This window comes from Drosophila elegans, unplaced genomic scaffold (assembly GCF_018152505.1).
Source record: "Drosophila elegans isolate 14027-0461.03 unplaced genomic scaffold, ASM1815250v1 contig_520, whole genome shotgun sequence".
Classification (NCBI taxonomy): domain Eukaryota; kingdom Metazoa; phylum Arthropoda; class Insecta; order Diptera; family Drosophilidae; genus Drosophila; species Drosophila elegans.
Window position 1 is genome coordinate 2,131,982 of NW_024545903.1, and position 71,732 is coordinate 2,203,713.

Sequence of the window (71,732 nt, forward strand, 5' to 3'; positions counted from 1 at the left end):
TTTTTGTATCAGGTGTTTGTGTGTGTGGGACTTTTCTTTGGGCTTTTCTTTTCAAATTTCTTTCATATGGAATTTTGATTTTCCATTGTTATTTATTTGACAAGCGGAATACTTTTCTTGTGAGCTTGGCACGTTCAAGTTGTTTACTTGGCTTTAATACTTGGTATTTGACATGTACTCACATATATATAGTTGAGTGCCCATAGGCTTTAATAAATAAATTTAGTCTCCAAGAAAAATAAAGTACAAACAAATTTCCTTGTTAAGGGAATTTTGCTCAGTTTATTTATCATAATGATTGATTTACTTGCATGGTTTATTTTTATTATTTATTGATTTATCTATCGATGTTATAAAATTGGTATACCTAACATCTGTTGTTTTTCTATACAATTCCTATAACTTACCAATGGTTTTACTGCTAGTGGTGCAAAGAAAAAAACCTAAATAATTACAACCCTACCATTTCTATCTCTAATATAGTAGATATTTGTACATTAAGTCCTTTATGTTAAAATATGTATTCAATGATTAACAAAGTGTGTTCAACTTGGAGAAAATGCAAAAAAACGAGCCAAAAGCAACTATTCTGCGGCGGCACATTATCTAAAAAAAGGAAAAACTAACCAAAAGGAGGAGAGGAAAAGTGAGAGAGAGAACGAGGAAAATGGAAAAGATGCAGCCACAAAGGAAAACTTCTCGAAAATTATTTTAGTTGCCCAAGTCGAGTGCAGTTGTGTGGAAGTGAAAGAGAAGCCAAAAAAACAGAAGGAGCCATCTACGGCAACAGAAAGTGTTAAATACACTTCCCAATATTAACTGTTTCAGTCGAGGTCGTGGTTATTCTACATTTTTTTGGAGTTTCCGTAGTTTTCAGCACTTTGCAGATGAAAATTTAATGAGATTCGGATTGTGCAATGCGTAACTGATTATTATATAACTCGTACAATTGGACATAGTTTAAGTATTCAAGAAGGTCTTTTTGTTGCAAATAAAGTTGAAAAGACAGCGAAATTCAGGCTGCGTCAAAAAGCCGGCAAAATTCGAAAAATATTTTTGCACTAGCGGAATTTTGACAGGCGAAAAAACAACAACTACTTTAACGAAAAGAGCAACAAAAAGTTTCGCAGCAAAAGAGCTATTGAAGAGATAAAATAGAAAATCAAGAGTGCCGCCGGCAAAGTGCGAATTTATAAATAAAACCAGTGGGTAGCAAGAGATCCGGAGTCTCTTCGGAAGAGTACGGGTAAACAACGCGATGCCGGAGCCACGGGGACTGGTCTTTTCGATGCCGGAGACAAAGGCGAAGGCGCCGGTGATTAAGATGTCCTGCGGCATCGGCGACACCGATGGCTATCCCGCCTTCGACGTCGACTCCGATGCATATGCCACCAAGGACGACAGCAAATGGGGATTTCTAATCACCGGCGGAGCCGAGTTCCACATGCCGCTGACAGTTTTCCAGGTGAGTTGGGGTTTCCTTTGGGCTTACCTTTAAGGTTGCCATTGGGCTGGGACTTGTATTGGGATTATGATTGAAATTGTGGTGGTTGGTGCTTGAGAACGCAACCATCTGACTCCAACCAAACAATATTATCAATACAGTTTAACTTCTTTTCCAATTGCCCTTTTCAGTAACGACATATTATTCTCGTTTTTTGGTTAAAAATAAAGGAACATATTTTTTCAGCATTACAAATTAAAAAAGAAATTATTTCAAACATTTATTAATACCCTGATTAAATTGTTTACTAATTAATTGTAATAGTAATTAAATATATTGCGGTGTTAAACAGTGTGATAGATACAAGAAAAAAATTTAAAAATTTTATTGAACTAACTTGAACTATAAAATTAGAATCAACATTTTCCAACGCAAATCAAAAGAGGTTGTGTTAAATATAAATTAAAGAAAAAGAACTTGAAAAAATAAATTAAACAAGCATTCAACACAAAGCAGAAACAATATTGCACTTTGATCACAAAAATAGAACAACTTAAAAAACAAATTGTTTCTTAGAAAATCCAAAAATGTAAAACAAAAAAGGTTTCGGTTAAAGAAGTTGTACTGTAGCACCTCCTCCGCTGCAGTTGCGGTTTCGTCATTGTTTCCAATTTTTGGTTGCGGGCCAGAACAACAAACGCCCAACCCACGTCAAATTTGAATTCCAATTATGCTATGACGAAGTCACATCGAATGCAAATTGGCTGCCGTCAAATAGAAAGGAACATTTTATTGTTTCTGGCATCTGCACCTGCCGCGCCCCGTCTTTTGTTTTTAGTCTTCAGCCTTTAAGTCTTTTCTAGTCTTTTAGTTGTCGTGGTTTTCCTCCCTACGCGGCTCTTTTCGGCTCACTAGAGTCTCGAGTGAATGTACAATATTTGGGTTAGCTGAGTTCCACTTCTTCTTTATTTAAACATGCAGACAGTTGGTGCCATAAAAGACATATGAATAAAAATAACTATAATTTTTATTATATGACTTTTTTTTTACAAAGCAGTTATGCGAACTCTATTTTAAAACAGAACACAATATTTTATTTTGTTTGAACAATAACATACAAAAATGAATCGGACTGTAGCGTATATGTATTCAAAGTGCTTTATGGCATAAGGCAAAACTATTAGTATTGTTTTTGACTTTTGTGCAACACTTTACTTTTGACGTTCGCGTTTTGTGCAAACGAAAAATATCAGTATTTGTTTTGTTTATTTTATTTTTAAAACTGAAGAGTTTTATAAACTGACTGCTTAGGTTGTTACCAAAAAACATAATAATTTATAAAACAAGTAACCAATTAAATTGGTTTTAGAGTAAGTATTTATTTAAATATAATTAACTTTTTTTTTCTATTTACACTTGATTCTTAAAAAATAAAAAAAAACGTACTTTTGAGTCAAGGGAATTGTTGATTCGAAAGAATTAGAAATATAAATTAATTTTTACCTTAAATATCTATTTGTTGATAAAATCTATGTAATTTTAAAAGAATTTGTCGAGGGTATACACCAAGTTGAAATATTCATATATAAAATCCCGCATTATTTCTGTTTAGCTTTCAGTTTTTATTGTATTCGTTATTTGTCGAGACTTTTCTTTTGGGAGCAGACGTTCAGTTAGCTCATCTCGTATACATGTCATCTGTATCTGTCGTTTGCGCATCGCGTATATTTTCTGAACCTAAACTCAAAGTACGCAGATATCCATTCAATTGCGCCTCGAGACTCGCACGGTGCGGTTTTTGTGGCTTTTTGATCGTTGGAAAAAAGTGAAAGGAAACGACGGCGTTTCGGCATCGCATCGCATAGCATCGCTCTAGATTTAAATCGACATCCTTCGGTCCTTGCAGGTGACCCCCAACGGTTTGGCCGACAAAGCGGGCATTCGCCTGGGCGACATCATACTCGAGATTAACGAGGAGGACGCCACGCAGCTGACACTTTCCCAGGCCCACGAGAAAATCAACTCGACGCCCAAGAAGATACATTTCCTGCTGCGCAAGTAGGTTGCCCTAGATGCACTTGGCTCTCAGTGCGTCTGGGTGGCTTTAAGGCCTTTGTGCTTTTAGGCCGTTTAACTTATGCAATGAGCAAACTACTCACTTCCGTCCATTCCCATTCGTGCAGCATGGACGAGGACGATCCCATGGGCCAGTTCGAGGCCGGAGAGGAGAAGTCGATTGTGATGCGGGTGCCAAAGCCTCTGCCGCCGCCCAGTGGTGAGTACTTAATGCCGCCTCGTGTTAACTCTAATTGCATGAGCCCCTGAACACTTCATTCCCATCCAGCCTCCTCCCTTGACTACACAGGAAAAAGTTATGCATCTCTTATCTGTAATATAATAAAATTTTTTTATTCCGTATTTAGTTAAATTTTTTTTTCATATTTCTAGTAGTTTAATTAAAATGAGATTGCTCTACTTCTAAAAACTAAAGCTATAACGATAGCGACATTAAAAGTTTGAAAATACTAAAAGAAAGAGGAATAATAATAAAGTAAATATTTTCAAAGTCCGGTTAACCTTTCTAAACCGTTTCAAAAATATAATATAAAAAAATAAGTGACATAAGATGAAATTATATTATTGCTTTTGATATTAAAATACATATATGTTAAAAGTTTGTTTTTGTTGGCTTAAAATATCAAATAAACAGGGGTGGTTAAAAGTATTTACACAATTTTATGGCATCTTTTCATTTGATTTGTGTAAATACTTTTGACTCCCAAGATAATAAGAACTAAGGAAAACCGAAGGCGTTCACACGCTATTCAATGTGTTTACTGTACGAAGGAAATTTAAAAAAATTTGTAGCTGTGTTTGTTTAAATAAAAAATAGTATATATAATCTTAAGCTGTTCCTTTTGCTTGCATTATTGACATTTTTTTTAGTTTAGAAAAACATTGTTTTTTTTTTATTGAAATACAGGCTTGTTAAGTTTTGATTGCAGTTTATTCCTGTGCAGTTGCGTACTCACTTGGCTTTGTATCTTTTTGTAGACTTCCACCCAACCCCCCTGCTTGGCTCGCGTTGTTGGCATCCGATAATGTGGCAAGACCCCCCGGAGCCGCCGAAGCCCAAGAAAAAGAAAACCAAAACCGAGCTGGACGACGAGGGCAACGAGGTGGTCATTGAGCTCAGCGAGGACGAGTCGTCCGACGAGGAGGAGCAGGTGAACCAACCACACGATTGCATGCCAACAACTCTGCCATCGAGATTAACCCATTCCGTTTTCCGTTTTCCATTTTCCGCTGTGTTATCCGCCCCCCCGCGCCATGTCCTCGTGATCCAGGAGCTGCCCCACCATCGGATCATCAAGAACATCAGGCGCTTCTTCGCCGAGGTGGGCGACAACCACGAGCTGCGCAACAACACCATCGAGAACATGCTGATGGCTCTGCCCAGCGCCTCCAAGGCCAAGTGAGGAGCCGAATTCCCAACTAAACCGGCTTGACCCTTGGCCGTCCCTTAACCCTGCACTGAGAAAAACTGTTAGCTTGAAATCGAAATTATTAGGGAAAAGCATTGAGCTAGATGCGAGTGTAAAATTACAATGCAAAATTTAAATTCGTAAATATTTGTTCTTTATTTTTGAAGACAGAAAATGTAGCATATTCGAAGGTTAACGGGTAACTTAAATCAAAAATCCTAATAAAAGAGTCTCGATTTCGTTTAAATATTTAATATTAAAAATAATGGATTTGCTCTCTTTAAGAAGAAAATTATTCAACACCAACCGAATGGTCTTTATTTTAAAATAATGGCTTAATAAATGTATTTTCTTATTCAACAAAAAATTGGTAACATTTTAAATTTTTGAACAATAATATTCATGATTTAGAGTGCATTTTTTCTCAGTGCATAGACTACTTTAATCTCACTTTTGTGTACATAACTTTGGATATTTTGTGTCAGTGTTCGTTGCTTTAATAAAAAAAAAAAAAACAAATCCCCTGAAAACCCCCCAATTCCAACTGCCCCTTGATAAATTTTGTTTAGGACGCATTCGAGCCAGCTCCATCGAGATGCGCTTGCTGGAGATGCAGCGAAAGCTGTCGGCCATAGCCGAAATACCCAAGATCCTGTGCTCCACGCTGGCCACCGTTTCGCAAAGCTTTGGCCGAATGAGTGAGTCGGAGGTCGATGAGGGCGAGGACGAGGACGAGGAGGCCTATGTGCAGCGAAAGTTTTCCTATGACGAGGATGCCCTTGACTTCGAGCTGAGGGATGGAGATCTGGCAGGTGACACTGAAAGTGACGAAGATGATTTGGTGCAGGTTCAGGTGGATGATGATGAACTGGAGGTGGGAGATGCCCCCAAAGGTGGCAAGCAATCAAAGCAGCTGAAGGATGTCACGCCGGAATCGGATTATGCATCGGAAGCCAATTATCCGGCAAATGAGGCGAGTGATGACACGGAATCCGAAGGTGAGGATGAGTCGGGCAGCGCTGTGTATTTTATGAAATTGCCAGCGGCACCAGCCGAGGATACCAGTTCCTCGTCGGAGGACGAAGATGACAGCGACTTCTTGAACACCACCTACACCTGGAATCTCCGCAATGTGCCAAAGTTGCGCGTTAACGATGCCGAGGCCGAGGGCGAACTGACTGTGGGAAACCAAGCGAAGGAGGCGCCTCAGGGGCAGCAGCCGATGAAGAAGGATGCATTCTTGGAGGCGGAGCCAACAAAGGTGCGCCCAGCCACGCCCACACCGCAGGCACCGCCTCAAGATTCCGCCGAGGGACAGACACAAAAGGTAATGGCGCAGCACAATACAATCGGAACATTAAGTTATCCGCAATGGTCTGTATTTTACAAGCCAATATCGAATCAAAAAAATAAAAAAAAAATTGTTATTAAAAATTGGTACTAATTTTTTGTAATAAAAATCATGACTCTTTAAGTCTTGCATGGTACCATTTTATAACCATTTTTATACGGAAAAAGAATTTGTTTTTTAAATAAGAAGAATGTTGTCATCCATTTTTTTCAAACAAACAAACTGATTTGTTAGTTTGAAGCTTTTTGGCAACATATTATGTTAATCTTAATTTTAATAATGATTTTTAAACTAATACATTAATTTTTAAATAGGCAGGTGTTGATTAAGCATTTTATTCGTATAAAAGTAAAACACATTTACTGCTGAGGGCATAAAAAACAGCAAAGCTCTCATAATTCCTTTTTTCTTTTCAGTTGCTTTTTAGGCTGGATAAGCTGGAGCGATCTTGGCCCTGGGCGGACCGTGAGAAAATTATTTACAAGTGAGTGGTGAATCAGTACACACTGGTATCCCAATTTAACCCCAATGTACTCCAGGCAATCGACGTGCCATTTGGTGGCGCGGAAGCCGCTGGGATTGGTGGGACAGCGAATGCAACTGCTGCTCAAGGACAAAAGCGAGTGAACCAGCGGGGGGAGGAAGGAGTCGAACCCACGTTAAACAGTTCCTGCCATTAGCTTAAGTCTAACCTCTGAGGGGGACAAACCGACAACGAAGGGTGTGCTAGAAGTGGCCAACTTTTAATTGAGTTCATTATGCAAATACATAGGCGACAAGAGCAGCCTCAACTCCAGGCAGCACTTCAATTAAAAGCCGCACACCAGGGCGTATACAAAACTCTATTCAAACACACTTCACACCACACCCACCCTTTTACCCGGGTAAAATTTTTAATTAAAATGCACTCTCCCGTATGCCAAAAAATCACAGCCAAGTCAAACGCAACCAGAGTCAAAATCGAGACAAAACCAAACTCAGTTCCAGCTCTCCAACTGCCATTTTCCACTTGCCACTTGGCCAGGTTTATGCATTATTTGTGACCTACCGCACCACACCATAAATTCCAGTTGAAGGCCAACGCAATGCACTTATCCCTCCGACAACAGGACGTGCGAGTCACGCAGGATACGACAACGGGCGATGACGATGTCGGAAAAATTTTCTTCGTTTTTACCCCTGTTTTTAGGGCTTTTTACTCTTGCAACGGAAAGTATCACTACGAGATCAGCTAAGCGAGGTTTATCACACTAAATCTTACAATTTCTTTAAATTTCTATTTGAGAAAATGTTATTTTGCTCATTAATCAATTAAACACTTTAATATCAATTGAATTAACATCAAAATTGTTTTGAAAAAAAAGCTCTACATTTAATAATCAATGCCGAAATTTTTCTTTGAAAAAAATCCATTAGTGGATGCAATTTTCTAGGTAGGTCATTGCTTACTTTTGAAGTTCTTAGTAGTATCTAGAATGGATGTAATAAAAAGAGCTTAATCAATGACATTTTGTTGAGTTGTATAAATCATTTAGTGATAGATTAAATTAAGTTTTTTAATGAGTCGTTTAATTTAACTAATATCTTTCAACATGTGTATTGAAATAAAGTAAACTTTGGTTGTTTTTTTTTTAAATTCTTAAATAAAAAGTTTCCTTTCCTCTACTTGGCTCTCAAAACTTCAAGAGAGTTGATTACAAAAGCATGCACCATTAAGTCGGTAAGTGCATCATGATCCTTATTTGTCTGTCATAAATATTTTTACTTTCGATGGCAGCCACATAAGCAACGAGCTCTGGAATTAAACAGCTCATTTGCCTGCTGCCTGATGAGAAAAGTTTATTTCGACGGGCGTACGTGGCGTATGAGCCATATCAACCAGGGCTGAAAACAGCATCATGTTCTACCTGCTTTCAGGCGCGAATAATCCCTAGAATTATGAGTGTCTGAGCGCACAAGTGTGGGGGCACACGGATAGGGCACAATGTGAAACTGCCACTTATCGCACACACTTTACATTCATAAAACATTGTGCCACACAATGGGGCAACGGCAACTGCGAGGACACGTGTCTGCCACACAAACAACAAAGTCGCAGTCGGATGCACAGCCACCCACTGCCACCTGCAGGGACGTCATTAAAAAGCCCGCAACGGAAAATGGCCAAACCAGAGACAGACCTCAACGGATAGTCCTCAATAAGTGTCAACGTATGTTGACAGCTTTCTAATGAAGGTTCTTGCAGTTGTATGTCCTGATGAGCCAGAATAAATTTTCATTCAGGTTGTTGCTTAGTTGACGTGAGAAAAACATACACTCTCTGGCTTTCTAAGTTTTATTTTTAGTTGGAAAACTAAAAAAAGGTTATACAAATACAACTTTTTTGCTCTTATGCCAACCAGCAATCTACATATTAAAAAAAATTTAAATTGTTTTTATTTACGCATTTTGTAAAAAAAAAGTATATGCTAATATATGTTTCACTGCAGTTAAAATTCCTTTTTATGACAACTGCTGATTTAAATTTATTTAAACAAAGGACTTAAAGTTGATCAGTAAGTATATTATCTCTATTACTTACCTATAATGAAATCTTATCATGTGAATCAAGTGACTCCCAAATAACAACATTATTATTCACAGTTTCATCGATTTCAATAGCCAAACTCACTACTTACCCGTAATTATCAGCTTTAAGTTCACTATTCTATAGATTCTACAAACAACTTAGACCATTTAAAAATTTTTGGTATTGTTTCTACTGAAACCTAGCAATTTCCATTGGGAACCAATACAAACTAGGTTTCAGTTTGTCGCACAAGCAATTTTTCGTTAAATGGAATTCGGAAGCACCTGTTGTGCCCTCATCACCAGGCTGGCTAACTTGGGCAACGTCCATGGGGAACAAATTGCTGAGAGCTAACTTCAAATGGCATTCATTAAATGAACATTAGGTTCGGGATGCAAGGTGGTTGTTGCTGTTGTTGACAGACGTATCTTAGATTCATTAAACAAACTGAAAGTTGACTAATTAGCAAGAGCAGGGCCAAACCAAAAGAACTTGCAAATGTTCAGCATACATACATTTAATTAAAATTTTATTACGTTTGCGTACATTCATAGACACAATAAAAGCGATTGCCAGAAAGCTCAGCTTACCACAGAGAGAGAGAGAGAGATATATGTGTGGTGGAAGGGGTTAAGGGGGTGGTACTAGTCCTAGAGTACACTTAACACTTAAGACAACAATGATATTTAATATCCACATAAATTCTTATATCATAGGTACAATAAATATGTTCTCATTCAAGTTGGTCCGTTGCCGGCCAAAGGCTGAAATTTATGTCGCATTCTGCATGCAGAGGAAACCAAGAAAAACTGAGGAATATACTTTGAAAACTTAACACTTAGCTCTGTGCAGGATGTAGTGATATAAAATTCAGCCTTGCTGGCTAAGGAATTGATTTTGTGTGTCTTGGAAGTAGTCCAGAAGTTTTCTAACAATAATTCCGGATGTCTAAACGTAAGCCATGAATTATTCAATACTTTGAAGCAAACCTGCTAAACAAATAATACATTTTGGTGGTACAACTATCGTTTTAAAATCGTGAAGGTGCCAGAAACAACTTAAACTGCTGTATTTAATACAAAGGGTGGCCAAAGCAATCACAAAGGTTTTTAAATCAATGCAAACGGTTTCCAAAAGTATGCACCAAACAAATTTTAAATATTGTATATACTTTCATCCAACTTTGTAACTAGTTTCAAAACTTACGCGATTTCTGAGAGTACCTACAATTAGTTTCATAGAATTAAAATTAAAATTAACTATATTGCCTACTTTTAGACACCCGATTTATTGTTTAAAAATCTCTAGCTATTTTAGGAACATCCCTACGTGATAGTAACTGGGTTCAATGGGCTGTTGTTTTTGGTGGGGTTTTGGGTTTTCTTGACCTGTTTTGGTTTTGGTATTGCAGTGGCTTAAACTATGAGATGTTGTGTGTGACTCGAGGGGATTAACCTAAAGCGCCTCATCGGCCATGTGTTGTTGGCCAGCTCTCTCCATGCGAACGATAACAGTGCCCATTCCGTTGGGATGATTCTCGGCCGCTCCAGTTGCTCCGGATGCGTCTGATGTTGCTGCAGTGCCTGCCTCGGCGACATCCTCCGCAATGGTCGTCATCAATGGTCCGGCGGCTTGTGTCAGTGGAGCTGGACCTCCGCCGGCCAGATCGCCCTCCTCCATGAGTGGCTGGCACTGGCGGGAATTGTCGATGGTTTGGCGGCGTTTCAGGAACGGCATCCGGCTGCGCCAGCCGTCGAGAAAGGTGGACGAACCCGTCAGGCTCTGGCTGCGAGCCCTCTGCTGCTCCGACGATACCTGCTGGCTCTGCTGGTGGTGGTGTTGCTGTTGGTGACCCGCGGAAGCCCGGCGCTTGGCCGACATGTCCTTTAGTCATACCTTCTCCTCTCCTGGCAGTGGCGGTCCGCAGCGCACGAACTACAATCAAAAGAACTGAGAATTTGCTATCATGGTGGTTGGCCAGTTGGCAACGGTGCGTCGGTCTCAGTAACTGTCTTAAATATTCTTTATATTTTGTTTTGTTTTATTTAATTTTTTGGGTTTTTTTTTTTTTGGTTGCATGCGATTAATGCGTATCTATAGGCCAATATACTGTGAGTGCAAAATTGTGCTAGTGCTGCTGCATTACTCATACGCGCCGTAACCCGTGGTACAAAGTTAGTTGAAAGAAAGGATGGAAGAAAAGCATGTGAAGCTTTTAGTACAAATCTTACCGAGACCTGAGTGGCTGTGTAGGAATTGGTCCGCGGTCGGTTGCTGAAGCACATCATCCGCCACTTGCGCTTCATTTGGGCAATCACCTCGCCGTTGAAGAAGCAGAACAAAGTGGCCACGCACAGACCCTGCAATTGCAAAAATAGAATATGGCTAGAGTGAGCGAGCAGTATAAATTATCGCCGGGGCTTATCGCAGTTGTCCTTATTACAATGTCTATTACTTTTGTCCCTTTTGTACCCTGCAAATGGGTATTGTAATTCAATATGTTTCCAACTCTCACTTTGTATCTTTGGAACAATGATTGGAATAGCTGAATTATAACTATAACTTATTTCATTTAGTAAGATCCAAGATTCACTTAATAAGTATTCGGGGTATTTTTCTAGAGCTAAAACTCGGTAACCAGACTATTACTATTTTAAATTTGATCAATGTTATATAACCACTTATGAAAAAACAAAGGCAATTAAAGGTTATTTATTTAAATAAAACATATTTTTAATTCCTACTCATTTTATTTTAAGTAGGCTCTTAAGATTTTTAAATCGTAGATGTATTGCATATTTTTTGACTCCCAAATGAGTGACAATAAATTCAGTCATGGCTAAAAAATGTTCTTATAAGGGTCTATACGATTAAATTGTTTCCCAGGGTATACCGATTTCCGGTAGCCGCGGCAATTCCTTCTTTTTTTCTTGTTGCCTGTCAGTTGGTCCTAATACAATACATAATACAATTTTGCTTGTTTCTTTGGCTATTCCACCATCCTGCCACCGAGAAGGCTCAGTATTCATTTCGCCTGTCAGACGGCCACTTCAACGAGTCCTGTGAGTCCTTCGTCCGTCCGTCCGACCGCCCATACCTATCCCATTCCTCTGTTTACCATTTGTCTTGCCACTTTCTGCCTGATTGTCGCAAGCGGCATTTGTGTGGGCCATATATATATGTAAATATTTAATGTATGGCCGGGTACGTGCATTGACTGCCACCAGGATTTCTGGTTACCACTTCGGAGAGGGGCTTCCTTTGATTGCCACTACTCACGGAGGCCCATCGTGGACTCAATCAGCCACAGTTGCCATCTATTTACTCCTCCATTTTTGCAGGCTTTTCCGGGGCTTATTGCCTCCCAGCATATTGCAAGTAAGACATTTGTTATTTGATTGCAAATTAAGAATTATTCCTTGGTACGGAGTGATTGTCTCCACCTGAACTGCTTGATTTTCTTTTTGTTGAAATATACAAATTTTAGTTTGAGTATTTTTTTTCAAGCATGAAAGTTTTATATTCATAAATATTTCTTAGAATGTTGTGAGTAATTCAATACAGCTTTCGGCAATGATATTCAAAGAGAAACAAGGAAAAATAAAAACTTATTAAATTTACATTGTGATTATAGCATTTTTTATCTATTTAATTTTTAGTTAGTATTCAAATTTTTCCCTTTCTTTTAGTTTTGACAGTAAGTTTCAATTATAATAGGGTTATTTCTTTAAAACTTTATTCTTATTATTTTTCTTTTTGCACAGCCTTCCTTTTCTCCATTGTTTGTAGTTATTAAGTTGATATGGTTGGCATAGTGCATCCGGAATATGCTTGACCATAAAACGGATAACCAAAGTTGTACTCCATGCAGGGCACGATGCGCACCCAATATACGAACAGGACCTTGCTGAATTCAATTTTTGCATATTTTCCTCGTTTTTACTCTTGTACTATTTATTAAGTTTCCGCTTTAACTACGTCCTCTACCTTGCAGCTTTATCCATTTGCTAAAAGTGCTCTATAGAAAATGGTGTGGTGGATTTTTTCGGGCTTTTAAGTTTTTTATGGCACTTTCGTGAGTTTTTTGGTTTAAATATAGATTTAAACTTTGCTGAACTCGATTGGTCAGGAGTTTGAGTTTCTCCTTTCAGCATGGAAATGCACATATTTTAATTTTCACAAAGCCACTTCACTGTTTTGAAAAACCAATTAGTAAATTTAAAATATTTTTGTCAAGAAGAGAAGACCTGCCTTGAAAACTTTGTAAGCCATTTAATATTGCGATTCTGTTGACATCTGACGTTTGTTTTTCACTTTAACTTTCTGCCAAGCGGAAGTTTTTAATTCAATTTATGTAGAACGTGTTTTGTTTGCACATTTGTTAAATACAAATGTCCCTAAGCTCTTTGGGAAGAAGCAAATGAAAATTTGTGTGGAAAAACAAGCCAGCTGCCAAATGCCAATTGCAGCAAGTTTCTTCTTTTGGCACAAAAACAACCGAATAAACACATTTACATGCATATAAGTTCTCATCTCTAGCTAAGTAGTTTTGGGCTTTTACATTTCCCTCGACGGAAAATCTCCCGTTTGCATCTCAAAAATTTTTTGGTTTTCTTTCCGGAGCTTAAAACTTGCGGTGAATCTTTACGACTGTCGACATCATCATTGCGGCTGCCACAATAAATCCAAATTATATGTAACCGCAGAGTTAAGCGAGAAAAGTTTTTCATCTTCGCAGCAAATGCGGCTACGGAAAACAAGGCAATACAAAAAATAAATAAATTAAAAAACAGGAAAATGCAAAAGGAAATTTCCTGGCGACTGACTTTAAAATCCGAGCTCCCAAATAAAAGATTTTATCAATCGATTGACATTGACGAAAACGATTCAGGCAGTGGTGACACTGTTCCGTTGCCGTGATATATAAAGCTGACAAGAGCTCAACTGCAGCTTAGCCACACCCAAGAAGATTTTATGTTTATTTGCCAGATAATGGATTTTCTTTTTGTTTCATGGGGCTTTTATATTGTGTTGGATGTCTAGCAAGTCTAACTTTTGTGCAAATGCAAATCTATTTAAAAAAAGTTTGGGAGAAGAAGCTTTATAATTTAACAATCCTCCTTTGAAACTTTTTATTTTATACTGAAAAATATAAAAAATTTAGTTTTTATATTTATATGTATTATTTTGTTTTTTTAAACGTATGTTATTTAGTATGGTTTTTCAATTCTTGCAAAAAACAAGGTTTGCAGGCTTAGAAATCATGTAAACGCGACGGCAAAACATATACTAGAGCAATCGTTTGACAGTATCCTTTGGGGATTTAACCTACAAGATACAAAGGTATCTGCTAGTTGAAAGTTTTCCTGCGTTGTCCTTAAGTTGTGACCAAGAAAAATATGTTAACTGACTGTAAATGCTGGTCTATCGAGACTGACTTGGCCGGGGGACAAGCTCGAGTTGCTTTTACGAGGTTGTGCGTGCGGGAGTGCATTTCATGCTCAACTTGCTACATTTTTTTCTGGGGTAACTTTGCTTCAATCTCGGTCAGCAATTTAATATACTGAGAGCGAGCCAAATGCCAATGGCGAGAATTTCACATGGCGTGTATTTTCATTATTGATTCGGAATCCCCGGAATCTAATGAGGTCCGTACTTGGAATTTCAGATATTCTGGCTTATTTGCATTCTCGGATGCGGATCCATGAGGCGAACTAACATCATAACTTTTTAGCCAGCTCAGAGTCGTAAAGTGATTTTATGAAAGCGCACAAAACAAAAGCCAGAAAAAAACGAGAACAGGAACGAAAACATTTTACTTACTTGAAATGAGGCCGTAAACGCCGAGATGATTTCGTAAGTATTCTCCCAGGGATGTCCGGGTGCAGGACGAAACGGCGTTACGATGTACTGGAGGCCGAGCAGAGGCACCAACAGCAGTGTGGCCCTAACAGGATGAGAAGGTGAATTATAATGCCTTGTTTTTCTTCGGCTGTTTATTAACATGCAAGTCAACGCGGCGTATGCGTAATTTAAAATGTAAAATGAACCAAACTTCCAAGTGCAGGGCGAATAAAGAATTAAAGAGCTGTCGTATATGGGGAGGTTTCTAAAAAGAAACGCCCAACGATAAATACAAGGGAAACAAAATATAATTACGCATTCGCCCCGTGGGCCAGCTAAGAGTTTTTCTTTTCGGTTTTAAACGCTTCAGTCTCCACAGTTTTTTTTTTTTTGTTTTGCCGCTGGGAGTTGTTCCGTACCGGAAAAGGGGAAAACATACCGAAATGCCTGTAAAACAGTTCGTGATGGACCACAACTGCCCTGAATACTGGCCGGAGCGTTCAGTTTGAGGAGAACAACGCGCACAATGTTGCACAGGAACAGCAGATTGAGGAACATGGAGATGCACACAGGCACCACAAGAATGTTATCGTAGTCGGTTGGGCTCATCCAGCAGCTGCAAGTAAGAGGAATGTCTTTGACTCAATGGGTAAGTTGCTGATTGATTTGATTTGGATTTTGGCAAAGCATCACCAAGAGCAAATATCTCTCCCACACAGAGACAAAAACAGTGTACGATTTGAAATTTTTAAAGTTCTCTTTATCTTATTCCTTTATCAAATAGTATTAAACATTTAAGGACGAGGGAGGACTGTAATAGTTATTAAAATCTCATGTATAGAAAAAAAACTTAACTTAATAAATTCAACATATTCCTCAGAGTTTTTGTCAGAAATTTAAGCATTTTTTAAAAAATTTATTTTCTTTATTCAGAATTTATTAACATAAGCTTTAAAGATTTTGAAAATGATTTTATTTTAAATCGGATTTACTTTATTTAGTCCAAAACATGATATTTTCGTTAAACTAGCTAGAAATGTCTTTTGAGCTAATGCAAATGTGTGGTGATTTAGTTTCTCTTACTGTTTCTGTGTTTATGCAATAACCATTTTATGCAACTATATCTTGAAATACGTTTGTATAAACACAATTTCATGTATTTCCCTACACACGGAAGTTTACTATGAATTAAGAACAAATGCATGAAATGGTGGGGCATAGCCAACTTGGTTGGGACTTAATTTTACACGTCTAGTATATCTGCTTCTATTATTTTATGCATTCGTCTGTATCGCATAGACAGGAACTATTTTGTATTAAATGTGTTCAAATATTCATGAAATTCCTAGCACAGTATCTGTGTAGTTTACTCCTCTTAATTATTCACTTACTGCAAATGGTCCTCGGGCGTGCCGCCCAGACCACGGGCCATGCTATAGACGAATATGACGATGGCTGGAGAGCCCCAGCCGAAGGCGATCAGCCATTTGACCAGCCGTTTCTCGGAAATGAATGCGGCCACCAGGACGGTGTGCAGGTAGAATCCCTCGCAGAGCATCCACGAGTAGTTCGAGAGGAGGAAGTAGTGCAGGTTGATGTGCAGAGCCACGCAGCGCATCTGTTAATTCCCATGGAAATTGGGAAATCGGGAAATCGGAAACCAAAGTTGATTCACCATCACGCATTCGCCAGGTGGCTCCACTTACCGGACTGTGATGCAGTAGCTCCGTATTCGGCATGACCAGCAGGTACCAGACCAGCCACAACGAGTTGTTGGCCGCGAACGAGGCGAACAGATTCATGTGCAGCGTGATGCGGGCGCACTTCAGGGATCTTGGCAATCGAAAGACAAATATGCAAAGAGAATTACTTTGGGCGGGTATGTGTCGTAAGCTTGTTTTTTTTGTTGCTGAAACTTCAAGTTTGTTTGTTGACCAATTTACATTTGGCCAGGGGCAAGTGAAGCAGATTGAATGGGGCAGGAAGAGCTAAAAAAGTCCAGCAACCAAAAGTTCAAAGTTCATTTTCCATTTTGGTTTTTTTTTTTTTGCTCAATTGTATTGATTGCTGGCCAAACTAAATTTTTTTTTCCTAGCAAACCCATTTGAAGGCTTAGACTGCACTCCTTTATCACAATCACTATTTTTTGAATATTGTAATGATTTAAAATGGAAATGTATCTTAACCAAGGAAAACACTATGTGGCAGTAGTTTTATTCTATGGAAAAAATATACCTAAATCTAATTTTAAACATAATTAATTTTATTAAATAAACTATGTTAGCTCTTAACATATTTGTATTATTAGCTGAGCTTGGATTTTTTGAACATGTTTAAAAATGAAAACCAAGCACTGTAATCTATAAATTTAATTTAGCGAATGTCCCCGCTGTTTATTTCTTTATTCAACCAATTAAATTTCATTTAAATTGAATTTCCCTGGTATTTTCATTTCCGTTGTTTGTAGTGCGTTCGGAGTGGTTTCCCATTCAGTTGGTCACGCTTCTTTGTCATTAAACTTTTAATTATCCACTTTTTTAGGGCAGACCAAATTCCCACACGTCGCTGGCCTCGTTTTATTTGCCTTTGGCACACAATTTAAAACACTTCTGTCAGTCGCTCGTCCTGTCTGTCCGTCTGTATTCCTCTCCATCTGTATCTACTTTATCCTTAGCCCCATCTCTATCTGTCAGAGCGATAAACAAACCGAGAGCACTAATTGGTCTGCAGGCACTGGGAAATTAATCGATATCCTGCCTCAATCCCCCAATCCTTCGTGAAGGGAGGGAATGGGACAAAGTATTTTGCCATTTCCGGCGTCAATTGTGCCGCATTAAGTGATTGCAATGAGCATTTGGTTCAGCACCCAGGTTGGCAGTTGATTAAGCCACTGTCGCATTTGTTTGCCATCAATAAATTTCATTTTTGGCGCCAGTCCTCATAATATAACGACCAGCTAGCCTCATTACCCACGAGTGGCTTTTCATGCTCCCAACGCAGACAGCAGAAGCTGTCAGCTTGTGACCAAGATGAAGGAGTGGCGAATGATTGTGCATGTAGATGAGGGAAGTCCCTCGCCATACTTACTTGAAATAACCCAATATGGCCAACGACAGCAGAATGGCTAGCAGTGAGATGCCGTAACCAACCTCGTAGATCAGATTCACATTGTGCTTCCACTACCCATATAGAAACATAGATATATTATTCTTAATTAATCGCGCCGGGGACAAGGATCAGCTTACCTCAAGGTCGTCGAGATTTACGCAGGTTGTGTAGTTGGACCATGTTTTATTGGTCAGCGGATGCTTAAACCACTCGCCATCAAGGCCACACTCCTTGTGGGCGTATCCTGTTCGAATGTTATAATTAAAACAATATTATTTTTTACTAAATACAGTTTGTTAAAAAAAATTGTAATCTGTGGTGCTTACTTTACTAAGTCATCTTAATCCATAAATATTTATAAAAGATTTCCTTGAATTAAACGTTCTTTTCCCAGTAAGTATTTAAACAAAAAATTAAAAAAAATCTGCTCGTCATCCGTAAAACACAAATATTAACGGATACGATGTGTGATTTTATGATTGACTGTTGGATAAACATTGTAGCTCATATTTTCATTTTGCGGTGGCCAGAGCATTAAATCGTATTAACCATTATTATTTGCAACTGCCACCGAGTTGACCACAAACACGTTGTGGTTGGCATACGAAACAAAATAATATCAATATTAAATTGCATAACCATTTGTTTGTTGTTGAAATCATGTATTTATTCGAGTCAAAGTTCGTGACAAAACTTTTCCATTGCTTGCTAGCATGTCGAGTGCTGTTCGATGGCGAATTACCAAGTTTTTGGTGCAACTTGCCGAGAGCCACTTGTCGGAAAAGTGCAGCGAAATTCGTTAAGGAATTTCGAAGGTGAGTTTTATCAGTTCGTTTCATTTTCCGGCTTTTTTCGACCGATGATCTTTGCCCCAAAGCCATTTATCGCAGTTTGGCACGCAGACGAAAAAAATCACGTATACGCGCTGTGTGGCAGATAAGTAGCCGGGGAAAGGAGTTGGTGGGCGCAACTCACCACATCGACATCCGGCGACCGGAAGTGCCATAAAAGTTAATGGCGGCGCAGTGCCAAAGCACATAATCTTGTACAATCTGGCGGCGACCCCGAAAGGCAAAACGAAAAAAAGGGGAGGCGCCAAGCCAACCCCAAGCTAAATGTAGCGAAAGTAGCACTTTCTTGGCCCTCGTCTTGTTTTTCTCTCTCTCTTAGCCATAACAAAAAAAGTCATTCAACTTTGGTTATTTTCGTTGCCCTGGTCATGGCCAAAACGAGGTTAGTGTTTAAGTTGACTCGCTCCACATTTCTAAGCGCTCCCCATTAATGCAAATTGACATGCAGCGCATGGTTTATTTCATAAACTGCTTCAAATATTTATACATATTTATGCTGATTTTCTAGAGCGTGCCTGCGTTTTTTAATATTTGCTTTAATGCCCGAGCTAATCAACATTCGCCAAGCATAACTAATTAGGTTTCGTTGTGTGTACAGTTATTCAAATTATTAATTTAAATAGCACTCATCTACTAATTATGAATTAAATGCATTATTGTGGGTCAAAAATATGACGTGATATCTCACATCAGCATTAATGATTCAACAATGACTTTGAAAAACTATAGAAATGAGTTTTCATTGATTAAATTATTGTGCCCGTCATCAACACCTTTTCCATAAAACTGATTAATGGTTCTAAAGGGGGTTCTCTTTTAATATTTCTCTAAAAAAGAGATAGTTATCTATTCATGCAAATTCTTCTCATTTATATTACTTTTATTGAGCTTTGCGTTTCTTTAAATTTAAATTTCGCACTGTTGTATACATGACCTTAACTTCACCCAGCACTAACAATCAATATGGCCTTGTTTCTACGTTACATTTGATTTTCAGCGAGATTTCGGCAAATTGTGGCAAATCAGGCGAAAACATTTTAGCATTTTGTCAAGCTCTTTGGATAATTTAGTGGCCCAAGGAGCTTCGTGGAGCCGGCTCCCTCAGCCCGTGTGGTTTTGTGAATATGTTATGTTATGTTTCCATACGACACGAAATCAAAGCATAAACATAACAAGTTTCCAATTGATTTGGCCTGGCTTCGAGCGTATTTTCTGTCTTATTTTTGTGTATATAACGATGGGCTTTGGGTTGAGGCCAATTAGAGGGTAGGTAGTCTACATCTACCCATCGACCCGCTCAACCGTATTGCCTCGTGCAAACATATTTCCCTTTGGATAAGTACACACTTACATACATATATGCATGTGTACTTTTTCGTGTCATATGCAGATCCCCAGCTGACCCCAAAACGGATGTAGCTTTGTGGAATTTAATAAACAATTCAGCTCCTGCCAGCCGTACTTACTTGCTGGATCGAATCCCGTGATGAAGTCCGGGCAGAGTTCGTAGGCGGAAGAGCCTGGGGCCGTATCCGGCCAACAAAGCCAGCCATCAAAGGTGCCGGCGCAGTGGGTTCCAGTGCCTGTTGGTCGTGGATAGAGAAAAGGGCAGCAATTTAAAGTTACTCGTGCATAATGGACACCCAAATTGCAGTTGGTCAGGGCCAGGACCACGGAGAAAAAAGAGCATTATATTATTATTCGGACAGCCATTTAAAGTTGTTATGTTTTCTATCTATTAGTTTTAAACTAAAATATTAAATTTTATATTGCACTGGAAAACGACTTTAGTGTTTTGTGTATTCACAGTATTCACTTTGGATTCTGAAAGTACTCACCGAATCTAGTTTACAAAATATTTTGCGACTAAAAACTAGTATGTTACAATGTTGAATAGTTCCGGGGAACATTTTCAGTATCCAAAGTTAAAAAATTTGCTATTAAAATCACTTGACTAATTGATGTAATTAAAAAAAAAATAAACATAATTCAAGTTCTTCAGATTTTTTAAGAAAAAAGTTTTTTTTTAAAGCTAAAGAATTGTAAATATCGAATTTTTAAAATACAAGATTAGTTTGGAAATGTTTACAAGAATGTTTTAAAAATGTATAATCAATAACATATTTAATGTCCTATTTGCTTGATAATTTCTCCCAGTGCAGGACTCACCCGCCAGTTGGCCGCTGCCATTAAGTCGCGTTTCGCAGGCGGTCCGTAGAGCATCGAAGTCCGGACCGCTCTCCGCCGCACTTTCGGCGATGGAGGCGGCATTGCTGCCACTTCCACTGAAAGATGCGTTGGTGTTACTGTTGCCAATCTGCTCGCTCATGGCTGCCTGCCAATGCTGCACTGCGTCCGCTGAAATGTGGCAAATAAGTTTCGTTAGTCAATCAAATTGTTTTCGGGAAAATTCATAAATGTGTGGGCGAATGTGCGCCGCCTCCCCGTAAGTATTTTGCGATGCACGGTCCACATGCATGAAAATCTTAATTGGGTTTTCAACAGCTTGCTGCCGTTAGGGTTCCAGGACCTTACTGATTCAGTGATTTCCAGTTCATTATTTATGGTTGCACCCATTGAAATTATACGCAGGAGGTTGGCGTTGCGTGACTAACTTAATTGAACTTAAATATTTTCATCAGCTTATTGTTCAATAAATAAAATAGTACTAACAAGAACTTGGCCAATCAGCGAATTAAGGCTTTAAATTCCAATTACATTTAAGTTCTTGAAGGGGAAATTGGGAAAAATCTTTAACTAATTTATTAAACATATTTTAAATTAGAATTAAATTTCTTGACTTTTATCGCTAAATTGCATTTTTAAAAGTATTTGCAACGATATGCAGTTTTGAATTGTAGTTGTAGTTGAATTCTAGTTGTAGCAATGGCAGCCTAAAAAACATTGAATTCGATTTAAATTTTATTAATACCTTCTTTTGATAAATTGTCTGTGTATTTGCGTATTTCTTTAAAATTAAATAAATATTTACATGTTTCCGAGTGCATATTTCTGTCAACTGCAATGGAAATCGCCATCATAAGCTGGCGATCTTTTCCTTGCACAGCAAACAGAAAACAGCAATAAGGTGTGTGCAAATATTCACTTGGCCAGCACAGGCAAATATTTGTGCCCAGATGTTGTTGTAGCACATGGTGCTGCTCCTGTGCCTGAAACTATCAATGTCCAGTGTCAAATAGAAGACTCTCCACTTTGGATGCCGAATTTTGGCATATTGCTGCCATGTTGCAAACATAACAATTCAGGTGCTTTTTCCCTTTCCATTTTGTAATCTTATCGTTTAGGCAAATTGCTGCATGCACTTAAATTGCTATCTGACAAGAGCAAAACTCACAAATACAGCCAGGAATGCAGAAAACTCTGTTCCGAAAGCGAACATCATAAAAATAGGATTGCAAATTGGTTGTGCACAAAATGGGGGAATTCCCCGAGGGTTGGGTAATGGGAAACTGAATGCATTTTGTGTGCACAACACTTGTGAACGAGTGGCGTTTAATGACAACTCTCTGCCATGTTTGCACGGGCTCCGTTGCTCCCCGTCTCCTGTTGTAATAATAATACAAGTTTTATATTTATTACACAAATTACACGACATCGGGTAACATCACTCAGAGCTGCTCTTACAACTCGCTGGTCTTGCCCTCGAAATTTTGTTAAGCTCATCTCAAAGCAGTTGCGTTTAATGCTCAAGCTGAGCAGACAAATTTGGTTATTAACTGGCCGTAGCCATAAAGCTGATTTGAGGAGCGGGGGCCACTTAAATTTAACGACTTCTCGGTAAAAACTTGCCCATAAATCCCCGACACTGAACCTGAGCATCAGTCATTGAATAAATAAGCGATTCGGTATTCAAGTGGGTTGGAATATAGTTAGGTGATAGATAGAATTCGAATAAATCATGCAGATTGTGAACGCCAAAACAATTTATTCGAGATGCTCCAGGGTGAATTTTGGGTATGTAGGGGAAAAGATTTTATATCAAATAGCTTATGCTTAAATGTTTTATGTTTACCATAAGCGATATTTTATCAATAAATTTTATGAACTATAAAACATCAGAAGTAACAATTGAATAGTTCTTATTGTGGAAAAATCATATTACACGAATTTCTTAGTATAAGCACTATCTATCACATTTGATTTATAATATTTTGTGGTAAAATTTGTAATTTGTGCTTATCGTACTATTACTGTACAAGGCTTAAACAAATATAGCAGAAAGTTTTCAAGTTTTTTTCAACAGTGATGAAAGATATAGCAAAAGTCAGAGAAATCAAGCTGAACGTGTAAATCAGAACAAAATGTTGGCTTACTTCGCCTAGCATACTTTCTAGCGTGTCTCTTTGCTCAAATGCATGAGCTCGAGTTGCTTTTAATGGCCCTACATGAGGGGGTGTCGGTAAGGCCCTTGACGCCCCATCACCACACATTGCCCCAATATACACCCCCTCGATCAGCTAATAAAAATATTTTTACGACAACGCGCGAAACTCACGCAAAACGTTGGCAATAACAGAAATTAGCAATAAAAGCGTGTGGAAAAGTGCCATAGGCGAAAAGTAGCCGGGAAAAAAGTTGGTCTATGGGGAGGAAAATGTGGGGGACGGGAAAGGCAAGCTGCGATGCGTTAAACAAACTTGACTTGACTTGACTTTGGCAGCCCTGCGCTAATGCCCAATGTCAGGGATCCGTAAATTGCATTTGGTGAAAGCGAACGCGGGGAAACTTCAATAAAAACGGCAGAGCGGGGAAATGGGAAATGGCGAGGTGGAGCGGATGAAAAAGCATAAAACTGGCGAATGTATTTCACTTTCTATGTGTGCGTTACATGTGTAGGGCATCTATTTTAGCACTCTGCCGTAAAGTGTCGACCCTGGCCACGCCCCCTTCGCGGCCCCTTGGAAAAACAGCAAGAGTGAAAAACTTTGTTCGCGAAATGTTGGCAAAACTGTTGTGTATTAAAAAACGTAGCCAAGCGAAATTGTGCCGTCTGCATCTGTCAAAATGTTTTCAATGGCTGGTTTGGTTTCGGTTTTCCCGTTTGTGCATGGTCTGGCCTCCCTGACGTATGAGTAATGAAAATGTTTGTTTGCCGATTTCCAATTCGCTGGCTGTCAATTGTGAATCGAGCCGCGTTCAGTGGGACGTAACGCAACTATTCCACGGCTGGTGTATCTCCATCTCCTCGCTCAGCTAAAACCATCTTTTAGTTTTCGCTGCTGAAATTTATTAGGAGCATAAATCATAACGCATTGTCTGCACCAGCTTTATATCGCCCACATGGCAAGATCATTGCATGATTTATGATAGGTTTTCCCTTAAATTTCGTTCGCTTTTTAAGCAAACAACAGCATCAATTATCAATGGATGTGGTGGTGAGAGGCAATTAATACCTCCCTGAATTGTTGCATGAAAGAAAAGCATTGAATGCGGCATAAATCAAATTTGTAGTGCTTTAAGAGATTGTGTTAAAAGCCAGCCATTTCAATAGAATTTTATACTTTATTGAGTATTTTCTGAGGGGGAGTGTGTGTCGAACGGGCTTTCAACTGTTTAATAGCATTTTGCCTAAAACAACATTTCTGCTGCTGCTGCGACAACAGTGGCCGAAACGATTTAGCCTTGGCCCGCACAGTGGCATTCCATTTGGATTTCCCCGGATTGGTATTGATGCACTGAATCGTTTTCCATTTTCCACCACTTTTGTTGCAAATGGAATGACAGAGCATAAAGGCAATTTATGAGTTTCCAATTTCGAACGCTCCTGTGGATTTCAGCCGGGGATTATAAGTAGAATCCTTTTTTATTGAAGAGAAATTTTATTTTCTCTTCACCGTCGCCAATTGAGCCTGAAAAACGACTTAAAGCTTAAATTAAAAACCAACATATTATTTAATGGCCATATACAAAGACATAATGTTTATTGATTGACTCAAAATGCAAAGTTAATTACTGTAGGCAATTATACAATTACTTTACATTAAAATTTCTTTTTAAAGTAGATTCAGAATTATTTTATGTTACAAGGATTTAAGAGCTATTTAATTATCTTTACTTATTTCGCTTTTAAAAGGAATTCCCCAATATATTTCCCTTTTAACAACCCAATAATGTCAGACATTCGTCTCAACCGAGAGAGGAATTTACTAAAAAAGGAATTGAAATCATCTTGTCCTCTTACTGACAGACACATTCTGCTTAAGTTGCCCATTTAAATCGCATTTTGTCAGCTTGTAAGCCCCACCAGCTGTAATGTCCGGAGAATGTATCACCAGCAAGGGCCTATTGTCATGATGATAATGCCAACTGACAGCTGCGATGGGTACGTTTTGAGAGCGTTCTGGCTGATTTATTTAGCGCTGCACTCGGCAGCGTGGAAAGAAGCTCATATTTCAAATAAATATAAAGTGTAAATACGGAATAGCTCAACAGGCACCGGGAACCGGCGAAAGGGCCCGCAAAGGGACATTACTTTCACCGCCAGCCGGATGTATCTGTTAACCAGGGATTATGCGGGTTGGCCAGCGTCAAATCGCTGGAGAGGGCGATAAAAATGTTGCCGGAGATTACGAGAACAAGCGATTTATTTTTTATTTTCCACACACACTTGGCTCCGGATTTTAAATCGGCGAGCGTGAAAGCCGAACCCTAAAGGAATGGAATAATTTATAGAAAACATGCTACGAAAAACCCGGCCGGCAATGAATTAAAGACAGACGAGGCTTTAATCCAGTGAGTCAGTAAAAAGGGAGTTTCAAAGACCCAACGTAAAGTGCATTTGTTCTACATTCTTGCTTTGTGGGCGTTGTTTTCCCGCATCTTTTGAGCCTTCCCTAGCTGACCTTTGTGCTGGTTCATCGCTTTTCCGCTGGCCTGGGATAGAGGTGTGTTTTCGCTGGGTTCTGAAATGAAATACGTGCCACACGTGCTAAATGCCTTGTTCAAGCTTCCTCGCAGCAACAATTGCACAATTTGTTCGCGCACAAAATTTGCATATGTCTAAAGCCCAGCAAGGTGTGGGATCTGGAATGGACTTTGTTTGTCGTCTGTTGTTTGCTCTTTCACAAATGTCTTGCGGTCTACTCAAAAGTGCTCAACACAGCCATAAGCATATACAGGTCAGGTCAAAATAATAGCTCTTAAGATGATTTATGTTATTAAGTTATTTACTTTAATTATGATTTTAAGTCCTCGCAGTTGGGGATGTTGTACTTTTTTTGCTTTTTGTTGTATTTGAACTTTTGTAGGCTTACTTTTATAAAAAAATGTATTAAAGATTTTAGATAAGAAATTATATAGATTTTAATTCTTGTTAAGGGTTTTTTTTTAGTTCTAATTAATTATCCGCACAATAAACTAATATATTAAATGAATCAATTTACGGGATAAATAACAAATATTAAAAAAATTTGAATACGTTGAAATATAGACATTTACCGAGTAAAAAACTTGAAAATTTATGTTCAGTCAGAAAGTAGAAATAAAATCGCAAAAATCTGCGTTTATTTGGCCTCGGAAACCATTCTGCCCCTTAACAAGTTTAACAAAAATACACCTTATCTTTTAGAAATACTATTAGATTGAACGCAGTTGTTTACCCACACTCACAGCCTTAACGACGAGAAAAGCAGCTGCTCAAAGGCACATTGCATATGCCGTATCCTTTTCAAAGTGTGACAGTCTTGGCAACAAGAGAGATCCCATTCCCCAGCTTTTATTTAACTTTGTCATTTGGCCAAAGCCAGTGAAAAAATTATTTCTTTAACTGCGCTTATTTGTTATGCTGCTTATGTACTTTGATTTCAACAACTTTTCCTCGAGAATAAATGTACTTTCCCCCCATTTTTCGCGGCTCAAGTGCACATTTCTTTTATTTTGTTATTGTTTGGCCAACTTTTTGTGAGCTGGGAATTTGTTTTTCGGGTGGCTTTCATAATAATTCCAGTCGAGGCGTGTTCATCATAAAATTTGATTATTTCTTTGCCGTTGCTAGGATGGGCATTTTTGACAAATACTTTGTAGTCCAATTGAAATATGATTGGAAGGCGTAATGGCTAAAGTGGGTCACTTTAATTTAAACAAAAGCCAAACTTTTTTTTTCAGAAGTTGTCTTCAAAGTGATTTGAATTCTTATGCAGAATACGAATTTGTAATATTATTAAGTTGTTGTTATTGTTTACTACTTTTATTTTTTTTGGGCTTAGCTTAACATATTCCTACATATATATATTACATTTTAAAAAGGTTTTAAAATGGAATAAAATATAAAAGATTTAAAATTGTTATGGTAAACATTATTTTTTCTTATTTGTCATCAGGTTAAGTATTTTTGCAAACATCAATTTGTTGTTCTGGATATTTTATTTGTATAGCCACGGAGATTTTGGCTCGTTTGAATTGCTATTTATTCTTATTCACACCCTAAATAATAGCTCGCAATTAATTTGATTTTAGTACGATCCCATCCTAAATTAGAACCCAAAATTAGTGTTTTCCGAGCACGAAGCTAACATAATTATTTGGTCACGCACCTTCTCTTCCTGCGAAACGAACTCAATTCATATCAATAACATTATTTTGTGGCCTGACCTTTACTTTCCTCCTCCGCTTCTTTTTAGCCACAATTTTGCCAACACAAATTGGTGTAGGCAGTATTTTTTGTGGATACCAAAAAACTCACAGCCTTGGCGCACTTCTCACTTTTCATATCAGCAATTTTCTGCACGTCTCGTTGAGTTTTGCCTAAATGTGTTTACAATTGACTACACCCGGGTAAAGAAAATTCTACGAAAGATCAGGGGACCGGTGGAGGGGCCAAAACCATTGTCAGCCGCCTAAGTCGAATTGTTTTGTCCTCGTCACCTCCATTTCCATGCCACTCGCAGCCCCCAAGATGCCTTCCCCTCCTGGCAGGCAGCTAATGTCAATTGGGAAGGCAGTTTGATTTTCATATTTCATTTCATTTGCAATTTGCGTTGCCTTTAGACAATTGTGGCTCTATTCATATGGAAATTTGCATTTGCCGGCTTAAAGTGCCTGTTGTTGTTGATGTTTCAAGCGGTTTCAAGCTTTTTTTTTCCATTTGTTGAATAATAGCTTATACCGCTAATGTTTATATTTGAGTATTATTTTTTATACATACAGAGTATGCTTAAATTAAAAACTAACCTGCCTATTATTTGCAAATAAGTTTGAGCAGTTTTTCAGTGGTTAATGGATGTCATTCTATTTGCAAATAATATTTCAAGACTAGCCTTTGTGACTTTTTTAGTTTTTTAAATTGGTTTTTTTTATTGATCAATAATCGATTATCGATACATTTTTATTTGCAATTATAGTATTCTGGTCTAGAAATTTGAAGCGTTTTTCTTAAACTACCTGTTTTGAGGTGCTTGACATTATAAGTGTTTATAATAAATTGGGTAAAAAACATTTTCAGTTTCAATTCACTGCATAGTTTTAGATACTCTGTGATTTCTTAGTGATTTCTAAGCCCTAGTGTTTTCTATGGCACCCCGATAATTTATTAGTATGAATTTTATATTTACTGTTTTGTAAGTATATATGTTTTATATTTATTTATTAAGAATTTAATAACATTATTATTATTAACTAAATCTGCTTTATTAGGAAAAAAACAAACTTATTGCTTGCTTCCTACCAGTTCTCATTGAATAATTTGTTGTAAATTAATTGTTGTTTTGGTTGGCTTTTCTTAACTGCCTGTAACTGTACGATTGTTATTGATTTTTTTTACTGATACTGCTGCTTTATTATCCTTATTTATTGTCTCAATATTGCATCTACTGCAACAACTACTATTTCTGATTCCTTTATTGTTGTCTTGACTGATTTATGTAGCTGCTGTGACTTCTCTTCTTTGTTGCGGCTGCTGTTTTAGCTGCTGCTCTTTCTGGAATTTGGCTGCAGTGTCGTTGTGTAATTGTCAGGGGTTCATCCGACTTGACATCTTGGGGCCCCCGTCCGCCATTCCCTCTCCGCATGCATAATGGACGAACAATAGTCGTCAGTCGAGGTTCAATAATTCCAAGTGATGGGCGAGTGTTCGAGGCCAGCTGAGGCCTTTGTGTTCAAGTTACTTTCGATTTCACAAAGTTTCTGCCTAATTTTGCATATGACCCAGACAAAGGAAAAGTTTGTTGTGGACTTTTGGCTATCCGACTGGAATTTGTTTGTAATTTATTGCAATTTGTAACTCTCAAGCAATTGGGCTTGAATTTAAAAACACTTAGAGTTTCTAATGTCATAGTAAATCGATCCGGAAACCGAGTTGCTAACATTTTTGTTATTTTTTTGGATCCAAAGTTTTTAATTGAATCCAAAAGTTTTATTTGGAGTGGACAATGTGGGCCTGAGGTAAGCTTGAGGTACCGAACCGAATCTAATCTGAATCAATAACCAGCAGGGAACTGCGTCACCCAGAGATACGGCTAGCTGACCAAGTATCTGATGGAATCAAAAATTGATTAAATGTATCTTTGGCCGATGGCGCGTGCTAAGTTGAGGGTTCTAGGTGATTCAACCAGTACTTGTTGCGCTATCTTTTCGAGGTCGGATCATAAACTTTTCCGACAGCTGCAAACTTTTGTTTACCGACTTCTTGTTGTTAATGAAACCAGGCGAAGATGCTGCTAACGAAGTAGAACTTCTTGGCTTAATTAATTCAGTTGTAGTGTAATTTTTCGGGCTCGAACTTGTGCCGCCTTGTGATATTTAATTAGGCTCCCGATGACAACGACATGAGCATGGGCATGAGCATAAATCTGCGTGCCAAACAAATGGGTTCGTTTGTGAGGCCCCTGCACAAATGTATCTGTCAGATACAATCACAATTCCATTACAAGCCAGTCGGGCGTGTGTGTGTGTAGTGTGCAGTGTGTGTGTGTGTGCTGGCCAACATTTCTTGGCCACAATGTGTGTGCTTGGCATTAAGTGCTTATCTGATTTGCCTTCTCGCCCACGAGGCAAGAGCAAAGCCAGAGCGAAAAGCCAGTTGCAGCCGCAAGCCATGTCAAAGGAACTTTGGGCTTTGAACCTTTCGTGGCGCGTTATCGAAAACAGTTTTGATTGCACGCCTCGGAGCCAATTAAAGCGATGTTGCCAATTTATCGCAGTTGCCGAACGGAGCAACTGGGCGGCCAGAGACTGCCGGATAATTCAATAAACTTGTCCTCATTTATCTCCCAAGGCGACTTTGTCGTCGTCCAAAAATCTCAGCCAATGTGGTTTCGAGGAAGACTCCAGCTCCAGCTCTTCTCTGTGTTTATGCATTTAGCAAATTACGAGCATTATGGCACATGTTTAACCAATTCTCTGCTTGGCATATGAGAATTGTGTGGCATCCAGATAGCACACAGAAAAAATACGCATTAATATTTAACAAACCAACTACGTTTTAAAAAAAAATATGTTAAGATGTACTTGAAATTCAAAAGATATTCAAATTAATGCTTAGCCCAAGATTACTTTGTCAACAAATAATGTATACTCGAATGTCTGAAACCGGTATAAAAAAATCGAAAGAAAAAAGATGTAATACAAATTTTTTGTTTACCAATTTATATTAAAAACTTTATAAGAATTGGTTACTTTTTAATATATTTATTTTTTTGTGTGTAGGTCTAAGATCCCGCCTCCCCGATAAGCAATGCATTTGGACTGTTGTTTCCCGCTCCACCAAAGTCAACATAATTTTCCATATTTCATTCTGCATGCAACAATGAATGCCAAGTGGGTTAAACGAATGCAACATTCACCCGCATGGAAAATATTTCAGAATGGTTATAGCAGCAGGAAACTTCCCGCATTGTGGTATATTTTTGCATAAAGTCTTAACTTAATTAAGTCGTCCAGTTTAAGATTTCATTTTGATTAGTAAATGTTCTGCATATCGTAAAACACTCTTAAATTAATAAGTTGTTTAATGTTCTTATATAGAAATAGACAACATTATTGCATTTGGTTATTTTGGTAAAATAATAAATTTATCCTAATTGTATAAGTCTATTATAAACAATTAAAACCATTAAGCAATTAATTAAATTAGATTTACGAGTTCCGGAACATAGCTACTAATAATAATTGCTCTCGCTAATCATATAACAATGAAAAATGATTGACCCAAAGAGTTATTTATGAGCCGTGTTATATTAAGGAGAATATTTAAGAGCACCATAAAACCGCTGCTTGAAACAAATGGCTTGTAGTCAATTATACTCAAATTTGAGTAAATGCCTAGACCTTGGCGCACTTAACACACTTCACACCCAATTTAACCCAGTAGAGGATGGCCAAGAAGGTGCTCCGGGTCCGCGTGGAAAATAAAATGCCGAAGAAAGCCCTCAAGTGAAAGGAGCAAGTAAATTCAGACCCCCTCAGCAGCCGTGTCAAAGGAAAGCGAAATGTCGAAATGAATTTCCAGACAGTGAATTATGTTTTCCTTTGCCACCCTCCGCTCTTCGTTCGCCGTTTTTTGTGTATACTTAGTGCCACGGGCGGCATCTTAATTACCTGCAATTTCGTGGCCGCAAAGCGCACACAGAAAAAAAGGCAACAAAAGGTTGGTCTTCCCAAAAAGGGACGCTCTTTCAATAGAGCGTTTTAATTTCAATGGGTTGTTACTATGGCCGTGGTCCCAGATCTCGCAAAAGGATATGCCTAATGTATGGATTTTGTTTGCAAACTCTTTGTGCTCCGTCCCCTCTTTTTCGTTTACGAGCAGGCGGAGTGGGTCGGCAATAGATATAATATGCCATAACTTAGCATAAATTACGCGGACACACCCAAAGGGGGCGGCATAATTGCTGTTTATGCATACTTAATCAACTGACCAAAGTCGAAACGCAAAGGATTTAATGACGAGCTGAAACTCAGAGTTCCGCTGATTGGATCAGCTGGCTGAAAGAACAAAAGCGGAATTATGTCGGAGCACGGAGTCCGAAAGACTTCAATTAGTTTCTGGTTTAAGTTTCAGTTCCCGACTGATTGGTGGTGGACCACAGCCATCTAAGGACATTGATGGCCACATCCACGAGTCTGAGCCTGATGGCATGGCTAAATGACACTTGCCGCCCATCTATCTGCCACTCACTTGAGACAGTCGTGAGAAGATGGACATTTGCTCATACAATCCTGGCGAGGAGGTGGACCAAGTACATAGCTATAGTGAAAAAAAAATCTAAATATCGATACTAAGAGTTTCTTATTTTATGTTGCTCTTTGATACCTTTAAATATATATTAACAAACGTTAAATAAAATTTTTCGTATAAGTCACATATGGAATTAGATAAACGGGCGTGGTAAATTTTTCTATGTTGTGGATATATCATATGTAATGTATTCATAATGTAAGTTTGTTCTCTGTGTCCCATCGGGTGTATTTATGAAACATTATGCATTATTTATACTATTCCGTCGCAGCTTTAAAGCCTTGAACTGAGAACATTAAGAGCAGCTGACCTTTGACCGACTTAATCCGCAGATCACTAGTGGCACTTGTCCGTCGGAATCCATTCGCAGGACACTCGAGCAGATCCTGTCGCATAAAAGCTGGCTCTAATTGAAAGGGAATTTCCTGCAAATGTGTCCCTAATTAATGTTACAACGTTTGTTGCTAAAAGTTTCGACTTTTGTTGGCCAAAAACAGGCAATTAGAGGGCCGGCTGTTGGTGGTCTGGGCCTTAAACAACCCAATAAACAAGCTAATGAACATCAAACGGGTCTTGTGAACGACAAACTCGAGACCAACGAAGGCGACCATTTGCCAGTTGACACTTGGCCACAATTCACTTCCTCTTTTTACACTTTTTCCCTTTCTGCATCTTTAATTAAGTTATGCACACTGTTTTAATTGCTCAATACACGCGGAATTGTGAGGGCGGACAGCGTGGTGTGGGTGTCCCTCATTCCCACCTCATTCTCTAATGCAATTTTCATGTTGCATGTTGCATATAAAAGCAGCCAACGCACCGCATCGCCAAGAGAAATGTGTTTATTTATGCTATGTGATGCTCGTCTTGCAGTTGGAACCTTGCCACATGTGCGTCGTCCCATAAATATTACGCATACGCAGCATTGGCGGCAGGTTGGCCACAACCGCTAACCTGGTTTACCCAGACAAAGCAGGGACCCAATTTATCATTAGAATTGCATTAGGGTCTGCATTTGCCTTGGTAAATAGACAAAATTCCCGCCCACAAAAGTTGCGGAGTTCAATGGCATGTATTTGAAGGGGGTTTCACTGTCGCCCGTTGTCCTTTTTGTTTTGGTTTCATTTTAGATTAGATTCTTATAACCTTGCAGAGGGAACTAAAATTTTAGTCAGAACGCACAGAAAGAGACATTTTCGACATTTCTCTATAAAGTATATATATTCTTGGTAAACATCACTAGCAGAGTCGATCTAGCCGTGTCCGTCTGCCTGTCAGACTGTCCATCTGTCCGCACGTCCGTTTCTAGTTTTAACGAGTATCGCACGACTATACCATAAAGCTCCCTAAAGAAAAATTTGAAATAAAATAATAAAAATGGAAATTTCGCTGTGAATAATTTTTGTTTTCTTATTCTTCAAGACATAGTGATAGTTAGATATTTCAAAATTACGGGTTTAATTAATAAAGATTATTAGAAACGGACGACTACAGCATAAAAATCGCATTGAAATAATCAACAAAAAAGTAAATAACAATTTTGTAACTTCGCTCATTTAACATTTTTTTTAACATTCTTTCAGATATAGAAATGGTATATTTATTAGAATTACGCTTTTATTTTTATTAAAATCAGACGAGTTCCAAGGGTATATAAGCTTTGGCTTGCCGAAGTTCGCTTCTTTTCTTGTTTTGTTTTATACTATTATTTAGGAAAGGTAATAATCTTATCACCGTCTTGTCTTGAGTAAATAATCCTACCTGTGATTTTCACTGAATTTCGTAGATCGATTTTAGTAGATCGTGAAGGGCCTATAAATTATAATTAAAATATAGGACCCAAAAAACCAAGAGATAATGTTTTGCTATTTAGTTAGTATTTGTATCTGTATCTTTAAAAGATTGGAAAGGCCTTGAGTTATTTGGTCTCAGGTAGTTTATGGTTTAATTAAAACGAAAAATTGTAAATAAGTTTATAAACACCTATATATCAAGGGTAGGTAGTAATAGTAATAATAAAAAGGTCAGTGCAGAAACAAAGTGAAATATTTTTCCGAAAAAGGGTGCTCAAATCACTTGCAGCTTTAATTATTTGCTACTTGTAATTTAAATAAGCTTCAAAACAATTTGCAACTTTTCAGTTAGCGAAAAGTTTGGATGCTGCCCCCCAAATTGCCCCGTAGATTTTGTCTGTTTGTCAGTGTCGGCGGGACACGCCCCGAAAATTGTTTTAATTGCAATTACCGATGCCACACGGCCTGTGGCAGAGTCGTTGCCTTCTGGAGACGTGCCCAGGGGCTTCAGCTTAAAATGAAATTTAATGACATTTTGATTTGCGGCTGTCAACACTTTTGGCCAAGATGCCAAGATGTCAAGTGCCAAGTGGTGGTGACAGGCGACTTCCGGCGCGATAATAAATGGCGGGCGTACGGGCGTACGTGTGTGATGTGATGCGATGTGTCAATAGCGCGACGCGTTAACAAATATATTTTTTTGCGGGCCGAGAAGTTTGTGGGTCGGCTTAATGTTGCCGTTAATGGCAACAAGTGTCTGACAAGAGCTTGAGCATGAACTTGGCAATTTGCGACTGATTAATGGGGGGCCAGGGAACTCAACTCCTTTGGCGTTATCTAAAAAGCATATCGATGTTCGCCGCACAGCGATGCCGCAAATCATATTCAAAAGCGGCCCGCATCGGAAGTGGCCACCAACAGGTGTCGCTCGCTGTGTTCGTGCCTGGTAATTTATGGCCTACATGCTGGCTGCAGCATCCCATCCCGCTGGGAAAGGGACAAGCCCATGCTGCAATTGATTAATGTCAGCGTTGCAAATTAAGCCAAGCGAACCCACTATGCCCCTTGACTCCCCTCACTTTCTTGTCTTTTGTCAGAAGCGGCACACGTGTTAGCCACCTTGAAGTGGATCCGACTGGATGCGGATATGTGTGATGCTTCATTAGCGCCGACAGCGGTACAAAGGAGCTTCTGCCATCTGGTGGCTCTGTGGTGACGTGAACTGTCACCGGCAGCAGGAAACGAGGAGGAAAAGGTAGCAGAGGAAGCGGAGGAAGCTCAGCGAACAACCAAAAAGCCAGCAGGTGGGCCAAAAAACACTGGCCTGTCATCAGCAGCCAAACGAGACAGCGGCAGCGGCCTCACAGAGAAACTATTTTCCCCACTCGCTCTGCGACTGGCTAAAGCCGCTGGAAAAGCTGCTCCAATAATTTCTTTGGCTAACGATCTTTGTTACGGGGCCCACGACTAAATGCCGGCGCAAGAATGCAACCCGAGCCTTATCTCAGTGCACTGGGGCAAACTTTGCTTGATTACTTTCTTACTTACTAAGCCAGTTTAAGAAGCATTACCAGAGAAAGGCATTTTCCGAACGAAATCTGCGATTTTAGATTTCATTATTTAGTAATAAACGTTGTTAATATTTTTTTAAATACTTGGCCGTTAGTCAAGACCAGCTTACACATAAACTTTTGTTATTTTTAGATTACTGTAAATTAAAAATGGGTTATTTCTTTTGTATGAATTATTTAACTGAAATATATTTAACAACAGATAAAATGGTGTTTAAATTGTAGAAAATTTACAAAGGAAATGCAAACAATAAAGTAAAATAGTTATTCAGAATGAATTTATTTTAATTAACGATTTGGCTATTAAGAATGTCAGTCAGGCTTTAAATGCTCAATAACACATTTTTTCTGCCTGTAAATTTATTTATTGCCTAACAAAAAAAAATTTAATGCTACACCACGATTTTAATTTACTCTGACATTTTAAAGTTTTTGCAATCTTAATTCAAGAGTTTGATTAAGTTGTACATGAAATATAGATCCTGACACTCTAGTGAATTACCGATTTTATATGAGATGTTTCTCATATGTTTGTCTTAAGTAATAGCATTTATTTCTGAGAGAAACGATTTAAATTGAATGATGCATGAAAATAGATAATTAAGAACGTGAACTCTCTTATTTAGATGCCAATTTTTGTGGCAGTGTGTGTGGGGGGAAAATCACGATTCTTCCTGTAGCCGGGCACCCAGGAATGGTCATGACAACGAGGCCTCGGCTATCTGGCTATCTGGCTAACTGGCATCAGCAGATGCTGCTCCGCTGCTGGCCAATTTGAGATGTTTAGCCAGCAGACAAATAAGTTGATGTTGATTGTTTTTGCCTGACTGCGGCACGTAAACGATACTGACAGTCCATGGGCCGGGATCCATCTGGCCAGGCGAAACTTAATTTCTACATTTGCCGGCAGATAAAGCGCAGAGTGGGTAAACTGGTAGCCGCACAGTGGGGCAAACGAGTGAAGTTGGCAGTCGGCCAAGACGCAGAGCACGCATCTCTTCCATTAGACGCTTTTAGAGATTGTTAAATTCCAATTAACAACTTTTTCTGCCGATTGCCAGGGCTTCTTGGCCTGGAAGCTGCCTTTTAAGGCAACTCTGTAGCTCCAGGTTCCCTGAGAGCGAGAACAAGTTGTTTTGGCCAACGTTAATTGAACCCGCACACATTGTGGGCCATGTAAGCGGCGGTCGGTCGGTCGGCCGGTCGCTTAAGTTGTATAGTTTGTTTGTTTTTGGCCCATACTTGCTGTGTGAGTCACGTCGACGCGATGTTCCTGCATTGTAATGTTTTATGGAGTCCGATTCCCATAACCATTTGTTTTAATTTTCCTGCATTTGCCTGCGGACAGTTTGGCCTTAACAATGACGTTGGCCGTGCGATCTCATCGTCGTTTGATCATCGTGCCCACTTTGCGACTGGCCGCACGCGGGGTAATGAAAATTAATTGAAAAATTGATTGAAATTGTGCACTGAGCAGTTCAATCAGCGCCAGCATTTTGTTATTGTTTAGACCTGTCCGTAATTCTTTTTTCCGTTTTTTTTTTTTTTAGCTGTTGCTGTCGAGAAAAACTCGTGCGTTGGAAAATTGCGATTCCTGTGTTTGGTGAACCAAAATAGCTCAAAATTGCAATTAATTTGGAAAATGCTTAATACAATAAACACTAATGATGCTCAAATCCATATCCGACTGCCTGTTATGTAACCGCGCTGTTGAAATTGTTGGACAGCGCATTAATTTGGCAGCCGGCTAAATAGGATGTATCAATCAATGGACCAAAGCCACAAATGATGGGAAATTGATAACAAATAGGGGAATTGCAATTCACTTATTTTTGGGGGAGCTCCGGCTTTATCAGAAATGAATGGATATCCATTTTGTTTACATGAACGCAATCATCACATATACCATTAATAATTCGCTTTTATAAAAGAGAAACCAAATAGCATTACTAACACTACTTATAATGGCAAAGTGTTAAGGCTTTCAAAAACACATTTAATGGCTAAATAAATAATTTGTTCTCCATTGCCATTTTTATTAGGCATAAGAATGTTAATGTTTTATACGGCTTAACAAGGCTATATTTAGAATGGTATACGAATTTGAATATTTATTTTCATATGATATGAAGCTTTCCAGACCTATTTGATCAAGATTCTCTAAACAGTTTTGTATTCATTGATTATATTTGTTGAAATCGTTGTTGCATTTAATGGGTTTTTAATTGTTAAAATTTTTGTTGTTGTTTTCAAGTTCTGCTTGCAGTTATAGCAGTAGGTAATTTTGGTTTATGGCATTTATTTAGACTCATTACTACTTGCTTTATCTGTTTTCTATTTGCTGCAGTACGAAATACACTTCCTAAGCAACTTACTCAAGAGCTGTGATTTATACCTCTCGAGAGTCATCCATTCACTGGAAGCTCACTATTGCATTGGACTACTATGCAAACGTATATTATCTCTGACAATATTTACTTATTAGCCACTGCATTTCGCTCACGTGGACATAAGCAAACTGATGGAAAAAAGAAAAACAAAACCGAATAAAGAGTAATATATTTTTTCTAAATGCATTTTCTGGTCCAAAATATTCCCTGCATTCCCATCTGAGAGATAGCGCTTCCTCGGAATTTATTGTTTAGAGTAAAAGCTAATGCAAACCCACGCCAACGTGGTTGTACCGCATATAAGCCCATGTATCTTGGTCCGGTATCTATGACATCTACGCTGCAGTACGGGCGCCACGTAAACGGCTAATGGAAAATGCTAACATCAAATAGCGAATTTAGCCGGTGGCAAATTGTTTGCTTTAGGCCGCCAGGCTCAACTTGTAACAGTGACAAATGACGGCAGATATATCATGATCATCGCACAATAATGATAGTGTCGCGTCGTGCTGTGAAATCATCGACTATTGCAGATTGCCGTTTGCAGATTTCCAACTTGAGCGTACGCTCAACAATTAAAGACATTTCGAACAGATCTCAAGATTTATGGCTTTACAACGTGCGTCAGCATGAAGCTGGAAATCAAAAATCAAACGAATGAAGAGAAATGCTGCTCCGTTGATTTATGCAGCTGCTGCCCGGGATTCGGAAGCCAAACAAAAGCCAATTCACACTTTGAATAGATGGGCCCAAACTAAATCCTTTGAGCGTTTTTCCCAATCAGGTATTTGCATAATGGCCACCCATAGGGAGCATATCTTAAATGTTTCACTCATTTTTTTGGCTCTTACTTAACAAAAGACTCAAGCACATGTTCGGGTTCCATTTTTATCAAATTGCTCAGCAACTTAAAGGTCTGGGCTCATAAAATCAATCATCAATCATTAAACCAAGAAAATCACAAAATAAATCCAATGGATTCCACATAGATTGTCTTGATTCAAAATAGTATTTTTAAAAGTGTCTCAGAACTTTTAAATTTTTTTGAGAATATTATATAAACATGATTTCCTTTTTTAAATCTGAAGAAATAATTAATTGTCGTTTTAAATTCCCTTTAAATTAAATAAGCAAATTTTAGGCTGGCCAAAATATATACATGGCTTATTGACAAAACTATACATATTTGGCCGCTAATTTGGAATTGTGTCTTGTTTTGAAATTCAGTAATAATATTCTCGAAAAGGCTTAATTGTCCCGAATTTGAATTAAGAAGTTTTAAAAAAGGTTTCCAGTGCAACTAATTTTGTGCGAAATTTGGAAACAATTACTTTTTATAAATTGTACTTTGCAATATTGGCTAAAAATGTTTACTGATTCGTTAAGTCCTTTTGAATTTGCTTTACTTTACCATAAATATACAAATTTTATGTTATAAAATTGTCAAATAGTTATGAATGCATGAAAATTTAAAAAATATTCGGAGACAAAAGCGCCTGAAAATGCATGCCAGAGCACAGGCCTCATAACTTCCGGTTCCCAGCAACGGCATGTGTGAGTTTTGAAATATTTCTCCCATTGTGAGTTGGCTTACCGTGAAGGAGAAGGAGGCTCGCACAAGGAATTCCTCCTAGGCAGCCCGCCGCATATCCTGCGGCAATGCAGTGCTCGGCTCCTGACTTTTCCTGGCTTTTCTCCTAGCCCGGGATTCCGCTGCAGCCAAGTGCCGCTCGTTGACGTTGCCGGCAGTTAATTGAATTAGTTGTTAATTTATGGCTATGTTTTCACTGGGAATTTTGTGAATGTGCGCGGGGTGCGGACGGCAGGGGAAGGGGCAGGCGGAGCTATGCCAAGGACTCCGGCTGCCTTTTGTGACACCGGCGGCGTCGGAGACTGGGACTTGACTTGATTAAACGCCTGCCACTTAAATTGGCCTTTAAGCGACGCACTCGGGCACTCCACTCCAGCGTGCGGAAACCGATGACAATGACAATGGCTTCGACAAAATAATAATAAAAGAATAAGTAGAGCACACACACTTTTCAATGGTTGGGGGAAAAACTTTTTATTGTACACCCATTTGGGTTTAATGAGCGATTCGCGCACACGCTTCGAAAAAGGCTTTGAAAGTCGTTTTTTGAACCGGCTCGGATGCGCGAGGAGCGTTCCGAATCCGCGGCAGTTGGACGGCAACTGAAATTCGCATGCCACACGGCTCGCAGCCGGCGTGGCTGCTGCTATTGCTGCTGCTGCTGCGGTCGTGTTGCTGCAACATTGCGAGTTGCTCGAGTTAGCTCGGCTTCTTATCACTGTGCACTATGGGCAGATAGCAAATATTTGTACGCATTCTTCTCTAAGTTGAGGAAGATTTATCTTAATTACTGCTTGGCGTTAAATAGAACTGAAAAACAATACGTTTTTACTGAGACCTTTTTTAATCTAAAAATAAACTCATGCAGTTGTAGTTTTACAAACTGTGATTCCTTATTTTGTACCTTGTACCTAAATACATATATTAATTATGTTAAATCCATAAATATAAAATACTGCTTAGTATTTATCTCAATTGAAAAAAATAAAATGAAAAATTCAAAATGTAGAAATAATTTTGGGGATATTATTTATGAATAATTTTTTTTTATTTGTTTCTAATAATTGTTTAAAATTGTTTTTGTATTCTTAGAACATTGTTTATTTTTTAGTAAAAGTAGTAGTTTCCAAGTTATATTTTACATTTTATCAAAACTATTTTGCAAAATATTTTTTTTTGAGGAAAACTATTGGTCTTGTGACCATAGTGCAGTGAATCCCAGCAAGAGGTTTTCCGAGCTTTCGCAGAGCTTTCCATGGCAACTATATGGGCAATAAATTGGACACCGGGTACTTTTTGTTGCGCGCAACTTGTTGCGCTGCCTTTGAAGAGACTGATAAGGAGAAATGTTTCAATTGGATCGAATTCAAAAGCGGCTTATTAGACTCTGCCGTTTATGATAATTATAATTGGGCGCCGCTCATAAAACCCGAGTTTTATAATCGCTTTCAACAGCCAAATTCTAATCTTAACTTGGACTATCAGTAGTGAACATTTTTGAAAAGGGGGTACGCCGTCATAGTGATCTTTTTGTAAACACTTGTTGATAGTCTGAAGTTATAAAAGTTTTTTGAAAGCATTTCAAAAAATGTTTATAGGTACTCAGCTTGGGTTCTGTCTTTGCTAATCTGAAATAATTCAACCTTTCAAAGCCTTAAAAGCCCACACAAACTTTTCGGAAATGTTTAAAAGCTTAAAGGATGTAAAATCCCAAGCTTTAAGGAACGCTTGATCTTAATTGTTTGCTTCCCTTATTTAGATTAACTTATTCGTTATGTTGTAAAACATATACAATATATTATATTTTGCCACATTTGTTTGTGTTTCTATTTACGTTACTTTTTTTTACAATTTTACTTGAGTTACCACTTACAATACTTCTTAAGTACTAATAACTTTGTGATTCACTTAATAGTTTTCAACATGATAGATGACTTTTAAGGAATGTCGATTTACCTCACATAACTTACAGGCGTTTAGATAAAGTTTAGCCAAGATTGGAATCTGATAAATATGTGAACGAACCACTTGATAGATAGTCTCACACGCTGTTTGAACACCCAGATAGGCTGACTTCTTGAGATAATATATTGCTTGTCTGGTAATTGTCACAGACAAATGTTGACACCTCCGCTGTTCTGATAAGTCCGCAATTATCTGTAATTGATAGTGCAAGCGATGGGAATAGAAAACGAAAGCTCAAAAGACCCATACGATTGTATGTGCCAAATCAGTTCCCCGAGTGGATCTCTTTGATAGCTCACCGCTAAAGCTTGGTCAAACAACTCGCAAATCTTTCTATTAAAGCTCATTTTAATAACCACTTCTTTGTTTAGTTTACATTATCAAAGAGTTTTTAACCGCTTAAGACACAACGTAGGTGAAAGCAAAGCCAGCCTCATTCTGCCTGTAGATGTCGTCGCTGTTGAAGAGGACCATCAAAGGACCGGGATTGTTGCCTGAATAAAAGAAGGTTGTAAAATTATTAGAAGGTAACATTTTACAAAAAAATCAATTATTTAACTTTCTTGCTAATTTTAGAATTTATTAGAAATAAACTCTTCTCTCAATGTTTAAATTAAAAATCTAAAAGAAAGTTTCAAAAAAAGCTTCCGAAATTTGTTAGCTAGTGTTAACTGAGCTTTACCACCCACAAAAGCTCTGACAAACTTACTTGTTATGACCACATCCTTCTTGATGGAGCCACAGAAGTAGGTGGCGTGCTTGTGACTGTCCTCGAAGGTGGCCTGTGGCACCATCAGGAAATCGGCATCCAGATCGTTGGTACTATCGCTGCTATAGCAGTTCTCATCGGTCATCATAGTAGTGGCCGAGACCACATCGCCCACGTTGAAGTCATAGGCGCGAATTCTGTTTGGAAAAATATAAATTATATTGTTGTAAATGTATAGAACAAAAAACAAGTTATGTTACTCACCTAAGACCGGTAGTGTCTGCATCGCGACGGAAGCAGATGGCATAGTTCATGCGGGATGGATAGATGCCGTTGCCGTCGTTGTAGTTGAAGGACTTGACGGCACCCTTGGACTGGGGGAAGTATTGCAGGCAGCCGGGCGGGGCCACAAAGAAGCCGTCCTTGATGGTGCTGGCACGACCCTCGATGGTGGGCTCCTCCTCCTCCAGATCCAGCGAGCGCACAGAGGCTCCGGCAGGGCACTCCAGCTGGGTCACGGTCATCTCCCAGTAGGGCGTGGGCATATCAGAGGCTCCAGCACGGTCGGCCAGACTAAAGACCAGATCCACAACGGACTCTCCATCGGTGGCATTCAGGGGCACATAGATGTGCTGCCAAACCTCCGTGCCGCACAGCCTAATTCCATTGACCTCGAAATAGTCCCGAGAGCACTTGGCATAGGTCAAGCCCGATCCTTCGGATTGCAGAGTGGGCTGGGCCAAGGTCATGGCCCAGTCAATGCGCAACTGGCAGACATACTTGCTGTACGCCTTCACATGGTACTCGCACTCCCGCGGAGGACTCGCCGGATTCACCAGTTTGATGTTCTTCGAGGAGGTAGTGCCTCCGCAGTTGGGCGTGGCCACCGACGCGGCTTCAATGGCCGAAGCCGCCACCAGAAGTAACAGGGTGCGTGCAATGTAGTTCCTCATCGTTCTGAGTCTCCGAAATGGTCAGTCGTTGGCTTTTTATGGCCGTCGGCTATCTCATCTGTCGCCCCAATCGCGCCCAATTGTCCAGGTGTCAGCGACCATGATCGATTGGTTTTATCGCTCCGCTGGCCCAAGGGGGCACCTGCAGTCTTAAGGCAGAATCGCAAACATTTGGATTCCCTCTATTGATACACTCAAATAAAAACTCGCCCTGGATTTCAGAAAGTTTACCGTAAATTTAAAACGCCATAAAACAAAATATTTGTTCTAGTTTTTAGGAAAATTTAAAATTGATGGTCAAAAAGCTTTTTGAAGAAGCTTTTTATTTTTTCTAAGACTAAACGCGATTTTTATTAGTTTAAGTCGAAATCGCACTTGTTTTTAGAAAATTCTATGACATTTTTTTTTGTTTTTGTACAAGTTCCAAGATAAAATTTGTTTTCTTATCTTAACTTACCCTATTTTTCGTTATTTGATTGATATTTTATTAAACTAGTGGCTAAAACCGTTCCAAAAAATCGTTTAAATAGATTTTTATTCTGGGTGTAGTAAACAGCTCTATCAGCAACTTTGTTGATAAAAAACTCTAATCTTATTCTAAAAATAACTTTGAAATAATAAGATGAAAATGCCCAATTTAAATTAATACACTGTGGTGTCTAAAAAGAATTGTCTAAAAAAATATTACTTGGTCAATGCTTACACTTATCTTATTATATTTTATTAAAAGATCGTCCTTGTTGAATACAAATAATTAACATATTTGAGAGCAGTACATAAAACTATTTTAAGTTAATACAAAAATTAAAATATATGGTACTTTGCGAACTATTGGAAATTTTGTATAGTAAATTTAATTATATTTAAAGCAAACCATATACTATATTTGTTATTCCTTATCGCGACTAAAGTCGCCTGCAAGAATGCAAAAGCAAAACAAAACTTCTAATTTAATCCCAATAAAACCCTGTGACTAGCGATAAGTTTAATGTGCAGTCGGCGCTCTTATCAGTTAAACATTCAACTATCTTGACAAAAATCAATTGATTGTCATTGTGCTTTTTATTAAACAGTATTACTTTAAAAACAGAACCCTTTGCTGGGGCTGCGTTTATCGAAGTGGTTGCCCCATTCGTGTTGTGCAATTCGACTCTAATTGGGGTCTTGTCATATTCACACACCCACCACTATTTGTTGCCCCTTTTCACTTTTTGACATCATCATCACTATCGATCGTCATCTTCATTTATGGCGATGATAATGAGATAGCCAGCTAGTACGCTTCGCGACACCCAGAAATGCCTTCTCGATGCCCAGAAATGTGAGCAAACATAACCCAGTTTTGACGGATCTAATATCGGAGCAATGGACACTTCGTCGAGGTTCAATGACTTGATCGAGCGGCTATGGGCAAACAAGTTAAAAGGCGCAACTAGCTCGGTTTGAATATTCATGCCGGTAAGTGACAAACCGTCTGAGCTTCTACCAAATATTGACACGCTCTTGCTTCTAACACGAAAATCTCATCACCGCATCGCTGCCAGCGCCGCTGTATCTTTCGGATTCTCCGGCCCTAGAAGAGCTATAAAAGCGAACCGACCCCCAAAAGATCCACACAGTCGATGTGAAAGTGCGTGGGTGAAGAAGACAAGAACCAAGAACCTAAACCTGAGTAAAACCGAGGATTATGATTGGATATACGCCGCTGTTTGTACTGGGATTTCTGGCCTTTGCGCAGGCGCAAACGCTGAATGACACAAGTCGAGTGGGAGTTGACGTCCAGGAGCCCGTTCTGTGGCGCCAGGGAAGGCGTAGGAGTGTCCTGGCGGACAGCTGCCAAACCAACAGCGGCACAACCGGCACCTGCCTCACCCGCTTCAAGTGCATGCGGCAATCGGGCACCGTCAATGGATATTGTGGCACCTACGGCGTCTGCTGTGAAAGTGAGTCAATGAAAGTGATACAAAAATGGAAAGTGGGTCAATAATAATTCTACTTTCCTTCAAGAAATTTATAACTTTTATTGAACTTAGATATCATATTATTTGGTTGATCCGGGGGAAAATGTATTGTTAGATTGGCAAGCAATTATTATAACATTTCAATGTTTTATTATAGCATTTTGATTAGTTAACATAAGGTGAGAAATTTCATTAAAACATAAAATTACATAATAAATTTAATAATTTCACAAGTGACACAAAAATTTAAATTTCTATAAGTTTTCTCATAATTTGTCAATATCGGCTATACGTAAGGGATATATTATTAATTAAATAAAGGATTAAATTTGTTCAAAAGCCAAAAAACTGTTTACGTTTTCCTTGCTTATGATCTTTACCATACAGATGTAAAATCAAGCTCAAGTTTATAAACAAAATTTTATAATTCCCGTTGTTTGGTAAAAAGTGTTTAAATAAATTAATTGATTATTAGTTCCTTGATAGTAAACTTATTATTTCTCCACTCGTATAGCTAATATTCAAGTGGGCTCCTCTACACGCCAGAAGAGAACGATTATCAGGAATCCTGGTACATTGTCCAGCGATTTGAACACCTACACCATCGAGGCTTTTAGCAGCAACGTCCAGCAGTTGCGTATCGACTTCGAGCAGTTCGTGTTGCAGCAGCCCACGGAAACGAACGGAGTGCTGGAGTGCCAGGACTATTTCGAGGCGGGTGGCTTCAAGTTGTGTGGCGTGAACGATGGCCAGCACCTGTACTTGCCCTTCAATGCGGCTGCTGGTGTGGATCAGGTGACCCTCACATTTGCAGTGACCTCCAGGGGAACTGCGCCCGTCTGGAGACTGATTGTGACCCAGCTGGAGGGGCCGCCGATGAACAGCAGGCGGCGATCCAGCACTTCTGCCGGCCTTGGGACATCCACTAATTCCCTGCAGGATCTGCGCGACATATTTGCCTCCCATCACGCCGACTATGAGCTGCTGGCTCCGCCGGGCTGCCAGCAATACTACACCGATCTAACGGGCACCATTCGCAGCTTCAACTTCCAGACTTCAGTTACCAGCAACTATATGCCCGATCTGAGCTATAATATCTGCATTAAGTCAACAGGCAGCGCCAACATGATTGAGTGAGTAAAGTGCATAAAACTTGAACTAAATCCACAAACTCTGTACATTTAGTCTTTTTTTTTATGTAAAAAGAAAATGTTCCCCAAGAACCTTAAAACAGCGAGCCATAACATATTTTTAAACTGTTTATTCTTTTTTATTTAAATTTTGTGTAGCTTGTTTTTTGTCCTAAATTTTTAAAGTAAATGTTATTCATACGTGATGGTTTTTTTGATTAATTATTCGATGTCGGGGTAGAAATATTTATTCTCTAAAAAGCATTTTTAAGTAATTTTATTTTATTTAAATTAAATAGTTCATATTTAAAAAAGTTCATATTTAAACACATAAGCCCGAAAGGTTAATTAGTACATGTGTAAAAAGAATTCTTTTAATTATCTTAATAACTCTTTCTTCTCTATCTGGATTAATGAAAACCACTTAACAGATACTCCTTCAGCAAGTTCTCGATGTCGGTGCAGTCGGACACTGGGGAGGGGTACGACGAGTTCTGCCACGCCACTGTCCACACGGCCGGCAGGCAGGAGGACTATTTGATGATACCGCAGGGCATTCTGGCCAAGAACATGGCCTACCAGCCCACCTACTACTGCGGCACCAACAACAACCTGCTGGTCTATGGTGAGTGGTTAAAGTGAAGGGAAAGGGGAATGGGAGGTTGAATTTCCCGTTGAAAACCGCTTGATATGTGGCTTCCATATTGCAGCCTCACCGCCCTATTTGATGCACTTCTCCAGCGATGAGCTCACCTTGAATCCGGACGTGGAGACGGGCTTCAGTATGACTTACCGACTGAGGAACTCGCTCCTCTAATCGCTCGTTCATCATTCTCAACTATTTTTGGATAGTTTCTTGCCTAGGATTTAATAAACTCGAATGTCTTTAAGCTTCAGTGTTTGGTATTCAGTTAATGAGCTTGTCAAATCGAGGGGATTATGACAATTTAGGGGTTGGGCAGCGAAAGCACATACAATCAAACGCCCACGCAAAAAGTTGGACAAACGCATTAAGGAGCTTGTGCGGTCAGCGACACGATTATCCTTTTAGTTCCGTAATTAGTGTGATTAAAGTCAAGAGCTCCGAGGCCCGATGGGGTGCCAATACCCCTTAAATAGCTATACAGCCAAGAGAGAACAGTGGCAAACAAATAGAAATGTATAAAATGCGCCATTGGCAGCTTTGAGAGCTTGGAACCGAACCGAGTCGGAAGCACACAGACCCCTTTCCCTGGGCCTTTCACTTTGACAAGGTGCTAGATTTGGAAGCCCGCTAATTGACGGCCAGCGCATTCTTCCAGCGATCATGGCTCATTTAGCAGCGCCGGCTCCCAGAATCACTCTCGCCCACACTCACTCCAATCGCAACTCGCAGTGTAAATTGTTAAATAAGCCAATCAGGCACATGCCCAATCCCAACGGTCAATATTAGTGATTGGTTCGGGGGAGTCTCTTTATGGCTGGATTAGCGGACTCGCACCTGCTGTGGGCAGCCCTATTAAGTGGGGTCCAGGTGAGAAGTTCCCTAACAAGCCCAGAGTACCCCATCTTAAATGGTTACACAAAAAGAGCGGGAGTAGTAAATAAATAAACACCTAGGTATTCAAGAGAAAATCAAGCAACATGTGTGCTTATAAGTACGACACTCCTAAAATGGTTGCCAAAAATTTTGAACCTATTTAAGTGATTTAATTGCGTAACAAAATAGTCTTATTTCGTATGTTTGAATGGCTACCCAATAAATAATTAAGAATCATACATTTAAACAAAGCAAAGTAATGGGGCTGAAAACTAATAAAAAATAAAAATGTTGCAGAACAATATTATTATTATAATTAAATTTCTCGCAAAAAAATTGACCGTTTGTTTAATTATTTATTACAACTTTTAATATTCATTTTAGCTTTAATAGTTAAATATTAATTATAATTCATTAATTTTAATCTGCACCTATGTATATTTCTGCTGTATAATTTATACAATTGTATAGCTTTGTGTAGCTTTAAGTTAAAGTTAAACTTTGATCAGTTTAATGTTTATTTATTTTTTTGCCATGCAAATTAAAGTTATAAATGAAATGTGGCCTCGCTATATCTTTGTTTCTGTCAAATGTACTATAATTTTAAAAAGTTCATAAAAGAGGTGTTACTACATGAAACGTTTTAGAAAGAATCACTTATATCTTAAACTGTACAATCTCCTTAACAAAAGAGCACCTAAGTGTCGTTGTGCTTCTTTTCATTTGTATATGTAACTTTTTTTTTTTAGGTGGCAAACAACAAGCCATAAAGCAAAGTTCCCTTGGAATGGCTTGCAGCGGCTTTCCCAGGTACAAACTGCTAAATGTTGCTCATAAATTAACGCCAAACTAAACTGCTGGTGGGTGGTGTGAGAAGGGAGTTTGGCCAGGAGCCCCCAAGGTGGCTAAGGCTAAATGCTGTGAGTGGCAAAAGATCGACGACAGCAAGCAACTGGCAACGCGTCGCAGCTGCAGTGAAAATAACGAAAATGCATTTTAAAACCCCCAAAAGCAAACGAGCCGAAAAGGGAAGGCCGAGGCGAAGGACCCAGCGAGGAAAAACCGGGAAAAATAAGGAAAAACACAAGGGGCGAGCTGAAGGAAAAGAGCAGCGTTTCACTGGACTGGACATTCTCTTTCCCTCTCATTCGCTCGGCGTGTCTGGGTGTTTAAGTAATGATTTTGCAAAATATGCGCAAAAGTGCCAACACCAACACCCGGCAATATGGTGCCCTAAATGGAGTGTAACCGGAAGTGCGAATAGCGTGCAGCTGGGACGACCAGTTGACCAAGATAAGATGCCGCCTCAATTCGGGCTTAAAGCCCTTAAAGCCACCGCGCATTGATGGCTAATAAGCAAAAAGGAAAACTCGGACACACGAATGCAAGCCAATTTGTCATGGTCAACAGGGGTGTGAAAATGCATGCCAAAGTGGTTCACAGAGAGCTACAGTTTTTGGTCCGCGAAAGTGCAAATGGAAATTGTAACAGACCATGTAAGGTGCACTGAGAGAAAACATAAAATCTTAGCAGACAGAGAAAGAATATCACATTTTAGCAGCGAAGAAAAGATTATCAAGGAACTTTAGGTCTGCTCTTTGGATTTTGAAAAGTCAAAGTCATTGTCTTTATTGCATATAATTTCGTCTAAAGAACTTTGGAGGTGTTTTCAAGTTAAATATTTTTAATTAAAACTGAAATAATGATATCTTAAACATACATTCGAACTTACATAGCACAGACCTCAACACTAAACCATTCAATCTATACATTTTAGTTCACCTCTAATTTTACTTTTTGTTGCTAATAACACTTGTTTGGCGTTAAGAGCGTTCAAGGAGTATTAAGAATTTAAAAACCATGAGAAATTTGAAATCATTTTTAAATCAAAAAATTTAAGGTCTCCAAAATTGCACTTGCAAATGCAAAACCAATACAGATATTAGGAAACATGCAGAGTTTTCTCAAATTAAAGGACATTTTTGGATTTCTTTAAAATTTTTAAGTCTCTAAAAATTAAAAAAAAATTCTGCTATAAAAATGTGACCCATTTTGATGATAATTTCACCGTGTATGTTGTCTCTTTCCATGCCCTGCTACCCCTCTCATTCTCGTGGAGCTGTTGTTGTCTTATCAACACATTGCCGCCAATATGGAGGCTCATGAAATGAAACGTAAATATTGAAGTTGTCCTTTGTGGCGGGCGGTCCTGTATTGAGCGCCGCCCACCGAAATGTCCTGATCCCATAACGTTTCTAAAGACAAAAACTGTAAAATCGAGATACAATTGCAATGCAGAGTGCGGGAAAGAGAAGCGAATGAGGGGCGGAGAGGGAGACGGCAGAGCAACCACTCACGTGTGCGCTGTGTACGAATTTTTGTTGATTTTCATGGCATATTTTACACTGGCTGTAAATACACACGCGTACGTGTGTGCGAGGGTGCAGCAAGAAATAAAATTGAAATGAAATATGCAAACATGAAAAATATGCGCCAGCCCGAAAATATGCTACGAAAAAATTGCCAGTTCACAGAGAAGCGCCAACGCACACACACGCACAGCTGCAGATCCAGATGCACACACACCCACACGAGTACACTCACTCATGCACCCACACACTTGCACTGGCTACTCGGCTGCGATTTATTGCATTATCAATAAAGTGAATAAATTTTGAGGTTATTGTGGCGTGATAACGGCAATTTTTGTACTTGTTCTTGTTTCTCCGGCATTCCAACGTTCGCATGTGTGTGTGTGTGTGTGTGGAAGGAGCGTAACTGTGTGTGTGGAAGGGGGCGTCCTGGAATGGTAATACTGTGTAAATGGCGCTGTTAATTAAAAAATCACACCCGTCCGTATCGTCGTTGCCAACAATTAACTGATTAAATGCTTAAGCCGCTCGGCTTAAAGTCTTCCCATTCAAATTGAACAGATATAGTAGGGATTTGGCCAAAGGTTCTCGAATGCAAAACAGTTTACTTGAATGGACAATGGAAAGAACAATGGACCACTCTTACATCCTTAAGTTGCCAATAAAATTCACACACTCTTACTAAATGCCTCGATTACATAAGACAAGCAATCTGTCGAAAATAGCCTTTCTGTTAATAAATCAAATATATTTGGAACACATAAATTTAAATCGATTTCTACTGTGATTAATTTCTGATTTATTGTTCCTACAAATCGTTTTGTTTGCGTCTTCAAGTGTTTCTGGGCGACTTTTGCTATTTTTTAAATCAATAATAAACAATATCAAGTAACTGGCGGCTTTTTCAGCAATTATTAAGAAAATATAATTAACAATAATATACAGTTTTACAACGAAAATATGTTTTTTTATAAAAATAATGTATTTTCTATAAAAATCTATCATCTCAAAACTAGATTTGGTTGTATCACCAAAACGAGTTTTTATCGTAGTATGTTTTCTTAAATCATTTCATGGAATTTTGTTAATTAGTCAACCATACAATTTCTCCCCTTAGTTGGCAAATTGTTGTTTAATTATCGACTTACAGTCTGCTCCAAGAACTTGCGATCAAAGGCTTCGTGTGCCATTACGGCAATGGTACGGGTATCTGAACATCGCTACGGTCATCTATTGTTATGCCCGCCACGACTTCTTCTTCATTGTTTACATTCCCACAGACCCCAAAATGTGAGAATGAGTCAGGGAGGCCCCACTCTTCTTATTGGCCAGCTAATTCATGCGGAGATGCAAATCCAAATTCAAAACCAAATCCAAAACCAAATTCAAATCCAAAATCCCGGTTTAAGTCTGGGAGCCTGAGTTTCAGTCCGTATGCAAATCGAGTCGGCGACACGGTAACTGTTTGAACTATGAATTTCTCGCCGTTTGTGTTTATGGAAATTTCGGGAATTATGCAAAACGCTGCTGACTCACACACACACACACCCACACCCATACAACCATACACCCACACACACCCATTTGTATTCTAACACCTTTTGTGTGTGGGTGGGTGTTTGTGTGGCCATTGTTAGCCTCTTCTATATGAGTTATAATATGTTAATCGCTACCGTTTGCCTGTTTGCATATTGAATAATTGCCGTTATGTGTGGGCGGTTTGGGCCTTTGTTTGCTGATGGTCAATAGGTTCCATTAAGGAAAAATTGGCGTACACATCAAACTGTCAACAGATCAAACAACGGCGGCACTGCTGCTGCGCCACACTCAACATTAGCTATTCGATGATCTGGTGAAAGGGATTTCGCCGCGGGGCGTTTCACACTGATGATGACAACAAAGTGGGCGCATAAAGGGGTAACCCAACCCCAACCCAACAGCCACCCTGCAAATGAGCGAGACGAGCAACGTTTTAATAAATTTGTAAACAGATTTGTTAATTTCAGCATAAAATTTTGATGAGAATTCAGCCATATTGTGCCCGGTGCTCTCCTGGAGAAAGCTTCTTCTATCTCTTTCTGTGGATGTGTGTGTGTGAGTGTGCGTGCGATGGTGTTAAGTATGCGTGTTCAACACAAATAACGATAAAAACACAAAGTTAACTGCAGGCAGACAGTAACTGGGAAAAACACCTGAAGAAAGTACATTAGACTTTCTATTAGCCTTTTACTTTTGTAGAAGTTTCATAACTTTTTCTATTTAAAGAGTCAAATAGTAGGAAAGGATTTTCATATATTTTTCAAGATTAAAATAATGAAACAAAGATTAAAGGATTTTACACTGAATAATTTTTTTCGTAATAACGTTAGCTTTTAATCGGATTTTCGGAATACGGGATTGCTTAAAACCCTATGTAGCTCTTGTTACTTCAAAGAACGTACATTTTTTTAAATTTTATAATTAAATAATTTCTAGAAATATTGTATTTTTAAATAAAAATAAAATAATATATTATATAAAAGAAATAAATAAGAAGTAAAAATATAACAACTATTTAATTTTAATCATATCGTTTAATCATTTTATCGTACCGATAAAATTTCTTATAAATTAGCATAATTTTTTTTCTGTGCAGGAACAAGCGAACATTGAGCCGGATTTTTAAGGCAGGCAAGTGAATCTCCCGCCGCAAAGTGTGTGTGTGTGTGCGTGTGTATCTTTTAAGCACAGCATCACCATCACCATCAGCAGGAGCAGCAGCAACAACAATGTGAGGAAAAGGCGTAAGAATTTAATGAAAATCATCAACAAAGTGGAGGCCATTACGGGGCGGGTCTGGGAATTGGGGGCGTTTTGGGGGCTGGAGGCTGGAAATGTAACCAAGTTTATGATGAGCCACGAAAATTAAGACTACAAATGTTTGTTTGGCTTAAATGAGTTTTCCTCTGCTTGGCGACAGGTTGTTTTTGTTTTTCTTGGCCTGAAAATAAAAATAAAAATAAAAGTCGCTTGTTGTTGTCCTGCCGGCATGTTGTGTTTTTTTGTGGAAAGTTTAAATGCCACCGAGACAGTTTACATAATGAATGAACAGGGGATGGTGGTGGGCTTTTTATGGCCATGTTAATTATTAGACAGAATTTGAAATGAGATTTCAGCCGAAATGGTCAGCAAATGTTGGTTGGCGTTGGCCGTCAGCCGGTCGCAACGATTCCCCATAATCATAAGCGTAATGGCCATGGCCAAAACAGTGTCAATGATGCCCGAAAAGTTGGCGCAATGGAGCACGAAACTAATAAGGATAATGCGCGGGTCCTTCCGCCGACATTTCGAGGAGCGGAAGCGTGAGACATCAGCAAAAAATAAATTCCGCCCAGCTTCTAATTGCATTGCAACCGTTTTCGTGTCGCTTCTGCCGCTGTGGCTGCAATTATCGCGAGTGTGCGAAAAACTGCTGCATTCAGTGGTCGGTTGGGTGGTTGGCTGGTTGGGTGGCTTTGGTGGTGCGTGTGGGTGGTGCACCATAAAAATGCTGCCTCATCTGCCTTTGGCTTCCGCCAGTGCAAAGTGCCACAAAAGCAAACGCATAAAACGCGACATAGCTTTCGACAAACATTTTCAGTGTTATGAGGAGCTTTCAACAGATGCGAATGATATTTGGCTTCGGTTTATTCGAATTTTTTCAGTCAGCAACCCAGCCCACAACTGTAATTGTAATGAAACCATGCAAAGATTATCGCAAAACCATATATGACTATGGAAATTCGCTTAGGTTTTCACGCAAGCTTGGGCGTGTTCAAAAGTATGTACATTTAAACAATCTTAAATCATATTTGAATAAAAGGAAGCTGGAAATAATCAACTTAACTTTGCTATCGTTAAAAACCAATTGGTTACTTAATTTGTACTTGTCTATTGATTCTAGCACCCGATTAAAAAAAAACAGAAAGTTTAGTTAAAAGTATAAGTATTGATTCAATAATTAAAAACATATACTTTTTGTTTCATTTTTATCCTGAAGACTCTTGTTTTTAAGCCACATAAGATTTATTTATATGCTTTCGTGGTATTAATTTAATACTCATCTCATTGAGAAATTTGTTATACCCAATAGTTTAAAATTCATGTAACAATAGTTTATTTTCCCCGTTTTCAGAACGTAATGTTATATTATTTACCGGCTTAATTTGTTTTAAATCACATTTTTAACTAACTTACCCTGTATTAATAAAAGAAAATCAATTTCCGTTTATTCAAATTATGAAACACATTTTTTCAGCTAATTAAAGAGCGAGTTTCACTTTTTTCCATTTTATTCAATTTTAACGTTGGTTTCCTTTTCAGCGCTCTCCTATTTTTTTGGCGCATAAAACCGCATAATGTGATATTTTTCTGCCACACATTTTTTGCTCTGCCTGAATGTAGGCAACACAATTTAAATAAATTCGAGCTAATTTGTAAAAAGTTTGTTTGGCCTCGCGCTTGCCTTTGCTATCGCTTTTTTACGATTTAAATATGCCGGGCTATTAAATTTACTTTTTGGGGGTCGGACCCGAGTTGACAGTTCCGCACGCCTCATTTCAATTTGTTTCGTGCTGTTGGCTTGTTAGCCGCCCGCTGGCGTGTCCTTGGTGCTTGGTGCTTGGTCCTTGGCCCTTAACCCCTGGTCGCCCTTGGCCACAAGCTTGCGCTTAGCTATACATCAATGGTGGGCAGCCAAGAGAAAAGCGTCGACAGCGACTGTCAGCGTCAGTGTTGTCACAATAATCACATACTAAACAAACAACAAAAATATTGCTTACTTTTTAAAAATCTATAGCTACTATGTCGATCTATCAAAAATTTTTTTAATTTAAATTTGGTTGCTTCCAACATGTTTTGATCAAACAGTTAACAATATGATTAATAGATGCTGCTTAAAAGTAGGCAACAATTTCTTATCCATTTGAAGCGCAGATAAAAGCTTAAACTTTTTAACCAATTTCCGGTACAACAACTATACTACAAATTGGAAACAAATTGGAAATATTGTTAATAGCAATAGAATGCAAAATAACTAATTTTTCCTAACAATAACTGTTCGTTTTGTAGAAAACAGTCTAGATTTGTGGCTTAAGTAATTTTTTCGATTTCAAAACGACACCACTGAGCTGCGTGTTTCCGCGCCGTGACAGAGATTAAAATTTTTTCAATTTTCCCCCCGTTTTGTTTGCTTTTTCGGGAGGCGGTTCAGTAATCAGTGGGGTACTTCCCCTTCTTAGTGGCAAACGGAGATTAATGTTTTGGGGCCCCGTTAACAGTGACTAGCTCAATCCGCAAGGTGGCCGCGATGCTCATTGGGCCTTATGAGTTTTCCAATTAACTTAATGTGCATAAAAAGCAAGGGCCGCCGCAAAATGCACACGCAACGCTTAAAACGTGAAACGAGCAAGGGAAAACGCCGTGGAAAACAAACAGAAATGCGTTGAAAATTTATGACATCTTGTTTTTTATGGCCAGGAGCTGAGGGCCGTGGAGCATGGATTGTGGAGTTCGCTTTCGATACGCGCTCGATTGGCCCCCCAGCCCCGGCGGCAAAAAGGGGATGTCGAGGGGGATGCAGAGTGTGTGCTGTCAATTCAATCAAACGTTTCATACATCAGCGGACACACCGAGTCCCCATGGCCAGTACACTCGCACAGTCGCACACACGCAGTTGCCTTTAACCCTTTAAGCGGCGGACGGGCCAAACTGCTCGCATAACACTAACCGAACACGAACGATGCCACTAAGCGACAGTAAAGTGCAAAATTCGTGCACCAGAGTGCATGAAATGTCGATGAAATTCATAAAAACTGCTCACGTTTTATTGAAATAAAATATTTATGTAATGGACAGTGAACTCTTTGCGTGGCAGTGTGGGGGCGATGAAGGCAATGGGGGTGGATGATACGGTTTTGGGCATTTGCTAAAGGTTAACATGCCCGGCGGAGTGGGCTACTGAATGGGCAGCGGAGTTCGCATGCAGATAGGAATAACCTGTTTTCAAGTTGTTCTCAAAAGGAGAAAGGGTATTAAAAGATATTTGCTTTTATGGGAGGTGAGGGGGAATTTTAAGATTTGGTGTTGTAAAATATATTTGAACAATGGAAATATTTTAAGTTTTCACGAATAGATGTTTCTTAAAGAGCTAACCATTTGTGTTGACAGAGAATTTTGTGTCTAACAAGTTGCATTTTAGATTTTATTTTCTTAAAAAACTTTCATTTTTACTGGTATAAAAGTTTACCAAACAAATTCAAATATTATATTTTTAATAGAAATTTATATATTAATCTATTTTTTAACACACCATTAGGGTAAACAGGTCATCAAGGACAGATCACAAGTCACTTTTGTTAGTTTTCGGATAAAATTGCTTCGAAAACTATCTTTATGTCCATAAAGAAATTTAAAAACAAAAATATTTTTCTACCTATAAATTTAATGTTGTTTTGCTTTACTTCTTGATTCTCTCTGCAAATAAGTGGGAGGTTTCCTGATGAATTTGGAAACCAAAACACCCTGCAAATATACCTTCAGAATTGTGTGTGTGGGCTTGCGGTTGCGTGGACGGACTTTGTTTGCCGTCCGCCGCAAAATGTGTTCACCTTGCTGTTGCTGCTCCATTTGTAGTGCTGTTGTTGCTGTTGTTGCTGCGGTCACATTTGAAGTCGTAAATTTGTCGCACGTAAAGGTTTGAGCAGCCACGTTACGGCTGCCGTCCTCCTTTTCCCAAAATCCCCTCCAGCCTGTCGCAGCTAAAAGGTTCATCAGATAGCCCCCAAAAAAAAAAGAAGGAGGAACATTATGTTGCTTCTCCGGCTTCTGTTTCTCTGATGCTGCTGCTCCTGCTCCTGCTGAATCCCGTGCAGCAATGGCATGCCCGGGAGCAATCGCCCCCGGCCGTAGTTTCTCCGGCTGGAGTCAAAAATTCATTGAATTGCGGCCGCTGCATTATTAATAAGCCGAAAAATTGTTGTTGCCTGCCACTTGCCGAAGGGGCGGTGTTTTGGGTGGTGGATTGCAATTGAAACGTGCGACGGCAACTTTTACTGCCGTCTTGCATTTATTTCAATTTGCTGTCTGCGTCTGTGTTGCCTTTGCCACAATTCTTTTGTCTTAACTGCCTGTCGCCCATTTCTTTTCCTCGGAATTTGCCTGCCGCACGAAGCTTTCCCAGCTTTTCCTGCCCCTGTCTCCACTGGATTGGGCTGAGTTGTAGTTATTGTTGCGGCCTCGAGTCCTCGGGAAATTGAGAAGCTCTTGACTTCGAGCTTCTTGTCATCGTCCTCCAGCAACGCTTTTATTCTAAGCACTGCGGCTCGAAAGTGTACCAATAAATGAAGGAGTTGTCTGATTCAAGGATTTGCTTATTAAGTAATTAAAATTTTGTAAAATAAATGGCATGAGTCGGTACTTAATACTTATTTTTATCATGTTCACACTGCCTTATAAATACTTATTATACAACATATTTAAATAACATAACTGTAAGGGACTATAATTGGATTAAAGAAATGCTGAAATAAATACCTTTATTTAAATAGGGATTAACTGAATAACTTCAGCTTAAATATTGTTATGTTTTTAAAATGGTGTTCAATTGTTTTAAAGACTATGTAAATCGAAATTGAAAAATGTCAAATCAAATATTACCGAAACAACTTTATAATTGTAGACATTGGTAAGGCTTACAAATGCAATGACAACGTTTTACTTACTGCCGATTTGCACAACTTTCTGTAAATCCTTTGCATATTCGTGTAGCAGTATGTATGAATATATGCCAATTGAAAATATTTATATCGTTGGAATTAATCCGTAAATAACAGTTGCAAACAACCGAAGCTGAAAATACCTAAAAAACAAGAAAGAAAGCAAACTTCGGCAAGCCGAAGTTCATATACCCTTGCAGCTATTGCAAGAATTAAACATTTTTGAAAACATTAAAATTATAATTTACTTGCGTATAAGTTTAAAAACATTGAAGCTATGATGATTTGCAGCTCAATTATTTGATAGTTATTTTATATATTTTTATTGTTCCTATGGGAGCTATATGATATAGTCGTCCGACTTTGATGAAACTTAAACCGTAAATTGGAAATATTTAACCATTACTAAATGTGGAAGAACTAAACAAAAAATTAAAAAACAGAAAAGTTATAATTTTTTTTCATTTATTTCTCCGATTGTTCCTATGGGAGCTATATGATATAGTCGTCCGACTTTGATGAAATTTAAACCGTAAGTCGAAAATATTTAACCATTACTAAATGTCGAAGAACTAAACAAAAAATTAAAAAACAGAAAAGTTATAATTTTTTTTCATTTATTTTTCCGATTGTTCCTATGGGAGCTATATGCTATAGTCGTCCGATTTTGATGAAATTTTTACCATAATTCTGAAATATTTAACCATTGCTATATGTCGAAGAACTAAAAAAAAAAATTAAAAAACAGCAAAGTTATAATTTTTTTTCATTTATTTTTCCGATTGTTCCTATGGGAGCTATATGCTATAGTCGTCCGATCCGGCTCGTTCCGACTTATATACTACCTGCAATAGAAAGACAACTTTTGGGAAAATTTCATGCAGATAGCTTTAAAACTGAGAGACTAGTTTGCATATAAACGGACGGACAGACGGACGGACAGACGGACGGACAGACGGACAGACGGACATGGCTAGATCGACTCGCCTAGTGATGCTGATCAAGAATATATATACTTTATAGGGTCGGAGATGTCTCCTTCACTGCGTTGCAAACTTCTGACTGAAATTATAATACCCTCTGCAAGGGTATAACAACTGTCACACAGGGCGAAATGGAATTCTTGACCTATGGCAAGCGGCAGTGTATCGCATTGATTGATTTTTCATTACATATCCAGGCGGCATCCGCTGGGGTCAGAGGCTCCACCTCCACCTCCAGTTGCAGCTGCAGGTCTTGGCATGCATGTTTACCACTTCCGGTTGCCGCAGGAGGAGCGGTGCAACGACTGCAGCAGCCACATTGGCAATTGTGACAATGGAACAACTCCATTTTTGGCCCGCACACACTGGCCAAAAACGGCCAGTGGCTACGGATGGATATGGAAGGTCGAGGGGCTTGTTTCACATTTCCGTCACACATGCAACTCGATTCCGTTCGGCTACGCCCACATCCACATCTGACCCCCTCTCCTCCTCTCACAACCCATGCCGATCTGGTCATGTCAATGCGGACAACTTCACTTTAAGCGAGGGACCAGCATTGCACTGGACACTGGACACTGAACACTGAGCACTGAGCACTGAGCACTGAACAGTGGACGAGTGGATGCGAGGATGCGAGGACGAAGGACGCGTGGCTGGGGCATTTGGATGCCAAACGCCAGGCGAAGGATTCTCCATGTCCTTTGACACGCGCTCGATTGCAATTTCTCTTTGCATCTGTTGGGCACGTTAAAAAAATGTTTTCCCAAATATTTCTTTGCATAAATAGACTTTTGTCAATTAAAAATATTTGTATAAATATATATAGGAAAAGAGAGTCTTCATTTGGATTTTAATAATCAAAGGTAAGACGAACTCTAAAAATGTTGTTGGCAGGATAACTTATTTTCATCTCAGTTTGGCTGACCTTCCACAAAGCTCTTTTGAAATAAATCTCTTTTGAAGTTAAATATTTGTAGTTATGGGAACTCGTCTAATATTTAAAAAACAGTAAGGACCCTTTATTTTTTCACTGTGGCTGCAATGCAACTAAAATGTAAGAAATGCCTGGCAGCAGCAGAACAGGCCAAAAGTGCCGTCCGAAGGACCCCCACAATTTGGCTCAAATGTGCAGCACACTGTTTGGGGCTGATGTTGGTGTTGTTGCTACTTCATTTCGTTCTAGGCCTGCAGTTCGCTTTAAAGTAACATTTTTCATTTGCCTTGTGTGTGAGTACGTGTGTGTGTGTGTGTGTGTGCGCGTGTGTGGGCTGGTGGCAGTGTGAGCAAATTTGCAATATCCTGTAGCTGCACAGCTCCTTCTGCGAATCGAGAGCAAGTGCCAGTGTTTGTCATTTTTGAGGCTGTTAATTTTAAACTAAAATCGATTTTTCATCCGACCATCTGCCGAATGGCCGGAAAATATTGAATGACCCGGCCCAAGCAGTGGTGAATGAAGAGTTGGGGGCGGGGGGGCGGTCGGGCGTGGCATTCCCCTGTGTTCGAAAGGCAGTGGCATGTTTAACCTCGTTTGCAGCAGACACTTGTCTAATGTTTTATAGCTGTCTCACTGGCCATGCAGGGCGATGCAATTGCAATTGCATAAGACTTAAATTAATTAATTTGCCACCAACACACACACACACACACACACACTGGAGAAAGAGCGAAAGAGAGGGAGCAAACCCACACACAAGCAGACTGACAGGACAAATCCTTTGGCAAGTGTCTGCCTAATGAGCTGCAATTGCTCCGCCTGCTGCTCCTGATAAAAACCGAACGAGGGCGGACACAGTGACTTCTTCTGCTGGCCAAAATAAAAAAACGTGGCCCAGAAGGAGGCCCCCCAGAGCAATTTGTGGCAATCAGCAAATGGCCAAGGCGATGCTGCTGCTGCTGCTGCTGCTGCTGCAGCTGCATTAGCTGCCGGGCGACACTTTTGCGTTTTTCGTAATTAAATTAGTGCCACTGTCGAGCATTAGTTACACTTTCCCCACCCCCAACACCCCCCCTCCACATTCGCACATCGACCACTTGGGTCTGGCAATTTAAACTTGCCCACAAACCTCAGACGTTTTGCCGCCCAACCCGACCCGCTCATTGTCAGCAACTGATTTTGCACACTTTTGCGAGCATTTAAAATGTTTATTTGTCCGCTCGTTTTATTTCCTTGGCCAGCTTAGCTGTGTGCCATCCTGCGGTCGGCAGTCTGAAGTCTGAAGTTTGAAGTTTGAACTTTTGCCTGTGATTTCGCACAAGTTTTGGGCATTAAAGACCAGAGATCCAATCCGACGAGCTGGCGCTGTCATGGTTATTAGAATACTTGTTCGAAAATGGTGCAACACACAATGCAATGTACACATTGTTGGCAGTCAAGCTCAGTTTCATTTGCTCCCCGTGACCCGTGACTCAAAAGCATTTTCCAATTGCGGATTCACCATCCTGTTTGTTTGCCGTTTGCTTGTCGGCCTGACTGCAAAACTATTTTCGAAGATTTACGACGAAATTGTTTCGGAACTTTTTGATTTCGTTTCGTCCGCACGTTGCAACTGTGCTCGCTGCTCGATTTGAGTTTGGGTTTGGGTTTGGCTTGGATTCGTTTCGTTTCGCTTTCGGGTAGGGGAACCCCCGTAACAAAAAAAAAAAAAAAAGGATTAGGAAGTACGTGCATGTGAACGTCCGAGAGCTGCGGGTCCTGGCCATTTGTCACCCCAGTCTGGAGCAATTTAAAGTGCCCCGGAGCATGAAGCACACACACACACACAAACACACACCCGCACACATACACACTTGCCGCACGGAGTCCTTGCTGCCAACTTAATTACACGTAGACCTGGACCCCATTTTCACTTTTGCCACTCGCTCTTAAATTCTGATGCACGATTATTATCTGCTATTTGCATCTTTTCGAGTGCATTTTAATACGCTTAAGTGCACGGCGAGTCCCTAAAACTATGCAATGAAAAATAGTTCAACAACTTTATTATGAAATTTCTGCAAGTCAGGCTGCAGTCAAAGCTCAGAATAAATAAAAATACCATTTGTACCCCGGCACATGTGTGTGTGTGTGTGTGTGTGTGAGTGTGTGTGATTGTGTGTATGTTAGCCGAGTGAAGCGCTTGGCAAACAGAAAACAACACAACGAGGGTCGGAAAAGCGGACGGCTGGCTGGCTGGGAAAACAGGCAGCGACAGAGACAAACTGACGAGTGTGCTTAGTGGGCCATGCAAAGGTTTAGTTTCCACTCTTTGCTTTTTTATTCCCAGATTTCAGCCTCTGCTCCTGCTTCTGCTACTGCCTCTGCTACTGCTCCTGCCAAGTCTGCCAAGCCCTGTGTAATTGCCAAGAATGCAGCTGAAAGCAGCTTGATATGCATGTGCTGCCTGGAGATGCGATGGCGGGGAAACAGGAACATTACAAAGGCAGTCGGATCATTATTAAGCTGCGACGCAAATCCAACAGATACTGATGGCTCCGACTTGTGGCACATCTCAGAAAAATTGCTCGGTCCAGAAGCTGCAGTCGAGAGCCGGATGTGAGTGAAAATTGTGTTAACATGCATCTTAAATCCTTTATTTTTACCTTTAACTTAACCAACATTCGATTTTCAAAGCCTTGTCTTTTGTACAACGCTAAACTATTCTTTTAACTTGTGTGGTTTTCGTAAAGTAAACCATCATTATCGTTGCAACGAAACCATCATTATCTTCAAGTTTAAAATAGCTTTACAAATTTTACTTTGAATATGCATTTATTTATTTGTGTTGAACTATTTTTATGATTATTATTATTAGGATTAAGGTTATAATGATCTTTCCTTTCCTTTTGACCTCAAAACTTCACATATTGAAACCGGACTAAAATTTTATTTAATAACATTTTACTTAAATTAATTATTGCAAGTAAATATTCATAGATATACTGTATAAAGGGAGACCGTTAAGATTACAAGTTTTATTAAAATTATTAAATTATATTAAATTTTTTTTAATGTTATTAAATTTGATAAAAAGGATTATATTTTAAGTTTTACATATTAATTAAAAAAATAAAGGCTTTTTTTCAAGTTAAAAAAAAAATTAAAATAATTATTTATTGAGTTTTTATATAACAGATTATCGAAATGAAAATAGATTAAGTAGACTGCGGCCTACACTTTCATATTTCTTTTCGATTTGTACAAAAAAAAATAAATAATAAAAGTTAATGTTTAAAGCTCACTTCACTTGTTCCACATTTTTTTTTGCTAATAAAAAATGTATAAAACGAATTTTGTTTGATCCTGAAGATACAATAACCAAAAACCAGAGATTTGAATGGTGTGTCCCTAAGAATTTGTAGCTTAAAGCAAGCTTAAGGCAAAATAATCTTGTCAGTTATCCAAACCAAAGCGATAAATATTTAATATGCATTTACCCACGGCTTGTCGACTTATCCTTTAATAAGAATTAGTATTTGAATTTGCTAAGCAATTTTAACGCTTGGACGGGTAGTCATTAAAGCGAAAGTCGCCATCGCAACCGGAAGGGGGTGGGAAAAGGGGAGTGGGGGATTGGGCGTGGGAAATGGGGTGGGGGTGGGAGTGCGGAACTAAGGGAATCGGTGAGCAAACACAAACTAACAGCACCAAACACATCCGCAGCGTTAATGTGCCTGTGCCTTTGTATGGGTTGTATGTGGTTAGTGGGTGGTAGGTGGTGCCCAGGCGGGAGGTAGGTTATGGGTTATGGGTGTGGCGGAGGCGGTGACGGAGGCGGAGGCAGTGCCGAGTGGGTGGCACCCACAGTTGGCAAGTTGCATGCGCTTAATGCAAACCCTTGAAACCACTTGCGGCCCACTCGAAATTTTTAATTTTTCCCACAAAAGCCGCACTCGACAGAACTCGAGGCGCATCAACATCAACCGACTCGTGTGTCAGCATTTGTGTGTGTGTGTGTGTGTTGTGTGTGTGTTAGCTGATGTGGCATTGCCACTGCAACTTGCAACTGTTGCAATGGGCATGAAACAGAAACACTTTGCGCCGCCATGCACCTAGGCGGAATTACAAGTACGCGCCATGTTCGTTTGTATTTCCACTTGCTACTGGTGTGTGTGTGTGTGTGTGTGTTAGCCTCAGAGTGTTTCTATGTGTGTGAGCCTCTGTTATAGATAGCAGGAAGTTTGAGGGGGTGGGGTGGTAAAAGGACCTGCGGACCGAGTTGAGTCGGAGATGCGGCGGCTTCCAGTGTAAATAGCATAAAAAATGCGAGTGCATCCGCCACATGGCCACCGACTTTTGATACACCTAGTCAAACGCATTTTGGAATAGTTTTTAAACAACATTTTACTAAAACACTCTTAGATTGCAATTCGATCATTAAAAATTACCAATTTCATTATGAATATTAAGCATCATTCAAGGTTTATTTTAACATACTTAATAAGGTTATTAATTCATTTTTATAATTGAATCCTTGATTGTGTGATTGTTTATTTTACATACAATAACTACATCAATTATCTACCTGTCTTTATAGCTTTCTCACACATTATTTAGTTCACTGTTTGAATCCGATTATTTATTCATTTATTACACCTAATTAAACTGTTGTATTGTTTAATATAATTATACGATTAATTCGAATAAATGATTTCATTATTAATGTATAATAGTATTTCAATTTCTTTACAATTTTTTCTTTTATTTTTTAGAAATGTTGTTCTTGTTAAATAACAAAATTTAAGTCAATTTACTATCTATATTTAAGAGCCCTATTTATTATCTTTAAAATGTCAAATTTTTCTTCTAACCGATGACTTTAGATTCTTGTTTAATTAAATGTTAATCAATAAATCATTTGTTTTTAATGTTCTGTCCTATAACTATACTTATAGACATTGTTAGCTTGACTGCCGACTTAAAATCTATAAATTTTGCGAATTATATTAATAATAATTTAAGCTAATTGATCTCTGTTACTTATAAAAACAAATAAGTACTCTCAGAAAACAAAATTCTTCGATTTTTGATAAAATAGTCTTAATTTCATACAAAATTTAAAACCACTTATCTAAAATCAAGGAATAAACAAAATATTATTAATCCGATAGTCCGATCGATTTATAAGAAGACCTAAAACGACACTTAAGGCAATTATCGTTTTCCGAGTGTACTAGATTTTTAAAATAACTTATTAAGGTATCTAAAGAATGGAATATACGAAATATTGTTTAATTCATTTCCAAGCTAACCCATCTTAGTCCTTTACAGGGTATTGCAAAGCACCCAGGCTCTCTGTTGCAATTGTGTGCTGGTGCATCCTTCGACAAAGTGAGTATTTGTATCCACGAGCAGGCGTGGCATCATACTCGCGTGTGTGAGTGTGTGCTTATGAGTTGTCCGCGAGTGTGGGTGTGTGTGGATTGTGCAGGAAAACTCACTCATAACGCGCTTGGTGCTCATTGCATTCGTGAACTTTATTAATAATGGCGCCAAACAACATGAACACCGCCGCATCAGAGCATCAGAGCTTCAGAACTGCGGAGCATCAGCACCAGTATCCCCGGGATCCCATCATCGGTGTCCGTGTCCGTGTCCGTCCGTTTGCGTTTTGCAACGGGAGTTGAAAAAAAAGGTATGCCAACTTGTAACATACATATAAATATAAAGCCAACGTAAAAAAAGTGGCACAGAAAAAAAATTGAACGGAAAGGAGAGCAAGAAATGTGCACTGCAAATTATTATTTTTTGCCCGCGGCTGAAGGAGTCTGAGCTGTAGTCTGTTTAATATGCGTTGGTGTTTTCCCTTTTAGGGTGTGGCAGCCGTATCTGTTGTGTGTGTGAGAGCGGCAACTTCAACACTTTAAGAGACGCCTAAAAGCAGGCAAGTCATCAACGATGAACGACAAACGACGAACGACGACGACAATGGCGATGATGACCATAATGATGATGATGATGATGGCATTAATAATTACAGCCAAGCATACTCGCATGCAAGCCAAAAGACATTCATCTTTTGCCAGCCAAAAACTGAGTTCCCGGGGATGTGGGCATCACTCAGTCAAAAATTTCAGCGCGTCAACTCGAGTTGGGCGATGTGTGTTGCTGTGGTGTGAGAGTGTGCTAATTACAGCTGACAGTTGGTGTTTTTTTCCCCAGCTTACATAACTCTCTACGACACTCAGGAAAATACTCGTACTTATACTTATACTTTCTCCCATTCAATTGCGCTATTCTGTTTTTTTAGGAAGTAAAATCAAGTTGTCTAACCATTCGAAAAGTCTTAAAGTTGTTTGTACAAATAATCATATGGCTCATTTTTCTTAAAACATATGCCAAGTGCAACTAAAATCTATACTGGTTTTAAGTAAGCAGATTGTTTTTTTTATTTCTGACTCCAACTGCTTCGGGATAAACTTTGAACTATCTATTTTGACTTATTATCAGGTTCAAACATACAAGATTTTCTATCGGCCATCTATTTCCTGTACGGCAGTAAAATTACATTTATTACATACATACATACCTCTTTTATTGTGGAAATAAAACGCAAAATTTAATATTTGTTTTGTATTTTATACCTTTCACTAGAGTTATCAGAACTGAATGAAATTAAAGCCAAGAAACTGTAAAACATATTTTGTACCTATGAAAATAGCAAAAGTATGACAACAATATGATAAATATCTGTAATATCAGGCCAAGAATAATCCTATTTCCGCTGTGCACCACTTTATCCACTTCTTTTTGGCATTTGCGCACCACGTGACGTATGAGCAATGTACGTGGGGCAATTAATGAGCGAAGGCAAATGGGGGCGTGGCTGCCAATTAGGTGGGGCGAAACTCGTTTATTGATTTCTGTTGTGCCTGCCTAATTGAATTTATGTATTTGTGTTCAATTGCATTGCTCCGCAAGTCCTTTCCCTTTGCTTTTGCTGCGCCTGTTTCATTAATTAAGTGCTCCCTGACCTGGCAAAAATCAAAAAGTTAACATTATAAATTACAAAACAGCGGCACGAGTGGCCTGCTAACTGGGAGCTGGATGCTCGATGCTGGATGCTGGATGCTGGGAAATGGGAAATGAGGAAAAGCGGAAGAGCGGAAAAGCGGGAAGCGTACGGACAAGGAGCAGCCGAAAGCTGCGCTGCGAAAAACTGTCAAGAGTCTCATTAATTGAACAAAGCATTCGAGTGTGCGGTGGAGGGAGCGGCAAAGATTGGCCGCTGCAAATTACCAGCGGTTCGAGTGGAAAAGCGGGAAAAGCGGGAAAAGCGGGTGAAAATACTGACCAGGAGCAGCAAATGAGCAACCAATTTTTACACAGAAATGATGACAACCCGGAGGGGGAAGGGGTGGAGTGCGGCAAAAACTGTGTGGCAACTTGGTCAGTTCTGTTTGTTTCTCGTTTGACTGGTGGAAAAGTTCGCTCCCCCGTTTTCCCGCTCGCTGTGTTCTGACTTTTAAGCAGTTCTCGGGCAGCCAGCGGAGCGACAATGATGATGCTGGACAAACGGCGGGCGGAAGGAGTGTAGCGGGAGCGGGAGTGGGAGCGTGAACGGAAGCGGGAGCGGGAAAGGCAACGGCGGAGCGGGAGCATGGCGCTTTGTGTGCTTCCGTTTCCGATTTCGTTAGTTTTTTGACTTTGCGAGGACGACAACGTTGGGCTGCTGCCACTGCTACTGCTACTGCGACTGCTAGTATTTCACTTTAGCCAGCTTCCTGTAGGAGGTGCGCCCTGGTAGAGCCTGGAACACCCTGGTACAACCATTTGTACACCCCCCAGCCGGTGGCCCGCTTCCCCTGCTTATGCAATGAAATGTTTCGCAAAGCGGCACTTAAGCGTACTTCTTGCCACAACAAATGTGTTTTGGTCCCCCGACTCTCTCGGACTGGCAATTTCATTTCTGAAGTTTACTGGCCAAACGAAAGGAGGAGCTGCATCAGCGTAATTGCGGTTATTTCACCTGGCGAAAATAAAACAAAATGCAGCCAGGTGAAAACAAGTTGCAATTTGTAGTTGCAAACAGTTCAATTTCACTCGTTACCCATTCCAAAAAAAAAGCCCACCCCCCCCTTGTTGACAGGCCACGCCCATCGGATCTGTGGCTGGGCTGGACTGGGCGGGGCAGAGCTAGCCAAGCGCCTTAATTCCAAACAGAAAAAGTCAATTTTCTGGTAAATTTGTTGGGACTCGTTAGAACTCCTCAATCACTTAGTTTTCTATTTCCGAGCCGTTTTACTTTCCGCTCTGTGTGTGTCTGTGTGTGAGTGTGTTTGTTTGAGTGTGTTTGCTGTTGGAGTATCTTTAGATATATATGTGTTTGCTCTGCTTTCCTACGATCCTTTTGGGGCATTTCATAAATGCAGCCATAAATCAGGTTTCAGTTGGCCACGAATTGATTTTTTAACTTTTGTCGCTGCCTTTTTCCGGCGTTTTTTCTCGCTTTTCCTTTCTTTCTTTCTTTCCCTCACGCATTCTTTATCGCATTTCTCTGGCTTGTTGCTTGTTAGCCTTTAAAAATAAATCGTGTTCAATATTTTATGGCCGTTCTTATTCGGGTTCTTGGCTTTTAATCAATTTTTGTGTCATTTCATGCCAATTATTTTCCCCTCTTTCTTTTGTATGTAAGACATTTTTGCCGTAGGTGGGCGATTTTAAATTCTGGGACTTTAATGTCTTTAAAAATCAATGCTTGAATCTTAAATTTTATCTTTAAAGCCTACATTGAGATGAAGGTATATGAAAATTCCCAAGTCTGTGTTGTTGGCAATCCAATGAAAGTGAACAATTATATGTCTCTCATCATTACTATTGTTTAAAGTTGTTTTTATGAGTGCTTCAACCTAAATTAATTGGTTTTAAGATAACAAGCATAGTGCCGACTTAAATGAATTAATTGTTTTAATTGTATACTATTTGTCATACTTGTTTTTTTTAATAACTCTTTGCTTTCGAATTATTTACTCAGTCCAAATATAAATAAGTTATCTTCTTAAAATTGTTTAGTTTTTTATATGCCACTGGACCTTTATTGCTATTATGAAAAGCAACGTAAAAAGTAATTTAATGGACGAATGACTACTTGATTTGCTCTGCATATGTAGCCATTTCAGTTGCTCTCCTGAGCAGCAACTTTCGCTTTTCTCTACTCTTTGCTTTTAATGCCAGCTCAATCAGGATAGAAATGCTTTCTCTGGCCGGTGGATAACCACCTGCCCCTTTCTTTCCCCTCCCCCTGTCTGCGTCTGCCTCCGCTCCAATGGTTATTGTCTTTGTTGGGCATTGTCCATCGATTGCTCGATAACACTCGTCCGAAGCGTTGAAGTGCAAGTGCAAGTGCAGCTCCACTTGGCCGGGGCAAAAAAAAAAAAAAATGGGAGGAAGATGGAGCTGCTCTTGGCCAAGTTTAAAGTGGATTTCCGGTTGGATTTGTTGCGGTTGCGTGTCACTGGCATCTCCGCCACCCGTGTGGTCGTCTATTGACTGCATTCGCTTTTATGTCTTCCGGCCAACATAAACACTTTGCTGGATGTCGAGCAGCGGAGCGAAGTTTCGCTGACAGTCATGGCCGCAAAAGGAAAAACCCGGTGACAAATGTCCTGGCATGCGAGTGGAAAATGTGCGTGTGCTTTGGTGGGATGGCTGGGGGGGGTCCAAATGTGTGTAAAAGTTGGAAACTTTTAAAACTTTCACAGCTAAACGCCTTGCAGTGGCTGCCGTTACCTGGATGCGAACCACTGTGTGTGCTTGTGTGTGCTTGTGTGTGCCTGCCATTATTGCGTTTATTGGCTTAAAGTGTTTGACAATTCATTAAGCTGCAAACGGGGCGCCGAAAATGCCTTAGCCCAGGCGCCAGGGCGTAAATTGCATTTACCAACTGGGGATCAGGCGGAACAGACACGTTAATTTTGGACTCTAATCTTGGGCAACAAACTTGGCTACGACTCCTCGATGTGTCAACAAATCGCTGGAATTAAATTGGTTTTGCATAAACACTCCGGGGGGCAAAACAGGCAGAGCCGGCAAAACAGGACGACAAGGACTTAAGACCCCAAGTATGCAACATCAAATTGTGTTTTATTTTGCTACAAATATTTCTGCTGAGCCAGGCGGCACACACAACACACACAGCACACACGTGTCCAAACTATAAAATAATAAACCGAATTTCTTGTGCAAGTTTAAGTGAAAATGTTAAGAGTAAAGTTTCGTTCGTACCGCCCCGAAAATGAAGACAAACATTGTTATCACCTACGAAACAGAGACGGAGGCAGAGACAGAGGCGGTGGGATTTGCCGGGTAATGGGGGGTGGGGGGTTTTCCGGGGGTCAGAACCTCAAAGGGGGTCTACGTGCAAATAAGTTAAGCAACAGAGCAAGGCAAAATATTTATACAAATAGGTTATGCAAACAAACTTAGACAAAGTCACACAAGCAGAAGACGCAGAGCAAGATGTTGGGCAAAGAAGTTGGGGAAATGGGACCAGCAGGAAGGTAGTGAGGAAAAGCACACAGCACGCACAACACGACATGAGACTTCGTCCTGGCGCCAGGACCGCTGCAGGACATAATGAAGTTTGAGCTCGACTCAATGAAATGTCAACAGCGGCATGACGATAGATGATAATGGTCGCTGATAAAAAGTGATGCCGATGGTGGTTGGAAACGGTGATGGGACTGAGGCAGGGGCTGAGTAAATTGGTATCATGCATTGCCAACTGCATTACAGACTCCACTAATTAATTGCCATAAATTAATTATGATCCGTTGGCACTGAAACTCAGAGCTAGACTTGGCCACATTGACTATCGATTACAAAACTCCAAGCATACGCATACATATATGCAGGAGTTATGGGGGGGCACATAAAACATGCAACCGCAAAATATATTAAATTTATTATCAATAAATTTTCATTAGTTTTGTGTAGCAGTTAGAGAAGAATAGAGGGCTCTCCCTTTTTTACTCCCCCCAAATCCTTCATAGCACTCCAACTATAACGAGCTCTGTGGGTCGTGGCCAGTTGACATAATTTACAATTTTAGTCAGAAAAAGCACAGACACACTCACACACGCAGAGCCACCACCAACAATACCACAATAGCCCGTACCCCCGTCCCGCTTTGCAACCCCTCTTAAAACCCCAACAAAAGCCTTCGACAAAACCCCTTTAAAGTTTGTCGTTTGGCTGTGCCAAAGTTGGCCAACAGCGAATCAACAGTAAATGAAACATCCAGTTGGGGAATGGGGAGGCAAGGGTTAAAATACCTCCACTAAAACTATTAGTTTATTTTGTTGAATTTCGCAAATCTGATTTCTGGGAGCTAATAAATTCGAAGTTTAGATAAATTTAATGGAATGCGCAATTATGTTTGTCTGCGATATTGTTTTAAGCTTTTCAGAATGCCCGCTGAAGGCACTAAAAGCATTATTAAATTTACAATTATTTAATAAATAAATGTTGCCGAATGGACAAAAAGGTTCTAAAAACTAGGGCAGTACTGCAACTAAGTCTTAATTGTGTAACTTACTGAAGCGCCTAAGCTTAACATTTAAAAATAGAACTTTTAATTTCTTAAATCAACATTAATTTATTAAAGGAAATTATTTTCATAAAACAAAGTTGTTTTTATTTGAGCAACATTTATATTTGATTTTTGTTTAAAAAACGCCATGATTAAAACACTTTTCATTTATGTCCTCGAAGTTTTGTTTTTATTTGAACAACATTTCTATTTGATTTGATTAAAAAACGTCATGACTAAAACTCTATTCACATTTGTGTATAATAATCATTTATAGCTGATTTATTTGCTTTTTTCGTTAAAGTTTTATTTAAAAGTCGAATCGGATAAAAAAAGCTTAATATCCCAGTGGTCCGTAAAAAATTGAATTGAATATCAACAGAAAAAACAAAAGGGAACAATGATTAAGGTAAATTCTTCTTCAGAAGCCTTTCATTAAAAATGTATAGCTAAAGCTATTTCGCCCGGCAACCCTTTTCCCCTGGGCTGTTATTTTTAGTTTTGAAAGCATACCAATTTCTACCTAATCGTTGTCGGTTTTTGACTTTTTCGGTATCCCTCAAAATCAAGTTAAGTTTTTATTGAATAAAAATTGTAAGCCGAGACTTTTTGCATTTCCCCATCGTCATTCAATGCAGCATCAGCATCCGCGGGGGCAGCAGCAACAACATCAGCGACAACATCAGCAACAACAACAACAACATCAGCA

The 71,732-nt window shown here is 39.3% G+C and overlaps 4 protein-coding genes across 7 annotated transcripts; 2 read left to right on the top strand and 2 right to left on the bottom strand.

The window, feature by feature from the left end:
• The first annotated feature begins 721 nt into the window (after positions 1-721).
• Positions 722-7,776, top strand: LOC108149125 (PDZ and LIM domain protein 7). 4 transcript variants are annotated; one of them, XM_017276526.2, is made up of 6 exons: positions 722-1,465; positions 3,351-3,502; positions 3,628-3,719; positions 5,499-6,256; positions 6,697-6,764; positions 6,820-7,776. In XM_017276526.2, the coding sequence occupies exons 1-6, from the start codon at positions 1,259-1,261 to the stop codon at positions 6,905-6,907; spliced, it is 1,365 nt and encodes a 454-aa protein (XP_017132015.2). In that variant the 5' UTR covers positions 722-1,258; the 3' UTR covers positions 6,908-7,776. The 4 variants fall into 4 exon arrangements, with proteins under 4 accessions (XP_017132015.2, XP_017132019.1, XP_041565845.1 ...); XM_017276530.2 differs by lacking the exons at positions 5,499-6,256; positions 6,697-6,764; positions 6,820-7,776 and adding exons at positions 4,499-4,671; positions 4,792-5,467 and having other exon boundaries at positions 890-1,465; XM_041709911.1 differs by lacking the exons at positions 722-1,465; positions 5,499-6,256; positions 6,697-6,764; positions 6,820-7,776 and adding exons at positions 3,174-3,192; positions 4,499-4,671; positions 4,792-5,467.
• Positions 7,777-9,361: 1,585 nt separating this feature from the next.
• Positions 9,362-39,782, bottom strand: LOC108149116 (calcitonin gene-related peptide type 1 receptor). The gene is given in 11 exon segments (XM_017276517.2): positions 9,362-10,784; positions 11,081-11,209; positions 14,673-14,796; positions 15,133-15,309; positions 16,085-16,311; positions 16,400-16,526; positions 17,781-17,872; positions 17,939-18,045; positions 20,119-20,235; positions 20,822-21,010; positions 39,193-39,782. Coding segments are annotated over 10 exon segments (1,740 nt in total). The 5' UTR covers positions 20,982-21,010; positions 39,193-39,782; the 3' UTR covers positions 9,362-10,304.
• Positions 39,783-41,484: 1,702 nt separating this feature from the next.
• LOC108149044 lies at positions 41,485-42,839 on the bottom strand. Its single transcript, XM_017276388.2, has 3 exons — positions 42,128-42,839; positions 41,864-42,060; positions 41,485-41,648 (listed from the first exon to the last, which is right to left on the bottom strand). Exons 1-3 carry the CDS (start codon positions 42,814-42,816, stop codon positions 41,554-41,556), a joined length of 981 nt encoding a protein of 326 aa, XP_017131877.1. The 5' UTR covers positions 42,817-42,839; the 3' UTR covers positions 41,485-41,553.
• A 1,582-nt stretch (positions 42,840-44,421) lies between these two features.
• LOC108149053 lies at positions 44,422-46,797 on the top strand. Its single transcript, XM_017276399.1, has 4 exons — positions 44,422-44,759; positions 45,292-45,910; positions 46,339-46,532; positions 46,618-46,797. Exons 1-4 carry the CDS (start codon positions 44,504-44,506, stop codon positions 46,722-46,724), a joined length of 1,176 nt encoding a protein of 391 aa, XP_017131888.1. The 5' UTR covers positions 44,422-44,503; the 3' UTR covers positions 46,725-46,797.
• Positions 46,798-71,732: the final 24,935 nt, after the last annotated feature.

Bases quoted from the DNA above. Each gene is read 5' to 3' on its own strand.
- LOC108149125 (XM_017276526.2), top strand. From the start codon at position 1,259: ATGCCGGAGCCACGGGGACTGGTCTTTTCGATGCCGGAGACAAAGGCG. The intron at 3,720-5,498 runs GTGAGTACTTAA...AATTTTGTTTAG, and splicing joins GCCTCTGCCGCCGCCCAGTG to GACGCATTCGAGCCAGCTCC. The intron at 6,765-6,819 runs GTGAGTGGTGAA...AATGTACTCCAG, and splicing joins CGTGAGAAAATTATTTACAA to GCAATCGACGTGCCATTTGG.
- LOC108149044 (XM_017276388.2), bottom strand. From the start codon at position 42,816: ATGAGGAACTACATTGCACGCACCCTGTTACTTCTGGTGGCGGCTTCG. The intron at 42,061-42,127 runs GTGAGTAACATA...TTTTCCAAACAG, and splicing joins GCAGACACTACCGGTCTTAG to AATTCGCGCCTATGACTTCA. The intron at 41,649-41,863 runs GTAAGTTTGTCA...TCTTTTATTCAG, and splicing joins GAAGGATGTGGTCATAACAA to GCAACAATCCCGGTCCTTTG.
- LOC108149053 (XM_017276399.1), top strand. From the start codon at position 44,504: ATGATTGGATATACGCCGCTGTTTGTACTGGGATTTCTGGCCTTTGCG. The intron at 45,911-46,338 runs GTGAGTAAAGTG...ACCACTTAACAG, and splicing joins GGCAGCGCCAACATGATTGA to ATACTCCTTCAGCAAGTTCT. The intron at 46,533-46,617 runs GTGAGTGGTTAA...TCCATATTGCAG, and splicing joins CAACAACCTGCTGGTCTATG to CCTCACCGCCCTATTTGATG.